Source organism: Cryptomeria japonica, chromosome 3, assembly GCF_030272615.1.
Source record: "Cryptomeria japonica chromosome 3, Sugi_1.0, whole genome shotgun sequence".
NCBI lineage: Eukaryota > Viridiplantae > Streptophyta > Pinopsida > Cupressales > Cupressaceae > Cryptomeria > Cryptomeria japonica.
In genome coordinates, this window is record NC_081407.1 from 67,888,742 (window position 1) to 67,960,830 (window position 72,089).

Here is a 72,089-nt window from a genome sequence, read left to right on the forward strand (position 1 = left end):
ATTAGTTTTCCGTGAACGCACGCCTTTGCATTTTTTATAATTTTTGATTCTGTGAAGATTTGAATCTCTTCTTCTGTGAATGTTGTCCTTTGAGTGATTAAAGGGACATCTGGTTGATTTTGTTGTGAGAGACTCACATAACCTTTTCCTTTCTTCATGAATGCATTATGTGTTGTTTTGTGGTGTTATTCTATGTGTTGAAGGGATTATTGAGTTTGTATGAGAGGTTGTTGGCCTTTGGTGAAGTTTTATGCAAGATGTTTGAGCATTGATAGCCTTTTTGAGTTTTCTGGAAGATATATTGTTCCTATGATAGTGATATGTTTTTGGCAAGATTTAAAGCCTCGATTTTTGTTGTTTATATTTAGTTTAATCCTCTTGAAGGTCTTTTTAGTGTGCTTATAGTGTGATTAGTTTCATCATTTTACACTATCTGTGTATTTTGCATTTTGGATTCTGTACGTGGTAGTTTTCTGCAAATTTTGCTCTCTATGTCAAATGCACCACAAGAATGATCAAATGCGCCAAAATATTGAGAATATGTGCCACTTCAGGGTTCAAATGTGCCACTTTAGGGAGAAAATATGCCATTCCACTGAACATATGCGCCATTCTATAGAGTTTTAGGGTTTTGTTACAATATACATTCTTTTTATAATTGCTCAGTTTTGGTTAGTACCAGAGGCATTATGAGGGCATGATTGATATTTTCTAGATTTGGTTAATTGGTTTTGATGTCCTCTTATGGTTTTCCTTGTGTTTTGAAATAATGTTACGATTGTTGTTTAGATAGGCTCTCTTTCATGTTGATGTGCCATGAAAGAAGAGTGTTGGAATTGAGATTCATGAGTTAGCAAGTGAAACGCCTTGTGATTGTTTTTATTGATAATGATAGATTTTATGGCCCTTTTTGGAATACCCTTGTTTTCCAAAAGGCTCTTTGGTTGTTCTTTTGGTTTTTATTCTCCTATAGCCATTTGCATGTCCTTATTCATGAATGAAAGTTATTGGTTGCATATCGTTGATTATGGTTTTTAGATTTTCATATGGTTTTGGAGCCTCTTGTGATTATTATTTTTTGGATTCATGATAGGGGGAGTGGGCTTCCTTGTGATGACTAGGGTCATGAGGGTCATGAGAGATATGCTTGCATAAGGTTCCTTTTAAGGATGCATGAAGTCTAGACCACCAAGACATATTGGGAGTTTACCATGGTTTGTAAATAAGTGATAACCTAATAATTAATGGGTTGGGTAGTTAGATTGATTAATAAAGATAATAATTGATGTGAGCCTCATGACTTGATCCTAGGGAGGATGTTTTAGGATAAGCATGACAAGGCCATTGAGATGGGAAGTCAATCTCCCTTGATCTCTCATAGGTTGAGATGGCTCCACATGTGTACCAGGCTTGTGCCTTATGTTTTTATACTTTTTATGTTGAGGATGGCATGTAATGACACTCCATCCCTACATGTGATCCCTTGATGATTTATGTTTATGCCTTATTAGTTGTATTTTATATCTTGTTCAGTTGTAAGCCTCTGGGAGTTTATTCTTGTTGTATTACGTTTGTTCTTGCATGAGATTCCTTGTGTGGTTGTCTCTTTGGTTATTAGTGCCAACTTAGGTTTAGAGTGTGTGTTGGGACCTTGTGTCATCTCCTAGCATGGGGGGTGGTTCCTTTGGTTCCACATGGTCGGGTGGTGGTGCTTTTTTATCCATTGGGATGTTCTCTTGGATTCTTCTTGCGTGATGTGGATTCTTCTTCATGATGGATTATGGATGTACCTTATAACAGATTTATATAATGGATATGATGGAGTCATGTAATGTAATATTCTTGCATGTAGTAGTTGGAATCATGTATTAGGGAGAGCCATGCTCTTGATGTATTTTATGTAATTGTAATTATAAGAAGGTAGTAGATGGAATTTAGGATTATGCCATAGATTGTAATGAGACTATATGATGTATCTTGATGTACCTATAGAATAGAAGGAAATGACTTTATGTATGTTGGAGTTGTAATGGATTTATAAATGAAAAGGAATAAATTTATATTATGATTTAGATGTCTTAGTTGAAAAAGGTATTCTATGGTTATGATTAAGATGTAAATTAATATGTGAAAGAACCTTAATTATGGTTTAGTATTAATAAGAATGTTAGATAATATGATTAGAAGAATGATTCATGTAGATGTATTGGTAGAAAGGAAATTATGCATTGCATGTAAGGGATTGTTAAGTAAGAATATTGCATTAAGATTCTTGCATTATGCATTGGAATTAATGATTAAGGAAATGATCATGTCAGGAAATTAGATGCATTTGAAGCATGGTTAAATGGATAAGTAAAGATGGAATTTATCTATGCATTAGGATTGCATTATCATGGAAATGAATAAGAGAATGTAGTTAGGAAAGGATATATTAAATCACATTTGGATTTGGTGTATAAAATGAATGTAGGATAAAGGGGTTGTCTTGCATTTAAAAGGAAGAGTTTATCATGCTAGTTGAAAGATAGAATAGTATGCACTTCATATTGGATAAATAATCTAGTAGGTTGATTATATCATGGTTAGGAATTGAATAAGATGCATTAAGCTTAAATGAGATGTGATTATCATGTGAGTAGGATGTCATTATGGTAGTGATAATTCAATGATGAGAAAATAGTACCAAACCGATACTGAGAGGGGGGGGGTGAATCAGTACAGGGAAAAATACTATCTTAAGCCGGTTTGACAGCAAACATTTCAAAAGACTAGCAGACAGAGATACCAGTCTGAAATAGAGTGCAACCGGTAAAGCTAAGAACGTCTGAGACAAGCATTAACCGGTTACTCACTTAGCCTTTCACTCAACTTGAGACTACACTACCATTTCACCCTTATGCATAAACAGATGATCTATCATCAGATCATAATAATAGCTAGTTCAACATGTTTTATTGATAGGCATAAAACATAGAACCATCATGTGCTTGACAAACCATACCAAAGCATCACAAGATAAAAGCATCACACATGACACATATTTTTTTCATGTGGAAACCCAACTGTGAAAAAGCACGGTGAGGATGAATACCCACAAGCTATTTTTGAACTCTTTGGAAGTCTGCTCTGTTAGGAGCCTTGTCCGGTTAGAGACATTACAATAGGTTCTCCTAGGAACTGATTCTGTTAGAGATCACCCAGTTAAGGGATGGCTACAATACCTGATTAAGGGTTAAACCTTGTTAGAGGTTACCATGTTAGAGGATTTCAAGAACTCAATAGCTAGAGGACTTCGAACTCAATAGCTTAGAGTTACCCTGTTAAAGGATTTACAGCAAGCCAGTTAAGGCTACCCTGTTAAGGGATTTTCCAACTATTGAGGTGGTTAGAGATCAATAGGTATTACAATGATCTGGTAACAACACTCAATGCCAATGCAGATCCACTTAAGCTCCTCTTTTCCTTCTGCACTTGCACTCTGCAGGTATCACTTCTCTCCCTTTGGTCTGGCAAGAATCACGTATCCCTTCTCTTGGATACTCACTTACAACTTTTGCCAACAACCCTAGAAAGAGTCACAACATTGACCTTATAGAAAATAGTTAGGTCGGTAGCATAAACCCTAAACCCTAAACCTAATAGGTTAAGGAATTCAAACGGTTCAATCCTGACCATTGAGCATACAACATTAATCTCCATCATTCGTTTTCTGCCATTTTCATGGTAGCTGATAACCCATCACACGTTATCTTCATTTTACAGTCTTCTCATATTCCGGAGGTAGATAGGCAAGGTCTTCTTCATGCATGATCCTTCATGCACACAAGGCTTACATGGTAACATGATCTTGTTCTTTGTTATCATGCTAACTCATCACACAAAGTCATTAGTTGAGCCATACAAGCTTGAAACACCTCAACAAGAAACCCTAAAGTTGAGACTAGGAACCAATAGTCATTCAACGCTTCCATGTGCCGGTTCCCATAACCATATGCCGGTTCACCTTTGAACAAGCACACCGCTTCACTTTGGCACAAATGTCAGTTCACAGTGTTATACCGGTTCTCACATATGCCGGTTCACACCTTTGAAACATATTGACATCAATGACAACATACAATGTCATTTTGTCCACATACCGGTTCTCATAATGCCAACAATCTCCCCCTTTGGCATTGATGGCAATATACAAAGATATCTCTCTACTTCACATCATTTCCTCAATTTTTGTAGATATCTTCTCCTCTCTGCTTCACTCCTCTCTACTTCACATCTTGTCCCTCTTTGACAACAATGCCAAAGTGGAGGCACATGCTTCCCTGCTCCATTATGCTACTCCCCCTGAGGAGTAGCATCTTTCAACACATCAATCCAAAAAAAAATTGACTATGCAATACCTGAATGATGTGGAGCATATGCTTTTAGTTCACCTCTTGAAGGGGCAGTACCCCTAATTCACCTCTTAAGTATGTAAATGTAGTCTTTGGGAGAGGCTTGGTGAATATGTCTGCTAACTCGAAACATGCTCCAGTGCAATCTCTTTGTTCTGAACCTTTTCCCTCAAGAAATGATACTTAAGCTCAAAGTGCTTGGTTCTAGAATGTAAAACCAGATTCTTGGAGATATTAATTGCACTAGTATTGTTACAAAATATACTTACCGATCTTGATACAGGAACTTTGAAGCCATTCAGTACATGCTTCATCCAAATTGTCTGAGCGCAGTTCATGAAAGCTGCAACATACTTCGTTTTTACTGTAGACTGAGAGATACAACTTTGCTTTTTACTCATCCAGGAGACCAGTCTACCACCAAGGAAGAATGCACCACTGGTTGTGCTCTTTCGGTCATCTACATTACCAGCCCAATAAGCATCTATGAACACTTTTAAGTTGAAATCCTTGCTATATGGATACCACAATCCATAGTTGACCGTTCCCTTTAGATACCTAAGAATCCGCTTGATTGCAACCAAGTGGGATTCTCTTGGACTTTTCTAGAACCTTGTAGTAATGCCAACTACATGTGCAATATCCAGTCTGTTATGCACTACATAATGCAATTTACCAATCATTGATCGGTATTCCTTCTCATTAACAAAAGATGAGTCATCCTCTTTGGATAGTTTACAACCGGTCACCATCGGTGTACCAACCAGTTTTCTATCTTCCATGCCAAAGGTCTTCAACACCTCTTTGACATACTTGGACTGAGTGATAAAGATTCCATCTCTCATCTGCTGGATCTGCAGTCCAATGAAGAACTTAATCTCCCCTATGAGTGACATCTCAAACTCTTTCTTCATCTCATCTGCAAACTCATGACTCATCTTGTCATCTCCACCAAAGATAATGTCATCAACAAATACCTCACAGATCAGGATTTGATCTCCTTTAGACTTCAAGTAGATATTGCTATCTTCACTTGTTCTCTAAAATCCAATCTTCACAAGATGGGAATGCAGGTGTTCATACCATGCTCTGGGTGCTTGCTTTAGACCATATAAGGCTTTATGTAGCCTACACACCATGTCACTGTCTTCAAATAGGGAAAAACCATCTGGTTGCTCTATATACACCTCCTCTTCAAGTACACCATTTAGGAATACAGATTTTACATCCATTTGATATACTTTGAAGCCTTTAAAAGTTGCATATGCTAGAAGCATATGAACTCCTTCCAATCTGGCTATAGGAGCAAAGGTTTCACCATAGTCTTCTCCTTCTTCTTGGGCATATCCTTTGCACACCAGTTTGGCTTTGTTTCTAATCACTGTGCCATCCTCATTCAGCTTATTTCTGAAGACCCATTTGGTACCAATGACATTTTTGTGCTCTGGTCTGGGTACCAAGGACCATGTACCATTTTTCTCTATCTGGTCAAGTTCCTCTTCAATTGCCTTGATCTAGTCTTCATCCTTATGTGCCTCTTTGAATGTTTTGGGCTCGAATTCAGATATCATGCATGAGTTTTCTTTGACTTTTCTTCTTGTAAGGATTCCTGTAGCCTTATCTCCTATGATCTTCTTAGGATCATGATTCAGCTTGACATACCGAGGAATGGTCTTGATAGATTCCTCTTTCTTTTCTTCTTCATCCTCATCTCCATCAGTATCAACATCTACATCTGTCGGTGTAGGAACACTATTAATGGTACTCGATTGATTGACAACCAGTTCCCAGAAGGTTGCAACCGGTTCACTTACCACTTTCTCACTACCGATTTCCTCAGTTTTCTTAGAGGTTTCATCAACTCTTACATTGATGCTTTCCACAATTCTTTGAGTCCTATTGTTGAAACACTTGAGAGCTTTGCTCTCGGTGGAATATCCTAAGAATATTCCCTCATCACATTTCACATCGAATTTGCTCTGGTGTTCACTTCTCTTGATGTAACATTTGCTACCAAACATTCTAAAGTAGCTAACCACAGTTGTCTTACCAGTCCAATACTCATAAGGAGTTTCATCCTTACCTTTCTTGATGAGTACCCGGTTCATTGTGTAGACTGCAGTGCTCACCGCTTCTCTCCAAAAGGTGTGAACTACCTTTCCTTGAATCAACATGGTTCTAGCTGCTTCAACCATAGTCTGGTTATTCCTCTCTACTAAGCCATTCTGCTGTGGAGTCTGGGGGGTAGACAATTGCCTCTTGATGCCATGTTCTTCACAATACTTGTTGAATTCACCGGAAGTGAATTCCCCTCCTTGATCAGTTCTCAGGCACTTGATCCTTTTACTGCTTTTCTTTTCTACTAATGCTCTGAAAGCTTTAAACTTTACAAAGGCTTCAGACTTGTCTTTCAAGAATACGAGTCACATCATTCTTGAGCAATCATCAGTGAGAATCATGAAGTACCTATCACCCTACACACTCCTTGTTTTCATAGGACCACACAAATCAGTATGCACAAGACCAAGCAAGCTGTCAGCAGTGAAAGATTTACCTATAAAGGTTGAGGAAGACATTTTCCCCAATTGACACTCTCTGCACAAGGTATTATCCAGTTTTTGTTGAAATGTGGCGACTGATCAACAAAGTACTATACACTCAGCACGTATCCTCGCCGGGGTCCGGGGCCAGGCCGGGCCCCGAGCAGGGGTTCAGGGGTGGGAGCCCTCGAGAAATGTTTTTTTGCCATTTTTCGTTGATGAAAACCGACATTGTAATAAAACCCTAAAAAGGATGACTTTGTTTGTTGCCCTAAAAACGCATTTGATAAGTGGTTGGGATGCTTAAGGCATTGTAAGGTTGATGTACTATTTTGCTGGATAATAAGAAAGATTGGACGACTGTGTATGGTGGACGTAACCCATTTTGGGTGAACCACATTAAATCTCTGTGTTATCTGTGTCCTTTTTTATTTCTTTATCTTTTGTATTTAAATCTGCATATAATTGTTAGTCCATATTTGCTTCGGATCTGCTTGAAATCCTAACAATTGGTATCAGAGTGAGGTTTTCTGTAAATTGGCAGGACTTTCAGATTTGAGTGGGAGCAATGGAGGATTCCAAATTCAAGGTCAAAAATTTTAACGACCAAAATTATCAGTTATGGAAAATGCAGATGGAGGATTACCTGTATCAAAAGGATTTGTGGCAGCCATTGGAAGGAAAGGCAAAGAAAATGACCACAATGTTAGATGAAGAGTGGGACATTTTAGATAGAAAGGCACTGGGATCCATTCGATTGTGCCTTGTGCCATTTGTAGTATTCAATATAACAAAAGCAAAAATGGCTGTAGATTTGATGGCAACATTGGCTAAGTTGTATTAGAAACCCTCGGCTTCGAATAATTTATTTCTTATGAAGCGTTTGTTTAATTTGAAAATGAGTGAGGGAAGATCTGTAGCGGAGAACTTAAATGAATTTAATACAATTACCAGTCAATTGTCTTTGGTAAAAATTACCTTTGCAGAAGAGGTTAGGGCTCTCTTGATTTTATGTTCTTTGCCAGAAAGCTAGAATAGCTTGGTTATGGCTGTAAGTAACTTTGTCTCTCATAAAAATACTTTGGTATTTGATGATATTGTTGGTGTTATCCTAAGCGAGGAAATGCGAAGGAAAAGCATAGGTGAGACTCCAACATCATCAGGTAGTGTTTTGAATGTGGAGAACATAGGAAGATCAAAGGAAAGAGAAAAAGGCCCTGGGAATGAGAAGTCACGAGGGAAGTCAAAGAAAGGATGCTCTCAATCTAGAGGAAAGAAAGATTGTTGGTACTACGAAAAGCTTGGTCATCTAAAGAAAGATTGTTGGTCTCAGAAAAACAAAGAAGGAGAAAAAAATGAAAATGATAGTAAGGAAGCTAATATTGCAACACTTTACAAGATGCTTTAATCTTATGTTTGGATAATGTTAATGATTCCTGGGTAATAGATTTTGGGGCTTCATTTCATTCTACACCCCATAGAAAATATTTTCTAGATTATGTTCAAGGTGAATTTGGACAGGTATATTTGGGTGATGATGAGCCCTGTCAAATTGTTGGAAAAGAAAAGATAAAGATCAAGTTGCAGAATGGTAATGACTAGTTTCTGCAAGAGGTAAGACATGTTCCTAATTTAAGAAGAAATTTAATTTTTGCAGGGCAACTAGGTAGTGAAGGTTGCATAGTTACCTTCTCAAACAATATGTGGAAGGTCACTAAATGATCATTAGTAGTAGCTAAAGGTGCGAAGGTAGGCACATTATATCTATGTAATGGTAACACTTACTCTACCTTAGCTGCTATAGATAAAGTTACTGCAAGAACAACAATAAATGTTGCAAGAACAGATTCGATAATGTGGCACCATAGGCTTGGGCACATGAGTGAGAAAGGGATGAAAACCCTTCACTCCAAAAATCTATTGCCAGGACTAAAGAAGATTGATTTAGAGTTCTGTGAAAACTATGTTTATGGTAAACAGAAAAGAGTCAGATTTCTCAAGGTTGGGAAAGAGAAGAAGAGTGAGAAGTTAGAGCTTGTACATTTAGATGTATGGGGACCGGCTCAGGTATCATCTCTTGGTGGCTCTTGTTATTATGTTATTTTTATTGATGACTCAACCAGAAAAACATGGGTATATTTCCTAAAACTAAAATCAGATGTTTTTGAAACTTTTAAGAAATGGAAAGCTTTGGTTGAGAATGAGACAGGAAAAATGTTGTAGTGTCTCAGATCGGATAATGGAGGTGAGTATTGAAGCAAAGAATTTGAAGATTACTGCTCCTTAAACGGGATTCGAAAGTAGAAGACAATTCTAGGAACTCCATAGGAAAATGGTGTATCAGAGACAATGAATAGGACTATCATGGAATGCGCGAGGAGCATGAGACTGCATGCTGGATTGCCCTTACATTTTTGGGCAGATGTTGTACACTGCTATCTATTTGATAAATAGAGGACCTTCAACCCGTTTGGATGGTGGTATTCCAGAGGAGGCATGGACTGGTAAAAAGGTAAATTATTTTTTTCTAAAAACTTTTGGTTGCGAATCTTTTATCCATGTTGACAAAGAAAACAGAACCAAGCTTGATGCTAAATCTCAGAAATGTACCTTCATTGGATATGGGATAGATGAATATGGCTATCAGTTATGGGATTTTGAAAATATGAAAATAATTAGAAGTAGAGATGTTATATTCAATGAGAAGGTTATGTATAAAGAACAGATGGAGGAAAAGAAGCATGAATAGGACAAATAAGAATATGTGGTGTTGGATGAGATTCTTGTAAATGAAATGCCACAGGTACGTGATGCTCAGCAACAACAAATTGTCCCACAAACTCTTGCAAGTGTTAGAAGTTATACGAGGACAAGCAGACCCCCTGAAAGATTTTCTCCTTCTTTGTATTCTATTTTATTAACGGATTCTGGTGAACTAGAAGAATATGAAGAAGCAATGCAGGTAGATGCCAAACAACAGTGGGAGCTAGGCATGAAAGAGGAGATGGACTCCTTGATAAAAAATAAGACTTGGGACTTAGTCCCTTTACCTGCAGAAAAAAGAGCCTTGCCTAACAAATGGGTTTATCGGCTGAAGGAGGAGGAAGGAGGTCAGAAAAGATATAAGGCCAGACTTGTGGTAAAAGATTTTGCACAGAAAAAGGGTATAGATTATGATGAAATATTTTCTCCAGTTGTAAAAATGACTTCAATTAGAACTGTACTTAGTCTTATGGTTGCAGATGATTTACATCTTGAACAATTAGATGTCAAAATAGCTTTTCTCCATGGAGATTTGGAGGAGGAAATTTACATGTTGCAACCACAGGGCTATGAGGTCAAAGGTAAGGAGAACTTGGTGTGCAGATTGAAGAAAAGTCTGTATGGCCTAAAGCAAGCACCCCGACAATGGTATTTAAAATTTGATAGTTTCATGGCTAAACATGGTTATCATAGATGTCATTCTGATCATTGTGTATATTTTAAGAGATTTGATAATGACGATTATATTATCCTGTTGCTTTATGTTGATGACATGCTTGCTGCTGGGTCTAACATGCAACATATAAATGATCTTAAACAGAAATTAGCTAGGTCATTTGCTATGAAGGATTTAGGTGCAGGTAAGAAAATTCTCGGTATGAGGATTACACGAGACAAGAAAAATAGAACCTTGAATTTGTCCCAATGTGAGTATATAAAGAAGGTGTTGAAAAGATTTAACATGCAGGATGCAAAAATAGTTAGTACACCTTTGGCTAGTCATTTCAAATTGACTAAGGAGATGTGCCCAAAGGCACAGGAAGAGGTTAATAAAATGTCTAACATCTCGTATTCATCAGCTGTTGGCAGTCTGATGTATGCAATGGTATGCACAAGGCTAGATATTGCACATGCAATGCAAGTTGTGAGCAGGTTTATGAGTAATTCGGGTATGGAACATTGGAATGTTGTGAAATGGATTCTTTAGTATTTGAAAGGAACTACTACGAAGACATTATGTTTCAAAGGATCTAATGCTGCTCTAAGTGGATTTGTTGACTCTGATCTGGAGGGTGATATTGATTCATGGAGGAGTACTACAGGGTATGCTTTTACTATAGGGGGAACTGCAGTCAGTTGGATTTCTAGGCTGCAAAAGGTTGTTGCACTTTCAACCACTGAAGCTGAGTATGTTGCTGCTACAGAAGCCAAGAAGGAGATGATTTGGTTGCAATGTTTTCTGGAGGAATTGGGTCAGACATAAGAGGATAGCCCATTGTATACTGATAGCCAGAGTGCCATTCATCTTGCGAAGAACTCTGCTTTTCATTCAAAGACAAAGCACATTTAGCTCAGGTACCACTTCATCCAGACTGTTTTGGAGGAGGGTCAGTTATGGCTTGAGAAGATTCACACAAGTGAGAATCCTGCCGATATGTTCACGAAGGCAGTTCCACAGGAGAAGCTAATTTCTTCATCAGTTTCTGTTGGTCTTGTTGATTGATAATTGTGGAATTTATACCAGTCGAGTCCTAGTGTTTTATCTAGCGGATGTTGCATGTACAGTGGTGTCATGTAGTATCAGTCTCCAAGTGGGATATTGTACACTCAACATGTATCCTCGCCAGGGTCCGGGGCTAGGCTGGGCCCCAGGCAGGGGCTCGGGGACAGCAACCCCCGAGAAAAGTAGGGGTTTGGGGGCGGGAGCCCCCGAGAAATTTTCTTTTGCCATTTTTCATTGATGAAAATTGACATTGTAATAAAACCCTAAAAAGGCCGACTTTGTTTGTTGCCCTAAAAATGCATGTTATAAGCGGCTAGGATGCTTAAGGCATTGTAAGGTTGATGTTCTATTTTTGCTGGATAATAAGAAAGATTGGACGACTGTGTATGGTGGACGTAACCCATTCTGGGTGAACCACGCTAAATCTCTATGTTATATGTGTCCTATTTTATTTCTTTATCTTTTGTATTTAAATCTGCATATAATTGTTAGTTCATATTTGCTTCGGATCTGCTTGAAATCCTAATAGTTTCTTAGCACCAGCAACCCTCTAACTGCCTTGATCTTATTGGCCTTTACAATGTTATCAAAGTTTATATGACGAAGTCTCCTATGCCATATCCAGCTATCATCAAATTTAGCCATAAGACATGTACTTATATTTGCATTTAGATGAAATAGGCTACCTTTGGTCTGCATGCCGGTGGCTACCAATTCACCATCTTTTCCTTTGATTTTGCAAATTCCATTCTTAAATTTCAGAGTGAAGCCACTATCGTTCAGCTGGGCAACACTCAGAAGGTTGTGTCTGAAACCATCAACCCAGTACACATTGTCAGCACTACTCTTTCCATTTAGAGAGATGGACCCTCTGCCTTTGACCATGCATGGTGCATCATTGCCAAAGTGAACCACACCACCATCATACTCCTCCAAGGATAGAAACTTGCTCCGGTCACCAGTCATATGGTGAGAACAACCACTTTCAATGATCCACTCATTGGAATTATAAAACTGGGAGACAAGAGCCTTCTTGTCTGGCACATCTTTGATATCAATAAACACAATATCTTCATTTTATTCATCCTCTAGTTCTTCATCTGTAACACCTTCATCAACTACCACAAAACAGTTTCTCCAGTTTCCTCCTTTGAATTTCTTGAACCTTTCCGGTTTATCCTTGTTGTCGCCATTAGGACAATTTACAACAATATGTCCTATCCGGTTACAAAAAAAGCATTTCAAAGGTAGCTTACTTTTGTATTTTCCGGTTCCCTTAGGAAGTTTCCTGGCAAGGAGAGCTTCAAATGCCATCAAAATCTCCTCATCATCCATTTCTCTGCTCTGTCTTGGTTCACCACTAGTGCTAGCTTCTTTTCCTTTTCTGGATGGTGTAGCAAAATATTTAAAACCTGATTCAGTCTTTTGAACATTGCCATCAAAACTATTTAGCTCATAGGTTGTCAACTTTGCTATGATGGAGTCCAAGGATACCTTAGTCTTGTCTATTTCTCTCAGCTCCTGAATAGAAGCAACCCTTATTGCATAGACCGGCAATAGGGATCTTAGGACTTTGCTTACCACAGTGGAATCTTCTATTTTACCACCTGCACTCTTGATATCTCCAACAACAGTTTTGATTCTTATTCCATACCGTTGAATGGTCTCACCTTCAACCAACTGCATATCTTCAAACTTCCCTCTCAGGCTTTCTTCCTTAGCCTGTTTTACATGTTCATCACTGCCATAGATATTTTCAAGAGCATCCCATACCTCTTTGGGATTTACCTTGTCCTGAACATCAATGAACTCAATGTCAAATATACTACTAATTAGGGCTTCCATGACTTGCCCATTTTCTTGTATCTCTCTCTTTTGATTATTGGTGAGAGTACCGGTAGGGGCAACATAGACATTCTCAACATAGCTCTAGTGTTGAGCACCCATGCTTTTGATGAATATCTTCATCCTATCTTTCCATATACTGAAATTTTCCTTGTTAAACTTTGGACTTTCCCTCTTCATCATTTGACTAGGATCTTTACCTCAAGCGGTTAAGCTTATAACATAGAGGACCTGGAGGATGCTCTGATACCAATTGATAACTCAATGATGAGAAAATAGTACCAAACCGGTACTGAGAGGGGGGGGGTGAATCGGTACAGGCAAAAATAATATCTTAAGCTGGTTTGACAACAAACACTTCAAAAGACTAGTAGACAGAGATACCGCTCTGAACCAGAGTGCAACCGGTAAAGCTAAGAATTTCTGAGACAAGCATTGACCAGTTACTCACTTAGCCTTTCACTCAACTTGAGAATACACTACTATTTCACCCTTATGCATAAACATATGATCTATCATCAGATCATAATAACAGCTAGCTCAACATTTTTTATTGACAGGCATAAAAGATAGAACCATCATGTGCTTGACAAACCATACCAAAGCATCACAAGATAAAAGCATAACACATGACACACATATGTTTTTCACATGGAAACCCAACTGGGAAAAAACACAGTGGGGATGAATACCCACAATCTATTTTTGAACTCTTTGGAAGTCTGCTCTATTAGGAGCCTTGTCCAGTTAGAGATATTACAATAGGTTCTGCTAGGAACCGATCCTGTTAGAGATCACTCGGTTAAGGGATGGATACAATACCCAATTAAGGGTTAAACCCTGTTAGAGGTTACCCTCAAGAACTCAATAGCTAAAGGACTTCGAACTCAGTAGCTTAGAGTTACCCTGTTAAAGGATTTATAGCAAGCCGGTTAAGGCTACCCTATTAAGGGATTTTCCAACTGTTGAGGTGGTTAGAGATCAACAGGTATTACAATGATCTAGTAACAACACTCAATACCAATGCAGATCCACTTAAGCTCCTCTTTTTCTTCTGTACTTACACTCTATAGGTATCACTTCTCTCCCTTTGGTCTGGAAGGAATCACGTATCCCTTCTCTTGGATACTCACTCACAACTTTTGCCAACAACCCTAGAAAGAGTCACAACATCGACCTTATATAAAATAGTTAGGTCGGTAGCATAAACCCTAAACCCTAAACCTAATAGGTTAAGGAATTCAAACGGTTCAATCCTGACCATTGAGCATACTGCATTAATCTCCATCATTCATTTTTTGCCTTTTTCATGGCGACTGATAACACATCACATGTTATCTTCATTTTACAGTCTTCTCATATTCCTGAGGTAGATAGGCAAGATCTTCTTCATGCATGATCCTTCATGCACACAAGACTTATGTGGCAACATGATCTTGTTCTTTGTTATCGTGCTAACTCACCGCACAAAGTCACTGATTGAGCCATACAATCTTGAAGCACCTCAACCAGACCCTAAAGTTGAGACTACGAACTGGTAGTCATTCAATGCTTCTATGTGCCAGTTCCCATAACCATATGTTGGTTCACCTTTGAACAAGCACACCACTTCACTTTGGCACAAATGTCGATTCACAGTGTTATACCGGTTCTCACATATGCCGGTTCACACCTTTGCAACATATTGACATCAATGACAACATACAATGTCATTATGTCCACATACCAGTTCTCATAATGCCAACATGTAGTTGATTAAGTAATGACGTTGAAGTACCCTAGGCAAAGATTAATGTTGTTCATGTTTATTCTGCTTGTGTAAATTAATGTGATGTACAATGATGTATGTTCATTATGGTTAATTGGTTAAATAATGTAATTAGATAATGGAGTTATATGTTGCATTAGTTGTTAATAGATTGTTTTAAAAAAAAAAAATTATCATCTCCTTTAGTGAGTTAGTTTCTCAATTTCTCTAGGGTATTTTGGCGAGCATTACATCTGGTATCAGAGCCCATTTTCATACACTAGGTACTCTGGTTTCATATGATCCCATTGTGCATGTTAGCTTTTAGCATGGGGTAGCCCAATGGTTTTATCCCTGCTATTTATTTTCTTGTTACGGTTGCCCTAGTTTGTTACCTTATATTTTTCTTTTGCTTCTTGCTTAGACAAGATACCTACTAGGGGTAGAGATTATTGTCATGTTGGTCGCATGGGGACTCATAGGAATCCTCATCATGAGGTTTTTGAGGAGTCATACCATGAGGAGAAATTGCAAGATCATCCTAGAGATGATGCAATTCCACATTTGGTGAACGTGCTTCAGGAGATTCTTGGTCGCCTTGGACCGAGGCAGGAGGAGAACCAACAAGAGGGATGTTGTCATTCGGAGCATCAAGAGAGAGAGTGTTTGTGTTCTCCTAGGAGGAGAGTTGAGGTGGATCAAGAGGCACTTACAACTAGTCAAATGAGAGATCTAATGAGGACTCACCCGCCTACTTTCAATAGATTAGGCAGTGGCATGGAGGCAAATACTTGGTTGTTGGATTTAGGCAGGTGTTTCACTATGCACCTGTGTAGCAGTAACACCAAGGCGAGATGTGAAATCATGCATATACAAAGTTTTGCAATGACATGGTGGCACATGGAGGAACAAAAGCTGCATTTGGACTTAGCGACAGTTTCTTGGGAGTTGTTCTTGGAACGATTTCATGCTAGATTTATTTCAAAGCATTGGAGGTAGAGGAAGGTTGATGAGTTCCATGATTCAAGATAGCAGAGGATGATTGTGGAGTAGTATGAGCGTAGGTTCTTCGAGATTAGATAGTATGTTGGGATTGCAGATGATGAGTTGATGTTAATTTAGCACTTTGTGAGAGGTCTTAGTGATCATGGTAGTGGAGAGGTTTGGATGCACAAACCTAAGACTTTTGAGTCAGCCATGGAGAAGGCAAGGTTAGTAGAGGAAAATCTTGCCTTAGCTGCAGGAGGTGCAACAAGAGGACAAACAGCTAGTGCACCAGTTACATTATCTGTTGCGAGAGGTTCTCAGCCACAGACTTCAGGTTTTCCTAGGATCCATCCTTCTTATTTTCAAAGTGGTTAACAGTTTAAGAAGAAGCATTCTCAGGGTCATAACTTTGTATGAGGTGTCATATTTCAGGTTGATAGGAGTCGTAGTCATCAGCATGAAAGGAGACATACTCCTTCACAACCAACGTAGAGTTTGTAGTCAACTTCTAATAGAGGCAGTGCTCGGCAGTCAAGTACTGCACCAGGTAGTAGAGTGTTAGGCAAGAGAGATTGTTTTACATGTGGACAACTAGGACATATATATCATTCATTATCCTTGGCATACTTCTAAGCCTACAGTTGAAGATGCAGGAAGGTCACATCATGTTTTTGTGGCGGTTGATAACCATCAGGCTACTATTGTGGAGACATCAGGTGTGATAGGTGGTATCTCTTGTTTAATGTTATTTGATTTAGGAGTATCAAATTCTTTTATTTCTCCTTTTCTAGTAGAGTGATGTGGGCTTGCTACGACAAAGTAGGACAATAGGTGGCAAGTATAGTTAAATACGGGATCTAAGGTGGTAGTGGATTCCATTGTGCTTAGTTGTCCTTTAGCTTTGGGAGATTGCCATACTTTTGCGGATTTTCGTGTTATGTCAAGTTGGGATCTTATGATGTGGTTCTTGGTATGGATTGGCTTGGATCTCACCAAGAACAAATAGATTGTAGAGGTAAGAGAGTGCAGTGTGTGTGTTGGAGCTTCAAATTTCTAAATAATTTCAAGCACCCTACTATTAAAAATGGTGGTCACTTCATGGAAATGACACATAATGGATGATTAATGATTTGAACAACTAGAGTAAAGGAGGATATGAATAAATTAATTCCAATGGACGCCATGAAAGACTAGTGTTTTTTATCTATAGAAAAGATGATATGAAAAAAGAATTAAAATGAATGAAATATGAAAATATAAGAAATACCCATTTCATAAAATCAAGTTTTGAAGCTCCAGTAAAAATATTAGATTTATACAATGTGTTTTCGGCTATAGACCATATAGAAGACCATAAGAAGGCTGAAAAGCCTGTTATTTCAACCTGAATGAAAGAAGATGTCGATTTGGAATGAAAATGTAAGTAAATATCAAATATGATGAAGACCCATTTTAGAAATGGATGTTTCCTACCACAAAAACACTTTTCATATTCATATCTGAAGTTTAAGGTGGCCGACCAAACAAAAACCCGAAAGATAGCATAAACCAAGGTTATTGACTAACTAGTTTGCATATTAATTTCAAAGGGTTTTGTTAATTTTAATGTAAAATGGTGATTTTTCACTCCAAAACGGGCATGGTTCCCATTCAACCACATATATAAGTGGTTAAAAAATGTAGATATGGAGGAGAGTCATAAGAACAACATAATGTTGTAAGGATTGAATATCATTTTGTATTAGAGAAGTCTATAGGAAGAAGAAGTATCATTTTGTGCAAGCAATATGTAATGAAGTATTTACAAGTGCAGCTTATATATGCAATTATTTCCTGAAGATTAATATACAAGGTTCAATGTCTCTTTTTCCAAATATTGTGTACACTTTTGTGTTGATGAGTTATCTTTGTCCTCTTGATAAATCTATTTATAGATTTGCTATAATGTGAATCATATGTCATTGCATTAAGTGAAAGATTGAGTTCTTATTGTTTGTGTAACACATACTAAACCTTCATAGTTGATGAGAAATTGTCTCTTGAGTTGATAAGATATTCTATCTACAAAGTGTCATATATATCCCTAGATAGAGCCATTGGTCTGTTATTGATTTTTCAAGGTTTTGATCTGTATGCATTCAAGGTCCTTGATAGAAAAACATTTTTACCAAATGAACTGATCTATGCATATGTCTTTTAGGTCCTGAAAACAATCTCATTTTCAATATACATTCACAATCATTTCTTTTCAAAGAATTCAGTTAAAGCACATAATAAAGCATAGTTGCAGAACAATAATTTGTCAATTGTGTAAACTTGATAAAAGGTTTAAATCCACTATAAACAACCTCTTTTGTGCTTGAGAGGAAAAGGCACACCCATCTAGGTTTAGTGGAGCCTAAAGTACAAAGGGATCTAGTCCTTGACTGTCCCTATTCATTGGCCAAGGCTGATTCGACTACTTGAGGATTTGGCAAGTCTTTTGGTTTCCCAATCTATGGTTTTGGGCACCAACAGATTGGCAACTCTGCTGGGGAGTTGTCTACAGAATTTTAATTCCAGAATCTCTGTTAATGTGTTCTCTATCAGAAATAAGAACCCAGGAGATCAATAAGTAATATTTTCCTCCACAGGAGGTGGTGACTCTATTCTACATAACAAGATCTATTTCAGTTGGTGACTCTACTGAGGGAGAAGATCTAGAAGGAGATGAAAATTTTCCTTTTTTGAAAGAAATAGCAATTTTGGTTTAAAATGTTTCAAAGAAAACCATTTATTCCAGATGGCATCAGGCCATTAGATCTCAGAAGCTTTCAATGTATCCCAAACAAGTTTTTCCCTAAGCTTTCACAACTTGTACCAAATTCCATGGGGAATATGATGAATTAGCACTTGATCATTTGGGCTCATTTTATACATTCGTAAAGGATTATGAGATTTATGCAGAATATTATGTGGTGAAGTTATTCATCCAGACATTGAAGGATAATGCAAGAGAAGCCTATGAATCACTCCCTACATAGAGCATCTCATCATGAAGGGAATTGGAGCAATGGTTCCTTGATGTGTTTCATGATGCAGGTGAAGAAGGAAGCATGTGCTATGAGCTAGAGGAAGACCAAGAATACACTATGGAAACAAAATTTTGTGCGTCTCCCTTGGATGAATTTTTAAATATAAAAAAACAAGAAGATGAATCTGTAGTAAAATTCTTCATGAGGATGTTCAATATTTATCAGGAGATACCTTCAAATGTCAAGCCTCCATTTTATTAGTTATTAAATAAAATATATAAGTTAGGGTATTACTCTTAGTTGTATACTTTTCTCAGTTATCTACATGATGAAATTGTTGCAGAAGATAATGGATGCATGATGAGATCTACAAAGGGAACACAAAACCCTAATGAAGAGGGAACTTTGGATCAGATTGAAGAAGAATCCATTATTGATGAGACCTGTGTGGAAATGGACAACATGCAATATCAAAAGGAAGATTGTCTTATCAGTAGTGAAAAAATTTCAGATCTTCTGGATAGAGAGTATCAAAGAAATGCAACAAAGGAAAAAGAGGTGTGTCATGGACAACAGATAGGATGTGCACATGCACCTGGAAATAGGTTCAAATCTTTTTCAAATCAATTGTGTGATGACATTACATAGGATGGCTGCCATTCAGAAAAAACTTTATGTGATGAGTCCTATTTCTCTGATAAATACATTAATGACAGTGAGAGCACATATGATGACCAAAAAATTGAAGAGTCATATAACTATCAAGATCATTTTAAATGTTTTAAAAATCCTCTTTATAATAATGGAGGTATAAATGATGAAATGACACACTGCCAGAGTATTTCTAACAAAGATCTCTATGTGTTTTCAAATCCACTATATGAAGAACAAGAAATATCTTCAGATGATCAGGAGATCTTGTTGAGAAATGGCATAAATAACAGTGAGGATAATTGAGAGTATTGTTATGAATCAGAAAAGTTGCATTCTCCAAAGCACATTCAGACAAATAAAACTGGTGATATAAATTTTTCAAAAATAAAAGAAAATGTTCATGAGAAAAGTTTAGGGTTTCCAAATAATCTATCTCTCCAAAAAAAGGTACAATTGAAAAGTAAGCCTAAGTGTGAATTTTCACTTTAGGTTTACATCAATCACATAGGGGAGTAACAAAGAAAAAAAAATTCTCCTAATTCTGATGTTGATACTGTTAGTATGGTTTCACCTAATCACAACAAGGAAATAAAGGTTGAAAGCCAACATCTCTCAGGAGAAATGGAGAAACCCTATAAAATAGGGATGAATATTGATGTATTTCTAAATATAGGAGTATTTCAAAGGAAAAACCCTTATAAGGATAAAAGCATGATGGTTCAAAGGAATTTGATTTCCTATATGGTAAATTCAAGAAGGGTAAAAAGTAACATGTCGGGGATGATTTGGAGCGTGTCCATAAAGTAAGGAGAGATAATGTGATATTTAAAAATATTAGAAAGTCTCAAAAGATAAAACTTTATAAATCAAATGATATAACGATTTATAAAAGTTTGATGCCATGTGTGGTGAAAACAAAAGGAGATTGTTGTGATTCTTTTAGCATGGAATATCAAGACAAAAATAAAATGTATTACAACATATATGGTAAACATGAAAATATGACAATTGATAAGCTTTACGATGAAATTGGACTGGTTGATGATATGTGCCAAACTAGAATATTTTTGCATGATGAGAACCAGGTGTTTGATCCAGGAAAAATGAGTGTTCACGTTTTTGGGACCTAGGGGCCACCAGATGCAGTTTTAACATAATCTACAAAAGGGAGGTGATTGGCAATGGTCTACTCTACCAGATAAAACCAGATTCCTGCTATGCCCGCAAGGGGCATACATCCCCAGACATAGCCACTATTGGGGCTTCAAATTCCCAAATAATTTTAAGAACCCTACTATTACAAATGGTGGTCACTACATGGAAATGACACATAATGGATGATTAATGATTTGAACAACTAGAGTAAAGGAGGATATGAATAAATTAATTCCAATGGACCCCATGAAATACTAGTGTTTTTTAATCTATAGAAACGATGATATGAACAGAGAATTAAAATGAATGAAAAATAAAAATATAAGAAATACCCATTTCCAAAAATCAAGTTTCCAAGCTCCAGTAAAAATATTAGTTTTGTACAATGTGTTTTTGGCTATAGACCATACAAAAGCCCATAAGAAGGCTGAAAAGCCTGTTATTTCGACCTGCATGTAAGAAGATGTCGACTTGGAATGAAAAAGTATGCAAATATAAAATATGATGAAGACCCATTTTAGAAGTGGATGTTTCCTACCACCAAAAACATTTTTTAATTCATATCTAAAGTTTAAGGCAGCCGACCAAACAAAACCCTGAAAGATTGCATAAAGCAAGGTTATTGACTAACTAGTTTGCATATTAATTTCAAAGGGTTTTGTTAATTTTAATGTAAAATGGTGACTTTTCATCCCAAAAGGGGTATGGTGCCCATTCAACCACATATATAAGTGGTTAAAAAATATATATATGGAGGACAATCATAAGAACAACATAATGTTGTAAGGATTGAATATCATTTTGTATTAGAGAAGTATATAGGAAGAAGAAGTATCATTTTGTGCAAGCACTCTATACTGAAGTATTTACAAGTGCAACTTATGTATGAAATTATTTCTTGAAGATTAATATACAAGGTTCACTATCTCTTTTTCCAAATATTGTGTACACTTTTGTGTTGTTGAGTTATCTTTGTCCTCTTGATAAATCTGTTTATAGATTTGCTATGATGTGAATCACATGTCATTGCAGTAAGTGAAAGATTGAGTTCTTATTGTTTGTGTGACACATACTGAACCTTCATAGTTGATGAGAAATTGTCTCTTGAGTTGATAAGGTATTATGTCCACAAAGTGTCATATATATCCCATGATAGAGGTACTGGTCTGTTATTGATTTTTCAAGGTTTTGATCTGTATGCATTCAAGGTCCTTGACAAAAAAACATTCTTCCCAAATCCTATATGAACTAATCTATGCATATTTCTTTTAGGTCCTGAAAACAATCTCATTTTCAATATACATTCACAATCATTTCTTTTCAAAGCATTTAGTTAAAGCACATAATAAAGCATAGTTGCAGAACAATAATTTGTCAGTTGTGTAAACTTGCTAAAAGGTTTAAATCCACTATAAATAACCTCTTTTGTGCTTGAGAGGAAGAGGTACACCCAGCTAGTTTAGTGGAGCCTAAAGTGTAGAGGGATCTTGTCCTTGACTTTCCATGTTCATTGGCCAAGGCTGATTAGACTACTTGAGGATTTGGCAAGTGTTTTGGTTTTCCAATCTGTGGTTTTGGGCACCAACAGATTGGTGACTCTGCTGGGGAGTTGTCTACAAAAATTCAATTCTAGAATCTCTGTTAAGGTGTGCTCTATTGGAAGGAAGAATATAGGAGATTAGTAAGTAATATTTTCCTCCACATGAGGTGGTGACTCTATTCTACATAGCAAGATCTATTTCAGTTGGTGACTCTACTGAGGGAGAAGATCTAGAAGGAGATGAAAATTTTCCTTTTTTGAAAGAAATAGCAATTTTGGTTTAGAATGTTTCAAAGAAAACCATTTATTTCAGATGGCAGCAGACCATTGGATCTCAGAAGCTTTCAATGTATCCCAAACAAGTTGTTCGCTAAGCTTTCACAAATTATACCCAAATTCCATGGGGAATATGATGAATTAGCACTTGATCATTTGGGATCATTTTATACATTCATAAAGGATTATGAGATTTATGCAGAAGATTATGTGATGAAGTTATTTGTCAGGACATTGAAGGATAATGCAAGAGAAGCCTATGAATCACTCCCTCCACAGAGCATCTCATCATGGAGGGAGTTGGAGCAATGGTTCCTTCATATGTTTCATGATGCAGGTGAAGAAGGAAGCATGTGCTATGAGCTAGAGGAAGACCAAGAATACACTATGGAAACAAAATTATGTGCGTATCCCTTGGATGAATTTTTAAATATAAAAAAATAAGAAGATGAATTTGCAGTAAAATTCTTCATGAGAATGTTCAATATTTATCAGGAGATACCTTCATATGTCAAGCCTCCATTTTATTAGTTATTAAATAAAATATATAAGTTAGGTAATGACTCTTAGTTGTATACTTTTCTCAAGTATCTACATGATGAAATTGTTGTAGAAGATAATGGATGATGGATGAGATCTACAGAGGGAACACAAAACCCTAACGAAGAGGGAATTTTGGATTAGATTGAAGAAGAATCCATTATTGATGAGACCTGTGTGGAAACAGAGAACATGCAATATTAAAAGGAAGATTGTCTGCTCAATAGCGATCAAATTACAGATCTTTTGGATAGAGAGTATCAGATAAATGCAACAAAGGAAAAAGAGGTGTGTCATGGACAACAAATAGGATGTGCACATGCACCTGGAAATAGGTTCAAATCTTTTTCAAATCAGTTGTGTGATGAAATTACAGAGGATGGCTACCATTCGGAGAAAACTTTATGTGATGAGTCCTACTATTTCTCTGATAAATACATTAATGATAGTGAGAGCACATATGATGACCAAAAAATTAAAGAGTCATGTAACTATCAAGATTATTTTAATTTTTTTACAAATCCTCTTTATAATAATGTAGATATAAATGATGAAATGACATACTGCCAAAGTATGTCTAACAAAGATCTCTATGTGTTTTCAAATCCACTATATGAAGAACAAGAAATATCTCCAAATGATCAGGAGATCTTATTAAGCAATGACATAAATAACAATGAGGATAATTGGGAGCATTGTTATGGATCAGTAAAGTTGCATTCTCCAAAGCACACTCAAACAAATAAAATTGCTGATATAAATTTTTTAAAAAGAAAAGAAAATGTTCATGAGAAAAGTTTAGGGTTTCCAAATAATCTATCTCTCCAACAAAAGGTACAATTGAAAAGTAAGCCTAAGTATGAATTTTTGACTCGAGGTTTACATCAATCACATAGGGGAGTAACAAAGAAAAAAAAAATTCTCCCAATTCTGAAGTTGATATTGTTAGTATGATTTCACCTAATGACAACAAGGAAATAAAGGTTGAAAGCCAGCATCTCTCGGGAGAAATGGAGAAACCCTATAAAATAGGGATGAATACTGATGTATTTCCAAATATAGGAGTATTTCAAAGGAAAACCCGTTATAAGGATAAAAGCATGATGGTTCAAAGGAATTTGATTTCCTATATGGTAAATTCAAGAAGGAGGGGTAAAAAGAAATATGTCAGGGATGATTTGGAGCATGTCCATAAATTAAGGAGAGATAATGTGATATTTAAAAATATTAGAAAGTCTCAAAATATTAAACTTTATAAATCAAATGATATAACGATTTATAAAAGTTTGATGCCCTGTGTGGTGAAGCAAAAGGAGATTGTTGTGATTCTTTTAGCATGGAATATCAAGACAAAAATAAAATATATTACAACATATATGGTAAACATGAAAATATGACAATTGATAAGGTTTACAATGAAATTAGATTGGTTGATGATATGTGCCAAACTAGAATATTTTTGCATGATGAGAACCAGGTGTTTTATCCAGGAAAAATGAGTGTTCATGTTTTTGGGACCTAGGGGCCACTAAATGTAGTTTTAACATAATCTACAAAAGGAAGGTGATTGCAATGGTCTACTCTACTAGATAAAACCGGATTCCTGCTATGCCCGCAAGGGGCATACATCCCCAGACAGAGCCACTGTTGGGGCTTCAAATTTTCAAATAATTTCAAGCACCCTACTATTAAAAATGGCGATCACTTCGTGAAAATGACTCATAATGTATGATTAATGATTTGAACAACTATAGTAAAGGAGTATATGAATAAATTAACTCCAATGGACCCCATGAAAAGCTAGTGTTTTTGATCTGTAGAAAAGATGATATGAACAAAGAATTAAAATGAATGAAACATGATAATATAATAAATACCCATTTCATAAAATTGAGTTTTAAAGCTACAATAAAAATATTAGATCTTTACAATGTATTTTTGGCTGTAGACCATACAGAAGAACATAAGAAGTTTGAAAAGCCTATTATTTCGACTTGCATGAAAGAAGACATAGACTTGGAATGAAAGTGTATGCAAATATAAAATATGATGAAGACCCATTTTAGAAGTGGATGTTTACTACCACCAAAAAAAAATTTAGATTCGTATCTAAATTTTAAGGCAGCCGACCAAACAAAAACCCAAAAGATAGCATAAAGCAATGTTATTGACTAACTAGTTTGCATATTAATTTCAAAGGGTTTTGTTAATTTTAATGTAAAATGGTGACTTTTCACCCCAAAAGGGGTATGGTGCCCATTAAAACACATATATAAGTGGTTAAAAAATGCAGATATGGAGGAGAGTCATAAGAACAACATAATGTTGTAAGGATTGAATATCATTTTGTACTAGAGAAGTCTATAGGAAGAAGAAGTATCATTTTGTGCAAGCAATTTGTAATGAAGTATTTACAAGTGCAGCTTATGTATGCAATTATTTCCTAAATATTAATATACAAGGTTCATTGTCTCTTTTTCCAAATATTGTGTGCACTTTTTTGTTGATGAGTTATCTTTGTCCTCTTGATAAATCTTTTTATAGATTTGCTTATATGATCTGAATCACATGTCATTACATTAAGTGAAAGATTGAATTCTTATTATTTGTGTAACACATACTAAATGTTCATAGTTGATGAGAAATTGTCTCTTGAGTTGATAAGATATTCTATCCACAAAGTGTCATATATATATATATATATATATATATATATATATATATATATATATATATATATATATATATATATATATATATATATATATATATATATATATATATATATATCCCTGGATAGAGGCACTAGTCTGTAATTGATTTTTCAAGGTTTTGATCTATATGTATTCAAGGTCCTTGATAGAAAAACATTCTTCCCAAATCTTATATGAACTGATCTATGCATATGTCTTTTAGGTCCTGAAAGCAATCTCATTTTTAATATATATTCACAATCATTTCTTTTCAAAGCATTCAGTTAAAGCACATAATAAAGCATAGTTGTAGAACAATAATTTGCCAGTTGTGTAAACTTGCTAAAAGGTTTAAATCCACTATAAATAACCTCTTTTGTGCTTGAGAGGAAGAGGCACACCCACCTAGGTTTAGTGGAGCCTCAAGTGTAGAGGGATCTAGTCCTTGACTTTCCCTGTTCGTTGGCCAAGGCTGATTGGACTACTTGAGGATTTGGCAAGTCTTTTGGTTTTCCAATCTATGGTTTCGGGCACCAACAATATGGATGATAGTGGGAAGAGTGTGGAGATTATATGCATTCAGAGACCTATCTCTCTTCACATGATTTTTGCTATGCAGATGAAGAGGTGTGTGCATAAGGGTTGCCATTTCTTTGCAGTTAGAGTGAAGGATGTGGATGAGGGAGTTAGTTCAGAGGATTTATTGCAGCAACATCCTATCCTTCAGGAATTTGCAGATGTCTTTACTAGTGAGATTCTAGGTGTTAGTAGATTAGTTACAACCAAAACAAAATACAAATGAACTTAAAAACCTTAAGATGTAGATCAAGAAAGATATAAAGCACACAATAAAAAGAAAACATAAACGAAAAAGGGAAACAAAACCCCCCAAGATGCTCCCAAGGATGCTCAAAGATGTTTCTCCCTTGTTCCTCTCATCTCCAAGTCACACATGAGTGTAGCTCTCAGATTTTATCACTATCCATGGGTGTCATATGAAGATTCAAGATGGTTGTAAAAATGAAAACAACTAGTTTTGCAAGTGTAAATGATTTACTACAAGAAAGCTCCTAATTAGTCTATGTGAATCTTAGTATAATAACAATGCAAAATGCTTTCTAATGCTCTCTAAAATGACTATAAGTTTGATGCACAAAAGACTTGATGATAAAAATGAAGAATGAGAGTTCTATTTATAGGAGAAATAGGGAAATGGATGGTCAAGATTGAGTGGGCTTGTGAAGTGTTGGTATTTTAGATGTGTTGCATTTGTTTTGTCATTGATGTCAACACTTATCAATACCTATTAGCACTTGGAGATCTTTGGTTATGTTCACTAGCATGTTCAGTGACTTATGCACAATCACTGTGTTCTGGTTTACTGGCAAGTTATACTGTTCACCGACACTGAGGATGATTTGTTATCATCTTGAGATTACTTGGCTATGTCGAAGACATTGTTTGGACAATTGGTTTTGGTGATTTGGTTATTGATCTAATTGGGTTTGCATATTTGTTGTTACCAGCAAATAGGTCTAGGTTATGGACCGGCAAGCATTATCTATTCCGAATCAGCACGACACGTTATGGAGATGGTTGGTTATTATTGTAAATTCATTAAGATAACATCATGCATCACATATTGATTCATTTGTAATTGGTTTAATTGTAATATTCTTTGTAAGTCGGCCTACTCATTTGGTCTTAGGTTTTGGTATATATGTAAGATCTCATTTGTGAGATTATGGAGAAGAAAGTGAGAAAGGATTGTAATAAGGTATATGCGAATATAAGAAGAGATATACACAGACATCATTTGAAGATTCAAGGAAGGTTTGAAGAAGGCAATCTGAGCTTAACCGGTACTAAATCCAGCATATGAAGATGTTATTTTGAGCAGTACATTATCATTGGATTTAATCATCCAATTGTAGTCAGTGTGACTCCCATTTTGTGATTGAGTGGTGAGCTCGAGGCAGTTGGCCTTTCTGCATGTGCAGACCCCATATTGTACACACATACTATCTATAGTAGTATCATCTGATTGTGGGGAAGGTTTCCCACCATGTTTTTTCCCCTTACAGGGTTTCCACGTACAAATCTTGGTGTTATGTGTTGTGGTTGTTATTTGTCTTTCTGTTTCATGCATTAAACTTTATCGGTATTACTATTTTTATGGCAATCTCTACATAACATTGTTGCTTGCTAGCCTTCTCAAACTCTCAAATTAGAGTTTCCCTTCCCTTAGCCCTTACCTTCCCTAGCAATAATCTAAAAGGGGCCCAACATCGAGCAACATCTTATATGGTGGTTTCATTGAATCACATTAATGACCAATCTTGTTCATAATTGCATTGCACCGAGTGTATATCCGATAGGCTGCTATCTATCCACAACTCCAATGTGCTACCCCACTTGCCTATCAAATTTAGGAAGTGCGAGACTAACAAAGTTTCGATAAAGCAAGAAAAGAATGGGGTTGCTAGATACTTTTACTATTCTGTAGTAGATGGTAGTGCGTGAGATACAACAGCAGAGTGGGACTTATCAGATTAGTGTAACCACAAACCACCTATCCGAGCTCTATACCTACTCTAGGGGTACCGGGAAATCATTAACGTCATATCCATCCAACCCAAAGAATGTTAGCAGGCCCTTGACCGGGGCACCCTTCCCACATCTCAGAAAGGTGGCAACTTCAGAATGCTCAACCTATCCAAACTTACAACCTGAGGGCTTGAATGAGGAGATCTCGCTCCCTAACTTCCTACCTGAACGAACTTACAACCGAGGGTGGAGGATGGCTATCCAATTACAATAGCATGAGCTCAAGAATCTAGTCAAGGATTGTCCAGCGAGAAAGGTTGTCGTTAGGAGGAAGGGAGCTCGTTACTTCTTCTTCCTGAGCTAGTAGTTGAGGTCTGACCATCCGAATCAAAGAAAGTCTATCGGCCATCACCTATTAAATTGTCAACTGGCATAAAGTTTGGTTTACCGGTATTATGCATTAAGTTTCGTTAAGTTATATTTGGGTTGAAATTAATAGACAATTGATTCACCACCCCCCCCTCACCATCTCAGTTGCCTTCGAGTCCTAACAATTGGTATCAGAGCCTAGTCCTCTTTTTGCAGAAGTTTAACAGCTTGAGGAGATTCTATGGCAACTAGCTATTTCAAGAAGGACAGTCTGAAGCTTGATGGAACTAACTATGGTATATGTCAGATCAAAATGGAGACTCATCTTTATTGCATTGGAAAAGACATATGGGATGTTACAAAGAATGGCTATGTTGGTCCTACTCAAAGTCAACCTAATCCACCAACCTTGGCTAAAGATCAGGAGAATGATTGCAAAGCAAGAGAAGCACTTTTGAGCGCATTGTCAGATCAGCAAATCATGGGATTATCAGACCATTCTACTATTAAATCTATTTGGCTCAAACTGGAGACATTGAATGAAAGTGATACCACAGTCAAAATTGCAAAACTGGAATGCTTCCGGGTCAGGTATGAAAATCTGAAAATGGAAGAAGATGAAAGGATTTCTGCTTTTATGGAAAGAGTAAATGAAATTGTTTTGGGTATACAATGTTGTGGAGGATCCTTAAGTGAAGATGAAATTGTTTCTAAAGTTTTGAGAGCTTTTCCATCAGCATATAAAATGAAAGTAACTACTATTAATGAATTGAGAACAATGCCTAATGCATCAGTATCTAGAGACACTTTGGTTGGAAAACTTTCAGCTTTTGAACTTGAGGAATTTGGTCATGTTGCTACAATTAAGACTGATTTAGCTTTCAAGGCATCTTCATCATCTGCAACATCATCATCGTCATCTGAGAAATCTGATTGGAAAGCACTCTATGCTAGAGAACTTGAAGAAATCAGAAGGGAGAATGAAGAACTTGAAAAGCTTGAAGCACTATTTGCAAGGAAAATGCCCAAATGTCCAATTGGAAGTAAGTATGAAGGTAAAGAACCATTTAAATGTTTTAACTGCAATAAATTTGGCCATATGGAATCTAGGTGTCTTGATAGAAATGCAAGATTAAAAGAAGAAGCTAAAAGAACATATAAGCCTAACCCTGAATATCAGAGATACAGATTTAAGAAGAATAGAGACAAATCATGTTATTATGTTGATGAAGGAGTAACTGATGATTCTGATGAGGAACTGACAGACAATGGATGGGTTGTTGTTGCTATAATAGAAGATCAATCGACACCTACTATTCAACCAGTAGAGAAAGCCTTGGTAGCTAAAATTGAAGAAAAGGATGAATGGATCATTGATTCTGGATGTTCACATCATATGACTAGTGATAAAAGTAAATTCTTAACTTTTTAGGGATACAATGGAGATCTAGTAAGATTTGGGGATGATAAAGCTTTTTTGATCAAAGGAAAAGGCACTATATCTTTTGATGGTAAGCACAATATTGATAATGTTTACTATGTTGAAGGTTTGAAGCATAATATTTTGAGTGCTGGTCAAATAGTTGAAAAAGGATTTCAATTACAATTCAAGAATGGTAAATGCAAAATCATGAACAGAACTGGTTTGGAAATTGCAATCGGTAATCAGACTAGAGGTAATATCTTTCACTTGAATAACAATGAGAAAGCATGTTTGATTGCACATATTGATAAAAGTTGGTTATGGCATAAGAGACTTTGTCATGTAAACTTTAATTGCATTGTGAAAATTAGTACAACTAAGGCAGTAAGAGATTTATGTAGTACCCCTCCTTGATCAACCTCTTTTGTATGTTTTGAGTTACTTCAGTGATTGTTTTGTGGAACATTATTGTATTTTGATTCGGATATTATGCGATGTTATTTCATGCTTTATCTAGAGTTATGGTGTATGATTTTTATGTAGTATCTCAGTGCTTATGATTAATGTTATTTTATGGATCATTATCATGGACTGACACTTTTCCCTTATATTGTGATGCATTATTTATATGTTGCATGTTTGCAAGTGTATTGGGATGTGAGGGGATGATTTTATTTCGCTCACTCTGGTGAGACAGGGAACGTCACAATTCTCCTTCATCAGTGTGTATACTATGTCTATATGTATATTGTCTATATTCACATGTGGATTCTTTGGTGTAGGACATTGTAGGTACTGGTACTGGTACTGGGTAGGTACGGGGTATTGACTCCACCTGGTTTCGCAGGCCTGAGCATGCCTTATATATCCGATGGGAGTGGAGGAGATAGTTGTTGTACCCTAGTGTGACCACAGTTACACTCGTATGAGTGTTGTTAGTCGGTTGTGTTTCCCCGTCTGGCTGTTATGCAAGTCATGGTGCCTTGGTTTGGTCATTTGAGAGTCATCATTTGATCTGTCTTGGTTTTGCTAGTTTTCATTTATTTAAATGGTTATTTAATTTAAATGGATGATTCTATCTTGTGTTGGTGTAATCATTTAATTATTATGCTATGTGATTATTGATTTATTAAATTGATGGATTGCTAGATTAAATGGTTAAATGCGTAATTTACTGTGTAAGTTGCATAATGTATTTTTGTGAAATAAATAAACTGCCTAGCCATTTAAAAAGGTTAAATGCTTATGTTGAAGGAAGTATTTATGGAAAAAGAAATAAATAAAAGCTTTCCTTTTTTATTTTTCCATTTGGCCTTTTTGATTTAATCATTGCAAAGAATTATTATTTTTGGGAAAGAAATAAATTTGATTGCCTTTTAGTTTTAAAATATTTAAATTTGATTGGATGAAAAACTTTAACCTAGAAGCTTGGGTTAAAAGATATTTTGGGCATCCATTCTAGGGATTCATGATAGGAGAAGAAGAGGATTTTTGGAGAGAAAAATCTGGAAAAACTTCCTGGCGGGGCTGGAAATTCGTCCTGGCTGCAAGACCAGTTGTTCTTCATCTCTTTGCTTGCTAATTGCTTCAAGGTTGGAGGTTTCCTTCTCGTTTTGAATTGTTTTGTAATTTTCAGTTTGCTTCCTGTGCATGGAAATTTATACAATCTTCATGTAGATGTTTGTGGAATAATTGAAATGGAAGAATTAGTGTTTATTACTGCTGGTTTTGTGAAATCTATATCATATGGTTGCATTCAGGAAAGAAATGGTTCATCTCTCTATCTGTTGTGCGTTTGTTCTTGGAAATCAATTTCTTGCTTTACCTCTTCTTTTGAAAGATTGAACTTCAAATTGGGTTGGCTGGGTGCTTCCTTGTTTCTATTCTGTCATGATTTGGCTTGCTATTCTTTCCAGTGTGTCTATTTCACCATTTACCTTGCTGGTAAACTCTTCCTTGAAATTTTGGATATCAGCACTGTATGTGTGTGCCCATGAAATAATTATGGAAATGGAAGGTTCAAAGTGGTAAGTGTCACCAGTTCGAAGTGGTAAGTGCCACCGGTTTGAAGTGGTAAGTGTCACCGGTTCGAAGTGGTAAGCGTCACCGATTCGAAGTGGTAAGTGTCACCAGTTCAAAGTGGTAAGTGTTACTGGTTCGAAGTGGTAAGTGTCACCGGTTTGAAGTGGTAAGGGTCACCGGTTCAAAGTGGTAAGCATCACCGATTCGAAGTGGTAAGTGTCACCAGTTCCAAGTGGTAAGTGTTACCGGTTCGAAGTGGTAAGGGTCACCGGTTCGAAGTGGTAAGGATCACCGATTTGAAGTGGTAAGTGTCATTGGTTCAAAGTGGTAAGTGTTACCGGTTCCAAGTGGTAAGTGTCACCGGTTCCAAGTGGTAAACGTCACCGGTTTGAAGTGGTAAGTGTCACCGGTTCCAAGTGGTAAGTGTCACCGGTTTGAAGTGGTAAGTGTCACCGGTTCGAAGTGGTAAGTGTCACCACTTTGAAGTGGTAAGTGTCACTAGTTCGAAGTGGTAAGTGTCACCGATTTGAAGTGGTAACTGTTACCGGTTCAAAGTGGTAAGTGTTATCGATTCGAAGTGGTAAGTGTTATCGGTTGGAAGTGGTAAGTGTTACCAGTTGGTAGAGGTAGTGTTAACGGTTGGTAGTGGAAGTGTTACAAGTGGTAGCAGCACTACCAGTAAGTGGTGTTTGCTACCCTGGCAGCAACACAACTGTGGGTTGGTTTGACCCCCGCTTAGCTTTGAGCCCTCACAGGTCTCCAAACTGGTTTGTGTTAAAAACATAAATTTTATAAATGGAATGTTCAAAGAGGTATTGCATGATGTAGTGTGATTTTCATGTGATTTTTATTATGTGGCCAATAAATTTATCAATGAAAATTAAGGCATGAATTAGAGATTCAAAAGGGTAGATTTGGAATATTGATTTGGAAATTGATTAGATGTGACTGCTGGAAAGGAGTGTTTTATTTAATTTTCAATCAAAGATTTTGCAAGTGTTTATGATGTTAATATTTTCAAGATTGTCTGAGTACGGATTTGATGTATTTAGCTATCCTTGCAAGTGTTTATTGTGATATTTGGTCTATGGTTCAATCATCCCATGGTGGTGTAATTGGTACCTTTGACCAAGTGATATATGTTGGCTTCGTTGTCTTAACCATGTAGTGTCTTTTCCTTATGGTTAGTCAAGAGTCAGTATGTCCTTGTTTGACCACTTGTTTCTGATAGTGGTGATATGGCTATCTGCTTCGCCATAGGGTCCTCAGGGAGTGACCATGCTTGTGTAGTGTCCTTTGAGAGAGTGGCTTTCACTTGGGGGTTGCACCCAAAGTGGTAGGTATTACGACCCAATGAAAGTCAGATAATAACTAGTAATCTAATGAATTGATTAGGTGGGTAGTATATTAACATTAATAAAGATAATTGTACCTCGTGCATAGGTGAGTGCTAGTAAAAGGTTCATAATGTTCCAAGAAGGTCTGGAATGGCAAACTAGCCACCTTGTCTTCACGAAAGGCTGGCAGGGTCCGCATGAGACTTAGTTGGAACCAGACGGTCAGGAGAGGTTACTAGGATAGTGAGCCGGGACCTATGGAGGTTGTATTAGGGTAACCATCTTAAGCTATGCGATGACACTCTCTCATTTGGCTCACTTGTGTTTTGTGATGTCAGTTCACTTGTGTTTGTGAAGTTGAGTCACCTAGATTCTTGTGGAGTCTTATTGTGCTATCATGGAGTCGTATTGTTTTGTCGATCATGTCATGCTTATGGTTGTTTGAGGGTCATCAACTATCTCCTAGCATGGTGGGGTGATTCCATTTTGGGAATTACATGGTCGAGTGGTAGTGTCACTTCCCATTGGATGTTCGGATTTGTGCCTTCATGCAAGGATTGGCTTCGTAGGTGTTCCTGTGGTTCGTGACTCATGCTTCATCTCATGTTTTGAAGATTATTTGTATTTGTAGACCTATGTGGTCATTGTATCATTATAATTTTGATCTTTGTAACCTTCTAATTGGATGAGATCTATCCTTAATGTTTATTGAGAAGCTATGTATTGGAAGAGCAATGTAATCCTATGTTTGGATGTTTTTATCAATTTCCTTGATGATGTTAGTAAATGCTTATTGAAGTGGAAATTATGTTGTATCCTTTCAATCTTTCTATGATGAATCTTTATTGCTTATGGCTTCTTGTGATCATTGAGTTAATGATGCATATGTGGATTTATGATTTTGTGGAATTTATTCTTGAAGTTAATTCTTCGTTGGTAACCCTTAAGGAGTTCTGGTGTAAGTCTTTTGCTTGTGATATCGAGCATGTTGTGTAAATGCACTTATGATGTTTATACTTTAAAAAAAAAATTTCTTTCACCCTTGTTGTGGGTTTTCCTTCGAGGTTCTTGGCGAGGCATTACATTTGGTATCAGAGCCCATGTTTCAACATTGGGTACTCTGGGTTTGTAGTGAGCCCATTTGCCTTGACCTTTTTGTGTAGGTCTTGTGGTGTGACTTCCTTGTGTCTTTCTTTTCCTTTTATCTAAACCTTTTTCTCTTGTGCAGTGTTAGGTCATGGCTAGGAAAGCCAAGGGAGGTGGCTACATTGGTGGCCACACTAGAGGCAGAGGACGAGGAAGGGGTCAAGGTTCCGACCATCATAGTCCATCACCTCCACCCACTCATGTGAGTGTGGATAGAGATCAGTCAGTTCATCAGGAGGAACCGCATTTAGTAGAGAAGGTTCCCAAAAGGGAGGAGTTGTGTCAGATGTTTCAGGAGGTGCTAGCTAGACTAGGCCCTAGACTTGAGGTGGATCAGCCCATCCATGGTCGGATAGAGGAACCGCTTCAGTAGATTCCAAAGAGAGAGAGAGAGAGATCTACTAGAAGGAGAGAGGTCCCAGTGGAACCAGATCTAGCTATCTTAGGGCACATGAGGGACCTGATGAGGTCCAATCCTCCCTTCTTTGATGGAAGAGGTACCGGTCTTGAGGTTGAGACCTAGCTTATCAATTTGGACTGATGTTTTGCTATGTACCCTTACAGTACCAACACCAAGGCAAGATGCCTGATCATGCATCTTGAGAGCTTCACATTTATTTCGTGGAGATTAGAGGAGGAGAGGATCGTGTGAGCATTAACACTACATCTTGGCAGATCTTTTTGGAGAGGCTCAAGGCACAATTCCTCTCACCCCAGTGGAGGGAGTCACAAGCAGATGAGTTCTATGCTCTGTACCAGTTTGGATTGTCAGTGGATCAGTTTGAGCACAAGTTCTATGAGCTCAAATAGTATGCGGGGATCGGCAATGATGAGGCTATGCTTGTGCAACACTTCTTGAGGGGTCTTAATGACCACATCAGTGGAGGAGTGAGAGTTTTTGGGCCTACCTCAGTGGAGATAGTTGTGGCAAAAGCCATGTTGGTAGAGCAGAACCTTAGCCGTGCTCATGGTGACTAGTTTGGAGTTCAGATTGGGAGTGATCTTTTAAGTGGATCTAGAGGTAGAGGGAATCAATCCTAGGTTGTTGCACCTTTTAGGGTTCCTTAGACACCCACTAGGGGTGGACAGCAGTAGCAACCACCGAGATCGAATTAGACTCAAGGCTAGTAGGGTGGCATCTCTCAGTCTTGGAAGAGAAAGAGATGGCTGAGGGGTAGGCAGACCTATCTAGGGCAGTCTTCTCAGGGAGCATCTCAGGCCCCTAGTGGGGAGAGCTTTCTGCAGTCTAGTGGACCATCTAGAAGTAGAGGACCTGGCAGTGGAGCTTGCTTTACTTGTGGTTAGTTTGGCCACAAGGCCACTTAGTGTCCTCGACGTTCACATCAGTCAGTTAGTTAGAGCCAGCCGCATCAGAGCCGACAATGGGGGATGCAGGTAGATCCCATAGAGTATTTACAGCGGTGGATGACCGCCAAGATGAGCATCAGACTACTATGATTGAGACCATAGGTGTGTTGCATGGTACCCCTATCTCTGTACTTTTTGATTCTGGTGCTTATGATTCTTTTGTTTCTTCATCCATTGTGGAGCGGTGCGGGCTCATGTTTGCTACATAGGCAGATAGGTGGCAAGTAGAGTTGGCTACCAGTGTGTGAGTGTTTGTAGATGGCTTCATTCCTAGTTGTGAGTTGGACCTAGGACCCTTTGTCACTTCAGTGGACCTTCGAGTCATCCCTTTGGGGTCCTATGGAGTTGTATTTGGAATGGATTGGTTATCATCTCACAGTGCTCATGTAGACTATCATCAGAAGATAGTAGAGTGTGTAGATGACCATGGCAGGAGAGTGGGGATCATTGGAGTTCAGCGATCGATATCCTTATGTATGATTTCCGCTATGCAACTTAGGAGGTGCATGCGTGAAGGGTGTCAAATTTTTGCATTTTCTCTTGAGGATGTGGATGAGGGAGAGAGTCGATAAATCATTCTTGATGCTCGCCCTATTCTTCAAGAGTATGCAGATGTGTTTCCTTTGGATGTTCTTGATATGCCTTTGAAATGAGACATATATTTTCGCATTGACTTGGTTCCTAGTTCGAAACCTATTTCAAGAGGACCATATCGAATGACTACTCAGGATTTGAGTTATTTGAAGTTGCAAGTTGAGGAGTTGTTGGCCAAGGGATTCATTCAGCCTAGTGTTGCTCCTTCGGGTGCACCAGTTATCTTCATCAAGAAGAAGGATGGTTCTCTTCGATTATGCATTGATTATCGATAGATGTATAAGGTAACCATCCAGAACTGATATCCATTGCCTTAGATTGATGACCTCTTTGATCAGGTGAAGGGAGATAAGGTGTTCTCTAAAATAGATCTGAAGTCTGGGTATCATCAGTTGCGCATTCATGATGCAGACATTCATAAAATGACATTTTGTACTCGTTATGGTCACTATGAGTTAACAGTGGTGCCATGTGGGTTAACAAATGCACCTTCTATGTTCATGAGTCTTATGAATGGGTTTTTTTGCACCTACCTTGACCACTTTGTTCTTTTGTTCTTGGATGACATATTGATTTATTCTAGATCCATGGAAGAGCATGAGGGGCACTTGCGTCAGGTATTGTAGAGCTTGAGGGAGAATCATCTTTTTGCAAATTTGGCAAATTATGATTTCTTCCAGTCAGAGGTGAGCTATCTTGGTCATATAGTTTCGGGAGAAGGTGTATCTGTGGATCCTACTAAGATCCAAGCCATTGTTGATTGGCCAGCACTGACCAATGTTTCTGAAGTTTGAAGTTTCATGGGTCTGGTCGGATATTACCGTCGCTTTGTTAAGAGCTTTTATCAGATAGGCCATCCGATTACTTCTCTTCAGAGGAAAGGGAAGAAGTTTGTTTGGTCAGAGATGTGCGAATTGGCATTTTGTACCTTGAAGGAACTCCTTGTTAGTGCTCCGATTTTGGTAGTTCCTGACCCATACAGAGATTTCATGGTATGCACAGATGCCTCTTTGGAAGGTATAGGTGCAGTGCTTATGTAGGATGGACATGTGGTTGCCTATGAGTCTCGCAAACTCGAGGATCATGAGTTGAACTATCTAGTTCATGACTTGGAGTTGGTAGCTGTAGTGCATGCATTGGTTCATTGGAGACATTTCCTATTGGGGTGTCAGTTTGAGCTGCATAGTGATCACCACAGTTTGCAGTATATTTTCACACAGCCGAACTTGAACGCTCGATAGCAAAGATGGATGGAATTCCTCTGCGAGTATGATTTTGAGGTTTGTTATATTCAGGGGAAAGAGAATGTAGTTGCCAATGCTTTGAGTCATAGGTGGCATGGGGTTGCAACATTGACCCTTGGTGTGGACTTGAGTAAGAGAATTCTTGGAGCTCTTCCTCAAGACACCTAGTATCAGGATGTTAGAGTCATGGCAGAGTCTGGAAGACCATTGGAGGGTAGATATTCTAGGTATACTCTTGAGTCAGATGGTCTTCTTAGACATCTTCGATAGATCTATGTACCTCCTTTGGAGGGTCTTCACGTTTTGATCATGACTAAGGCTCATCGTGCACCTTATTCAGCACATCCTAGTGTCAAGAAGATGCATGTAGATCTTAGACAGATATATCATTAAGCTAGTATGAAACATGACATTGCTGACTTTGTGTCCAAGTGCTTGGAATGTCAGCGGGTGAAGGCGGAGCATCAGCACCCTGCAGGGCTTTTACAACTGAATTTGATACCGGATTGGAAATGGGATATCATTTCCATGGATTTCATAGTAGGGTGTCCTATTTCTTTGTGGCGTCATGATGCCATCATGGTCATTGTTGATAGATTGACCAAAGTTGCTCATTTTTTCCCTATTCGATCTTCTTATACTGCAGTAGTGGTGGCACGACTCTTCTTGGAAGATGTGCTGAGGTTGCATGGGATCCCAAGGTAGATCATTTCTGATAGAGACCATGTCTTTACATCGCCCTTGTGGACCTCACTTCATCATGCTTTGGGGACCTAGTTGAACTTCAGTTCATCTTATCACCCCGAGATCGATGGTCAAACTGACTGTGTGAATCAGGTCTTGGAGGAAATGCTTCGCATGTATGTTATGGATCAGTAGTCACGTTGGGAGGAATATCTTTGCCTTGTGGATTTTTCTTATAATAATAGATATCGCAGCTCTATAGGCATGTCACCCTTCTAGGCATTGTATGGTCGTCCTTTCCGTACTCGTTTGAGTTGGGATCAGTTGGCGGATAGGGTGTGTTTAGTCCCGGATTTGCTTCGTGAGATGGAGTAGCAGGTTGAGCAGATTCGTGGGCATTTGGTTGCTGCCCAGGATAGGCAGAAGAAGTATGCTGATGTTCATAGAGTTGATTGCCAATTTTTGGTTGGCGACCGTGTGTTCTTGAGAGTGCATCTATGGAAGAGTTTGATCCATTATGGAAAGGGTTCAAAGTTGGTACGTCATTTTGTAGGCCCTTTTGAGATCCTTGAGAGGATAGGACCTATTGCCTACCATCTTGCCTTGCCGCCAAGTCTATCCCGCATCCATGATGTCTTTCATGTTTTTGTTCTTCATCCTTATCATTGTGATGTAACCCATGTTCTTGATTGGAACACTTTGCAGGTCGAGGATGGGAAGCTTTCCATGGAGCCCGTGTGCATCCTTCAGCATCGGTATTTGACCCTCAAGGGTCATAACATCGAGCAAGTAAGGGTCCTATGGGACCCCAGTGATGAGTCCTCTGTGACTTGGGAAGAGGCAGCAAAGATGAGAGAGCTTCATTCTTATCTGTTTTAGGCTTCCAGGCGTAAGCCTAGGCTTGGGAGGGAGGATGTAGTACCCCTCCTCGATCAGCTTCTTTTGTATGTTTTGATTTACTTCAGTGACTGTCCTGTGGAACATTATTGTATTTTGATTCGGATATTATGCGATGTTATTTCATGCTTTATATGGAGTTATGGTGTATGATTTTTATGTAGCATCTCAATGCTTATGATTAATGTTATTTTATGGATCATTATCATGGACTGACACTTTTCCCTTATATTGCAATGCATTATTTATATGTTGCATGTTTTCAAATGTATTGGAAAGTGAGGGGATGATTTTCCTTCACTCATTCCAGTGAGATAGGGAACGTCATGATTCTCCTTCATCGGTGTGTATACCATGTCTGTATGTATATTGTCTATATGCATGTGTGGATTCTTTGGTGCAAGACATTGCAGGTACTAGTACCGGGTAGGTACAGGGTATTTACTCCACTTGGTTTCGCAGGCCTGAGCATGCCTTATATATCCGATGGGAGTGGAGGAGATAGTTGTTGTACCCTAGTGTGACCTTAGTTACACTTGTATGAGTGTTGTCAGTCAGTTGTGTTTCTCCGTCTGGCTATTATGCGAGTCATGGTGCCTTGGTTTGGTCATTTGAGAGTCATCATTTGATCTATCTTGGTTTTGTAAGTTTCTGTTTATTTATATCATATGGTTCATTTCTTTATCTGTTGTGCATTTATTCTTGGAAATTAATTTCTTGCTTCACCTCTTCTTTTGAAAGAATGAACTTTAGATTGGGTTGGCTGGGTGCTTCCTTGTTTCTATTATGTCATGATTTGGCTAGCTATTCTTTCCAGTGTGTCTATTTCACCATTTACCTTGTTGGTAAAGTCTTCCTTGAAATTTTTGATATTGGCATTGTATGTGTGTGCTCGTGAAATAATTTTGGAAATGGAAGGTTCAAAGTGGTAAGTGTTACCAGTTTGAAGTGGTAAGAGTTACCGGTTCGAAGTGGTAAGTGTCGCCGGTATGAAGTGGTAAGTGTCACCGGTTCGAAGTGGTAAGTGTCACCGATTCAAAGTGGTAAGTGTCACCGATTGGAAGTGGTAAGTGTTATCGGTTGGTAGAGGTAGTGTTACCGGTTGGTAGCAGAAGTGTTACTAGTGGTAGAAGCACTACCAGTAAGTGGTGTCTGCTGTCCTAACAGTAGCACAATCGTGGGTTGGTTTGACCCCCGCTTAGCTTTGAGCCCTCACAGGTCTCCAAACCGGTTTGTGTTAAGAACTTAAATTTTATAAATGAAATGTTTAAAGTGGTATTGTGTGATGTAGTGTGATTTTCATGTGATTTTTATTATGTGGCTAATAAATTTATCAATGAAAATTAAGGCATGAATTAGAGATTCAAATTGGTAGATTTGGAATATTGATTTGGAAATTGATTAGATGTGATTGCTAGAAAGGAGTGTTTTATTTAATTTTCAATCAATGATTTTGCAAGTGTTTATGATGTTAATATTTTCAAGATTGTCTAAGTGCGGATTTGATGTATTTAGTTGTCCTTGCAAGTGTTTATTGTGATATTTGGTCTATGGTTCAGTCATCTTGTGGTGGTGTAATTGGTACCTTTGACCAAGTGATATATGTTGGCTCCGTTGTCTTAACCATGTAGTGTCTTTGCCTTATGGTTAGCCAATTATCAATATGTCCTTGTTTGACCACTTGTTTCTGATAGTGGTGTTATGGCTATCTACTTCGACATAAGTTCCTCGGGGAGTGACCATGCTTGTGTAGTGTCCTTTGAGAGAGTGGCTTTCGATTGGGGGTTGCACCCAAAGTGGTAGGTATTACGACCCAAAGAAAGTCAAATAATAACTGGTAATCTAATGAATTGATTAGGTGGGTAGTATCTTAACATTAATAAAGATAATTGTACCTTGTGCATAGGTGAGTGCTAGAACAGGGCTCATAATGTTCCAAGAAGGCTTGGAATGGCAAACCAACCACCTTGTCTTCACGAAAGGCCGGTAGGGTCTACATGAGACTTAGTTGGAACTGGATGGTCAGTAGAGGTTACTAGGACAGTGAGCCGGGACCTACGGAGGTTGTACCAGGGTAACCATCTTAAGCTATGCGATGCCACTCTCTCATTTGGTTCACTTGTGTTTTGTGATGTCAGTTCACTTGTGTTTGTGAAGTTGAGTCACCTGGATTCTTGTAGAGTCTTATTGTGCTATGATGGAGTCATATTGTTTTGTCGACCATTATATGCTTATGCTTGTTTGAGGGTCTACAACTATCTCCTAGCATGGTGGGGTGATTCTATTTTGGGAATTACATGGTCGGGTGGTAGTGCCACTTCCCATTAGATGTTCGGATTTGTGCCTTCATGCAAGGATTGGCTTCGCAGGTGTTCCTGTGGTTCGTGACTCATGCTTCATCTCATGTTTTGAAGATTATTTGTATTTGTAGACCTATGTGGTCATTGTATCATTGTAATTTTAATCTTTGTAACCTTGTATTTGGATGAGATCTATCCTTAATGTTTATTGAGAAGCTATGTATTGGAAGAGCAATGTAATCCTATGTTTGGATGTTTTTATTAGTTTTCTTGATGATGTTAGTAAATTCTTATTGAAGTGGAAATAATGTTGTATCCTTTCAATCTTGCTATGATGAATCTTTATTGCTTATGGCTTCTTGTGATCATTGAGTTAATGATGCATATGTGGATTTATAATTTTGTGGAATTTATTCTTGAAGTTAATTCTTCGTTGGTAACCCTTATGAAATTTTGGTGTAAGTCTTCCGCTTGTGTTATCGAGCATGTTGTGTAAATGCACTTATGATGTTTATACTTAAAAAAAAAAATGTTTCACCCTTGTTGTGGGTTTTCCTTCAGGGTTCCTAGTGGGGCATTACAATTTACCTAAGATTGTTAAACCTCACAATCTAGTATGTAAGGAATGTCAAATTGGAAACCAAGTTAGAAAAACTTTTAAGAGTATTCTAGAGAAATCTAATAATGTTTTTGACTTAATTCATACTAATTTATGTGGTCCAGCAAGAACTAGAAGTTTACATGGAGATAGATATTTTATGCTAATCATTGATGATTATTCTAGAATGTGTTGGGTTACTTTTATTAGGGAGAAATCAGAAGCTTTTGGGAAATTCAAATTATTCAAAGTGATGGTAGAGAATGAAACTGGTAATAAAATTAAATGTTTGAGATCAGATCAAGGAGGTGAATTTACATCTATGGAATTTAATACATTCTATGAAGTGAATGGAATCAGAAGATAGTTATCAGCACCTCAGACACCCCAACAGAATGGAGTTGTGGAAAGAAATAACATAACTATTTTGGATGCAGCTAGAAGCATGATATAAGAAGCAAACCCACCTCATGTGTATTGGATAGAAGCAATCAATACAACTATTTATACATTCAACAAAGTTCACATCAAAGGTGAAACTGGTAAGACCCCTCATGAACTATGGTTTGATAATACTCCTACTCTTAAATATTTCAGAATATTTGGAAGAAAATGTTATATTAGGAGAGATGAGTATATTGGAAAATTTTATCCTAGAAGTGATGAAGGAATATTTCTTGGTTATTCATCTAAGAGCAAGGCATATAGATGTTTAAACAAGAGATTGTTGAAAATTGTTGAAAGTACAATGTGAAGATTGATGAACACTTTAGAGGTAATTCAAGGTCAATGGACTCTGAACCGGCAATAGAGATTATCACAAATGAACCTACAATGAGTACACTAGTACAAAATGTTGATCCAGTCACACCGGCATCATTTAAAAATTCCACAGTGACTGAAGAACAACAACAAGTGAATACACCCAAGTATGTAAGATTGAATCACTCTGAAAGTCAGATAATTGGGAACAAGTATCTAGGAGTTATGACAAGAGGAAGACTGGAAAATGAAGAGGAATGTCTAATTTCTCAAATTGAACCAACAACTGTTATTGAGGCATGTGAAGACAAACATTGGATTAAAGCTATAGAAGATGAATTGGAACAAATTGAAAAGAATAACACATGGAAATTAGTTCCCTGGCCTAAAGACAAAAATGTAATTGGAACTAAATGGGTATTGAGAAATAAACTTAATGAATATGGTAAGGCAATCAGAAACAAAGCAAGATTAGTGTGTAAGGGATATTCACGCAAAGAAGGAATTGATTATAATGAAACCTTTGCACCGGTAGCTAGAATTGAGGTAGTCAGATTATTCTTAGCTTTTGCAGCACACAAGAACTATAAAGTATATCAAATGGATGTTAAATGTGCATTCCTAAATGGTGATCTTGAAGAGGAAGTCTACATTGAACAACCTGATGGATTTTCTTTGACAGATGACAAAGATATGGTTTGCAAGTTAAGGAAAGCTTTATATGGGTTAAAGCAAGCTCCTAGAGCTTGGTATGCTAGATTGGACAAATATCTTTTCAAGCTTGGTTACACTAAAGGTAATGTTGAGAACAACTTATATTACAAAGTGACTAATGATGACATCATGGTTATTGAAGTTTTTGTTGTTGATATCATTTTTGGAGTAGAAGATGATTTGTGTAAAGACTTTTCTAATTAAATGCAGGAAGAATTTGAAATGTCTATGATTGGGGAGATAAAATTCTTTTTGGGATTGCAAATTTCACAAACTGATAAAGGTATATTCATAAATCAATCAAAGTACTTGAAGGAATTACTAAAGAAATTTGGCATGGAAAACTCTAAATCAGTAAGTACACCTATGACTACAACTGATAAACTATCTTTGAAGGATGAATCAACACCTGTTAATCCGATAAGGTACAAATCTATGATATGAGGTTTACTGTATTTGACACAAACAAGACCTGATATTATGAATGCAGTATGTATTGTTTCAAGATTTTAGAGTAATCTTAAAGAAAATCATGAATTAGCAGTGAAAAGGATTTTTTGGCACCTACAAGGCACAAAAAATCTTGGTTTATGGTATCCTAAAGATGAAAATTTTGATTTATTTGCATACATAGATGCAAATTGGGCAGGAGATGTAGATGATAGAAAGAGCACCACTGACGAAGCATCCTTTCTTGGTAGTAGACTAATTTCATGGTTGAGCAAGAAACAAAGTTGTACATCACTATCAACAACAAAATCAAAATATGTTGCAGCAACAACTAATTGTACACAGGTATTATGGATTAAGCAAATGTTGAAGGACATAAAGGTAAAATGCAAAGAACCTATAACCATTTATTGTGATAACATGGTAGCAATTGATATATCTGACAATCCGGTATTTCACTCTAAAACTAAACATGTTTCTATCAAATTCAATTTTCTAAAAGAGAATGTTGAAGCAAAAGAAGTGATATTGGTTTATGTGAATACTAAAGAGCATATTCCAGATAATTTTACTAAGCCTTTGCCTAAGGAAACTTTTGAATATCTCAGAGATCATCTTGGAGTTATACCCTGATGGGATGGGGTTTGGGATAGACTAGCCTAGTCTATGCTCTTGGATCCTCTCCTTGGATCACCAGGTGTTCTAACCACCCCTAGGGTCTCTAGGACTTCCTCTACTTGTGGAATCCCCTGACCTTGCCCAATCCACCCACCAACAACTTGAAAAACTACTCCTAAGGTCTCACCTACTCATGAGTTTCAAGGAACCCTTACTTAGGCTAATAAGCATTTGGCTTGTTCCACACCTTCCTAGGTCTTAGCAAGGATAGATCAGGTCTAATACATGGTTTTTCCACCCATTCATGTGCCCCCAAGAGGTTTCAAGCTTTCAACCCCTTACCAATTTCAGTATTTTGTGTTTTCCCTACAAAATAGGGCTACAAGGATTGTGACCAATTAGGCCTCCTATCCGGTCCTTTAGGGCTCCCTCTTGCAAATGATGCATTTGCTTGTGAAACCTCCCAAAAGACCTTCTATTAATTTGGCAAGGACTCAAGGATTTTTTAGGTTTTGGGCCTCCAAGTGTCCATACACTGCCCTAGGTGGATTTTAAGGTTTTTTAAGGGTTTTAAAGAAGGTTTTTAGGCCTCCCAGGGTCACATTGTTGGTCTGATGCTCTTGCCACCTTGTCTGGATTGGTGGAAGCTCCTCCTTCACACCAATGGTGGTCCACTCACCCCTCTAAAACTCCTCCAAAGGGTGCCTCCTCCTCTGACCTTCCCTGCTCTCCAAGACCTCTGCAACTTAACCCTTCCTAGCCGGGCACTGTCCAGTCTCGCCTAGGAGTGGGTCTTTAGATGGCCTCCTTGCATTTTCAAGGGCCCTGCTTGCTTTGAAGTATAGTACAAGGTCTATACTCTCATTACCCATGGTTTCATGGTGATTCCACAATGGGGAATGAAGTTATGAACCCATTGACACAAACCAATCCAAAACTAGACATAGAGAAGACAATTTACAAAATATTTACAAACACACCTCACTTACAAATCAAAACCTAATATAAATGCTCAAATTGTAACTTTAGTAGGCTTGCCACTTTACATTATAGCTTTGCTCAAATGGACCATCACAAAATCACCCACCTTGAACAAAACTAGAATGCAAAGTGGCAAGCCTACTAAACTGCAAATGAAGAGGGTGGGACCTTGTAGAATTCTCGCAAAATATGGTGAGAACTCCTATAAGGTTGAAATTCCTTCAGACTTAGCCATTTCACCAGTCTTCAATGTTGTTGATCTGATCATGTACAAGGGTGAGATAGAAGGGCAGACTAAGAATCAAGCCAAGGTATTACAAGACTTGGATATACAATAAAAGCCATGTGTTCATTGGTCCTAGTTGAGGTCCTAGGGTCATGAGTCAAAAGTTGAGTTTTTTGGAAATAGAGGGTACATGTGCCTTTGAGGTGTTTAGGGGTCCTTCTTAGCATGGTGGTGTCCTTAGGTTAGCCCAATATGGGTCTAGGAGTCAAGAAAAGCAACATTGAGAAAGTTGCTCAAAAGTTGCAAAAGTTGCATGACAACTTTTCAAAGTTGTCAAGCAACTTTTCCACCTAGTGGTCAAAATATTTAGCTTAGCATGGACAACCCTAATATGGGAACATAGAATAAGGAGAGGATAGTATAAGTAGTTGAAAACCCTAAGATAATGGGTTGGATGTCAGTTGTTGTATGGCCCAAGCAAAGTGACTTGACTGTGACTGCAATTTTGTTGCCAGTCGGCACAAATGGAGTAAAGGAAGATTTTTAATGGATTGATTTTCATGCAAAACTATGTGGAGTGTCTTGTATGGTGTATTCAATTTCAATTTGAGAATTTATATTAGGTTTTTATTTGTAAGTGAGGTGTGTTTGTAAATATTTTGTAAATTGTCTTCTCTCTGTCTAGTTTTGGACTGGTTTGTGTCAATGGGTTCATAACTCCATTCCCCATTGTGGAATCACCATGAAAGCATGGGGAATGAGAGTACAGACCCTGTACTATACTTCAAAGCAAGTAGGGCCCTTGAAAATGCAAGGAGGCCATCTAAAGACCCACTCCTAGGTGAGACTAGACAGTGCCCGGCTAGGAAGGGTTAAGCTGCAGAGGTCTTGGAGAGCAGGGAAGGTCAGAGGAGGAGGTACCCTTTGGAGGAGTTGTAGAGGGGTGAGTGGAGAATCATTAGTGTGAAGGAGGAGCTTCCACCAATCCAGACAAGGTGGCAAGAGCATCAGACCAACAATGTGACCCTGGCAGGCCTAAAAACCCTCTTTAAAACCCTTAAAAAACATTAAAATCCACCCAGGGTAGTTTATGGACACTTGGAGGCCCAAAACCTAAAAAATCCTTGAGTCCTTGCCAAATGAATAGCAGGTCTTTTGGGAGGTTTCACAAGAAAATGCATCATTTTCAAGAGGGAGCCCTAAAGAACCGGATAGGAGGCCTAATTGGTCACAATCCTTGTAGCCCTATTTTGTAGGGAAAACACAAAATAGTGAAATCGGTAAGGGGTTGAAAGATTGAAACCTCTTGGGGGAACATGAATGGGTGGAAAAACCATGTATTAGACCTGATCTATCCTTGCTAAGACCTAGGAAGGTGTGGAACAAGCCAAACCCTTATTAGCCTAAGTAAGGGTTCCTTGAAACTCATGAGTAGGTGAGACCTTAGGAGTAGTTTTCCAAGTTGTTGGTGGGTGGATTGGGCAAGGTCAAGGGATTCCACAAGAAGAGGAAGTCCTAGAGACCCTAGGGGTGGTTAGAACACCTGGTGATCCAAGGAGAGGATCCAAGAGCATAGACTAGGCTAGTCTATCCCAAACCCCATCCCATCAGATTGGTATTAGAGCCAGTTAAAGATTTGGTGGATAGTGCATGTCTCTATATACTAGTGAATCAGTAGGGGAGAGTAGAATGGTCACTAATGTAGAGCTGGCTAGGGAGGTAGAAGAGTAGAAGGAGAAGAATAGACTCCTTGAAGAAGCTATGAGTGAGATAAGGGATAAGCAGCAGGAAGTGGTGGATCAGAGGACACAAGGACCTTGGGGTGAAGACACCAATGATAAAGGCAAGAAAACTATAGACACAAATGACATTATACCTGAACCAGATTCCTTGTTTAATGAAGAACCATTTGTAAAGGCTATTAAGGCTTTGAACGCCAAATATTTTTAAGGATTGCCACATTTCAGTGGAAGGATGGACATTGATACTATCATGGAATGGATTGAGGGTATGAAGAACCACTTTGAGTGTGAAGGAGTGATAGAGGCTCAAAAGGTTAAGGTTGACAAATCAAGATTAAGGGGAGAAGCTTTGACATGGTGGAAATATCTGCAAGAAGAGAGAGTTAGCATGGGGAAGCTACCTATTGCCAATTGGAAGGCCATGGTGAGTAAGATTAAGGAGAACTACTTACCAGAGGATTATGAAGTTCAAATTCATAAGAAGAGACAAGGATTGAAGCAAAAAGACCTTGATATGACCTCCTACATCCAAGAATTTCAAAAACTTTGTCTTAGATCCAAAGTCCAAGAAGATGAATCTATTAAGGTGGCTAGGTATCTAAGCGGCCTAAAGTGGAACATTCAAGAGGAGATAAGCCTATGGACTCCTACCACTATCCAAAAATGTCATCAGCTTGCTGCCAAGGTGGAAGAGAGGAAAAAAAGGAAAGGAGACTCTAATAACAGGGGTAGAGGCAGAGGTAGAGAACAAATGAATCACTGAGGTGGTTACCAGAGCAAGGCAAATGAGCAAAGGAACCAAGGAGAAGCCAAGTTGACTGAACATGGCAGTGAAACCAATCTCAGAGGGGGCCATTCTAGAGGAAGAGGTGTACAAGGTGGTCCAAGTAGGGGTAGAGGTACTGGCAGAGGTAACTCCTACTTTGCAACTATGAAATGCTACAATTGTGGTCAATTGGGACACCCGGCCTATAGATGCCCTGACAAGCCTACATCATCAAATAGTGGAAAGAGGGTTGCTTATGCTCATGAAGAATCTTCAAGCAGCAAGATACCTAAGGTGGACCATATTGAATCAAAGATTGGAGAAAATCTAATGTTCAATAGGGTCTTGATAAGATAGCCGGTTAAGAATGAACCTAAGCATAGGAGAGCATTGTTTAGGGTGAGATGCAAGATCCTTGGTAAAGTTTGCAAGGTGATAGTAGATTCAGGGTCAACTGATAACATAATATCAGAGGAGGCAACCAAGAAGTTGAAACTCGCAAGGATACCCCACACTAACCCATATAAGGTGACATGGTTGAATCAAGAGCAGAGTGTGCTAGTCAATGAACAGACTTGGGTAGAGTTTTCTATTGGAGGATACAAGGATAAGATCCTTTGTGATGTGTTACCCATGGATTCCTGTCACTTATTACTAGGTAGACCCTGGCAATTTGATAGGAAGGTGATCTATGATGGAGGGGAGAACTCCATTTCCTTCAAGAAGGACAACAAAACCTTTAAGATTCAGTCTTTGACAAAGAATTAAGAGGGAACCTCAAGAACACCTAGTGTCTTATTGGCTACTGGTAAAGAGTTCTTACACTTGCTACATGAGGAGGAGATAGTGAAGTGTGCCATCTTTGTGAATCCAAAGGAGGAGGAAGACAAGTTGCAGGCAGAGGTACCTAAGGAGGTGAAGCAAATGTTGCAAGAGTATAAGGACATAGTGAGTGATGGAGCACCTGCAACACTCCCACCAAGAAGGTCTATAAGCCATCAAATAGACTTTGTTCTCGGTGCATCCCTACCTAAAAAAGCTGCATATAAGCTCACATCTGACCAAAACAAGGAGGTAGCAAGGCAAGTGCGGGAGTTATTGGAACAAGGACAGATCAAGAAGAGCATCAGCCCATGTGCAGTCTCGGTAGTGCTAGCATCAAAGAAGAGAGGCAAGTGGAGACTTTGCATTGACTCAAGGGCAATCAATAGGATCACCATAAGGTATAGGTTTCCTATTCCTAGAATAGAGGATCTGATGGACTGTTTAGGAGGTGCTATGTATTTTACCAAGTTGGACCTTAAAAGTGGTTATCACCAAATTAGAATTAATGAGGGAGATGAGTGGAAGACTGCTTTCAAGACCACAGAAGGATTGTATGAATGGCTTGTGATGTCATTTGGACTCACCAATTCCCCAAGCACCTTCATTAGGTTGATGAATGAGGTGTTAAAAGACTTCACAGGCAGGTTTGTGGTGGTCTACCTAGATGACATTCTCATCTATAGCAGAACCAAAGAGGAGCACCTTGAGCATTTGAGGTTAGTCTTAGAGAGGTTGCATGAGGAGAAGTTATCAATCAACCTAGAGAAGTGTGACTTCTTGAAGCAAGAGCTGGTCTACTTAGGATTTGTGGTGTCTAAGGGAACCTTGAAGATGGATCCAAGCAAAGTGGAGGCAATCTTGAATTGGCTTGCCCCTAGAACAGGGACTGAAGTTAGGATTTTCCATGGTTTAGCCCAACTTTATAGAAAGTTTGTGAGGAACTTCAATGACATATGTGTACCAGTCCTTGACACCATAAAAGGTGGCCTTAAAACTAAGTTCAAATGGACTGAGCGGGCTGATAAAGCATTCCAATTACTAAAGCAAGAAGTAGCAACAAAACCTATCCTACTCCTACCTACTTTTGACAATCTATTCACATTGGAGTGTGATGCAAGTGGAATTGTAGTAGGGGGTGTATTGAGTCAAGAGGGAAGACCTGTGGCATTTTTTAGTGAGAAGCTCAATGAAGCAAAGAAGAAGTACTCATCCTATGACCTAGAGTTGTATGCATTCATGCAGTCTCTAAAACAATGGAGACATTACCTACTCCCAAAGGAATTTGTGGTGTTCATAGATAACCAAGCTTTGAGTTACATTAACGCTCAAGAGAAGCTTAGCAATAGACATTTGAAATGGATGGAATACCTCCAATCCTTCACCTTCACCATCAAGCATAAAAAGGGGCAACTCAACAAGGTGGCAGATGCTTTAAGTAGGAAGTTGTTGATAGTTCAAGAGTTACAATTGCAGAGCATAGGAATAGAAGGTTTCAAGGACCTCTATGAAGGAGATGAAGACTTCTCATCAGCCTACAAGGTTTGCAAAGAGTTTGAGAACCATTTCCATGGCGAGTATGCAGATTACACTCTCCAAAATGGTCTCTTGTTCAAAGGTAATCAGTTGTGTGTGCCAAGAGGGTCCATGAGGGAAAACCTCACCCAAGAGAAACAAAATGGTAGTTTAAGTGGACACTTTGGAGACAAAAAAACCTTAGATTTAGTGTAGAGGTACTACTATTGGCCCAAGTTGCCAAGAGATGTGAAGAGGTATGTGGAGCAATGTGGTGTGTGTCAAAGAGCAAAAGGAGGATCAAGCAGTGCTGGTCTCTATCAACCATTACCGGTCCCAAATAGGCCTTGGGAGTGTATAAGCATGGACTTTGTAGTAGGACTCCCCAAGACAAAGACAGGTATGGACAACATCTATGTGGTAGTAGAAAGATTTTCCAAGATGAGCCATTTCATTCCATGTAAAACTACACATGATGCTAGCTATGCTGCACATCTCTTCTTTAAGGAGATTGTTAGGATTCATGGACTCCCATTAAGCATTGTATCAGACAGGGACAACAAGTTCATGGGCCATTTTTGCCAAACTTTATGGAGGAGACTTGGAACTAATCTCTCTTTTAGCTCAGCTTACAATCCACAAACTGATGGTCAAACTGAAGTCATCAATAGGGTGTTAGGCAACTTGTTGAGGTGTTTAACTAAGGAGTATGAGTAGACATGGGACCTAATCATTCCTCAAGCAGAGTATGCATATAATGACAGTGTAAATAGGACCACTGGAAGAAGTCCTTTTGAGGTTGTCTATGGTAGACATCCAAGAGGAGTGTGTGAACTTAGGGAACTTGGTTCCATGGAGATGAAGAGTGGCCAAGTAGAGGACTTCACTCAAACCATCAAAGAAGTCCAAGAATAGGTCAAGAAAGCCATCCTTGAATCCACTCAAAAACTCAAGGCCAAAATGGATGAGAAAAGGAGAGAGGTTTAGTTCAAGGTGGGTGACTTTGTGATGGTCCATTTGAGAAAAGCTAGAATGCAAAGTGGCAAGCCTACTAAACTACAAATGAAGAGGGTGGGACCTTGTAGAATTCTAGAAAAATATGGTGAGAATGCCTATAAGGTTGAACTTCCTTCAGACTTAGCCATTTCACCAGTCTTCAATGTTGCTGATCTGATCATGTACAAGGGTGAGATAGAAGGGCAGACTAAGAATCAAGCCAAGGTATTACAAGACTTGGATATGAATGCCTTACCTCAAGTGAAGCAGCCCATGGCAAAGGAGATCTTGGAGTCAAGGGTGAAGATGTCTACTAGACACCAGGTCTACTTGGAGCACTTGGTAAAGTGGGCAGATCAACCTATGTTTGAAGCTACTTGGGTTGAAGAAAGCAAGTTCAAGAAGCTTGGCATTGATCTGGCTCTCCTCACTCCCCTAGTTCCTTAGTTTGTTGCAAAGGGGGAGTATGGTGTAGGAGCACCCTTCAAAGGGCTCCCACCATTTTCTTTTGATTGTGTTCTTTCTTATTTATGAAGCCATTGTATATACAATAAGAGCCATGTGTTCGTTGTTCCTAGTTAGGGTCCTAGTTGAGGTCTTAGGCTCATGAGTCAAAAGTTGAGTTTTTTTGGAAATAGAGGGTATGTGTGCCTTTGAGGTGTTTAGGGGTCCTTCTTAGCATGGTGGTGTCCTTAGGTTAGCCCAATATGGGTCTAGGAGTCAAGAAAAGCAACATTGAGAAAGTTGCTCAAAAGTTGCATGACAACTTTTCAAAGTTGTCAAGCAACTTTTCCACCTAGTCGTAAAAATCTTTAGTTTAGCGTGGACAACCCTAATATGGGCACATAGACTAAGGAGAGGGTAGTATAAGTAGTTTCAAACCCTAAGATAATGGGTGGGATGTTAGTTGTTGTACAGCCCAAGCAAAGTGACTTGATTGTGACTACAATTTTGTTGCCAGTCGGCACAAATGGAGTAAAGGAACATTGTTAATGGATTGATTTTCATGCAAAACTATGTGGAGTGTCTTGTATGGTGTATTAAATTTCAATTTGAGCATTTATATTAGGTTTTTATTTGTAAGTGAGGTGTGTTTGTAAATATTTTGTAAATTGTCTTCCCTCTGTCCAGTTTTGGATTGGTTTGTGTCAATGGGTTCATAACTCCATTCCCCATTGTGGAATCACCATGAAACCATGGGGGATGAGAGTAAAGAACCTATACTATACTTCAAAGAAAGAAGGGCCCTTGAAAATGCAAGGAGGCCATCTAAAGACCCACTCCTAGGCGAGACTGGATAGTGCCCGGCTAGGAAGGGTTAAGTTGCAGAGGTCTTGGAGAGCAGGGAAGGTCAGAGGAGGAGGCACCCTTTGGAGGAGTTGTAGAGGGGTAAGTGGAGCACCATTGATGTGAAGGAGGATCTTCCACCAATCCAGACAAGGTGGCAAGAGCTTCAGACCAATAATGTGACCCTGGCAGGCCTAAAAACCCTCTTTAAAACCCTTAAAAAACCTTAAAATCCACCTAGGGTAGTGTACAGACACTTGGAGGCCCAAAACCCAAAAAACCCTTGAGTCCTTACCAAATTAATAGCAAGTCTTTTGGGAGGTTTCATGAGAAAATGCATCATTTGCAAGAGGGAGCCCTAAAGGACCGGATAGGAGGCCTAATTGGTCACAATCCTTGTAGCCCTATTTTGTAGGGAAAACACAAAATAGTGAAATCGGTAAAGGGTTGAAAGCTTGAAACCTCTTGGGGGCACATGAATGGGTGGGAAAACCATGTATTAGACCTAATATATCCTTTCTAAGACCTAGGAAGGTGTGGAACAAGCCAAACCCTTATTAGCCTAAGTAAGGGTTCCTTGAAACTCATGAGTAGGTGAGACCTTAGGAGTAGTTTTTCAAGTTGTTGGTGGGTGGATTGGGAAAGGTCAGGGGATTCCACAAGCAGAGGAAGTCCTAGAGACCCTAGGGGTGGTTAGAACACTTGGTGATCCAAGGAGAGGATCCAAGAGCATAGACTAGGCTAGTCTACCCCAAACCCCATCCCATCATACCCTCACTAGTAGAGACTTAGATAGATGATGCTTGGCATCAAACCAGTAGAATTAATAGAGAAATCATTTTTCTAGCTTTGATGAGGAGAGCTACTTCTCAGGGGGAGTATATGGATAAATTGATAAATTGGTATTTTGTAATAAGTTATATGAACTGTTTTATCTGGTTTTTGTATTGCTTTGGCATTTGATGTCAAAGGGGGAGAGATATTTATGGAAAAACACATTATCTTTTCATGATAGATTATTCCTAGGGGGGAAGATATTATGTATTTTGATTTCTGGTTAAATGATCTCTTTGGGAGATTGTTTGTTTTTTTTGTTTTTGGCATTTCTTCTTTGGCACTTAGATGGTTTTTCCATCTTGTGTTGCCATCAATTCCAAAGGGGGAGATTGTTGGTATTTTTTATGTGTTGAATTGTTTTTTAATTGATGCCAACACTTATCAACACCTATCAGCACTTGGAGATCTTTTGTTATGTTCACCGACATGTTTAGTGACTTATGCATAGTCACAGATATCTGGTTCACCGACAGGTTATATTGTTCACTGGCACTGAGGATGATCTGTTATCATCTAGAGATTACTTGGTTATGTTGAAGACATTGTTTGGACACTCAGTTTTGGTGATTTGGTTATTGATCTAATCAGGTTTGCATATTTGTTGTTACTGGCAAATAAGTCTAGGTTATGGACCGACAAGCGTTATCTATTCCAGATCAGCACGACACGTTATGGAGATGATTGGTTATTATTGTAAATGCATTGAGCCAACATCATGCATCTGATATTGATTCATTTGTAATCAATTTATTTATAATATTCTTTGTAAGCCGACCTAATCATTTGGTCTTAGGTTTCGGTATATATGTAAGATCTCATTTGTGAGATTATGGAGAAGAAAGTGAGAAAGGATTGTAATAAGGTATATGTGAATATAAGAAGAGCTATACACGCAAACATCATTTGAAGATTCAAGGAAGGTATGAAGAAGGCAGCCTGAGCTTAACCAGTACTGAATCCAACATATGAAGATGCTATTTTGAGCAGTACATTATCATTGGATTTAATCATCCAATTGTAGTCATTGTGACTCCCATTTTGTGATCGATGAGCTCTAGGCAGTTGGCCTTTCTACATGTACAAACCTCATATTGTACACACATACTATCTGTAGTAGTATCATCTGATTGTGGGTAAGGTTTCCCACCATGGTTTTTCCCCTTATAGGGTTTCCACGTACAATTCTCTGTGTTTATGTGTTGTGGTTATTATTTGTCTTTCTATTTCATGCATTAAACTTTACCGGTATTGTAATTAACTATTAAACTGTCAACTGACATAAAGTTTGGTTCACTGGTATTATGTATTAAATTTGGTTAAGTTATATTTGGGTTGAAATTAATAGACAACTGATTCACCTCCCCCCCCCCACTCTCAGTTGCCTTCGGGTCCTAATAGTGAAGGGCTAGGATTGATGGGTTTATGATCCATGTGATGGCTTTCAACCCAGTCCCATGATGATAAGTGTCAACATGAGATGGCTTGAGAGAAGAGGGAAGAAGCATTAAATGCTTGAGATGACATGAGGGTTACCCTAGGAGGGTTTGGTTAGGCTTGAGTTAGTAATAAAACTTTTATCCAAGGGTAATTTTCCTTTTATCCAATAGATAAACTCTTATGAAAGATTTAATGGTGATAACCATGGTCAAAGCAATAAATGCTTGAAGAGACCCATGAGTTAAATGAGGGTTGAGTTATAGGGAAAGCCTCTAACCATGTGGGCAAGGTGAGTTAACCATTAATGGTCATGTAAGAGCCATAAGTGGTTATGTAAGAGCCATAAATGGTTTGGAAGACTTTGGTGGTTAACTTTTTGAAGAATAAAATCCTTTAATGCATTTCAAAGACTTTGGATGATTTGAGAAGTGACTTCTCTTTGCTTAGGAATGTGGCAATAATTAGGAGATGAATTAGGCTAAATTGGAATGGATTAGAAGAATCTAGAAGGGGTTTAGGAGGCAAGTGGGTTTGGTGGGTGAGAGAAAATAGGATTTTATTTAGAAATAAAATCTATTTATTGGTGCAACTTTCATTTGTAGGAGAATGCAAGTTGGAAGGTTTTAGAGATTTAAATAAATATTTAAATGAGGAAAGGGGTTAATTTAAACAAATATGATTTATTCATTTAATTAATTGTTAGAGTATGGTTTAATGAATTAATTTAAATAAATTGAATAATTTATTTAATTAATAGAAGAAGAGGTTTAAGATGAATTAATTAAATATTATTTAATTAATTGTTGACCGATGGTTAAATAATCAAATAAATACTAAATATTCATTTACTTAAGTGGACAGATTTATGTGTCTACACCAAGTAATGTAGAGTCAATAGGGAAACTTGGTGTTATTAGGCCTAGAAACACACACTAGGGTCCAGTTACCCCTCAAGGAAATATTTTAGGTTTCACAATATAATAAAAGACATCTCACCAAATTTGTGTAATCCAACACCTACAAGGCTAGGGTATCACCAAACACATGAAACGAACTCACCAAATTGTGGGATGAATTAGAGGGTTTCTTCAACACCCAAATGTACCAATTAAACAAGTTTTAACAACCCATGAACCCCACAACCATGATTGTTTGAATTGGGCTAGTGAGGAAGGCCCAATTGCATTAGGTCAACCTAATAGGTTTTTGGACCTTAATTCTCCAAACTCACAAAGGAGTTCCCACAAAAATGGAGGTTTTAGATACCCTTTTGGAAGTTCTTCAAAACTCCAAAATTTTAGATTCCAATCCTCAAGGTAAATATATGAACCCCAAATCAGTCCTATTAGGTCTATAGGCCTAATTAGACAAGTTTACAAAGGAAGTACACCACTGATGGCTTCCCCAAGTTAGGTTATGGTTTTGGAAGTGTTTTTTTACTCTACAAACACCAATTCAAGCATTGGTTTGGCTAATCCATCCCAAATCTGCACTGTATGCATCAATTTGCTTCTCAACACAGGCTGGTCACATGAGAATGCCCGACTAGGGTCAATGTTTTCTCACACTGCTCCACACTCTCTTGTATAAGTCTCTTAAAATATTAAAAAAAATCCTCTAAAATTTTCTTTACCTTGGGTTTGGAAGTCTTCCACAAGGGAGAGTCAAGTTAGAGGCATTTGAACATGAAACCCTAGGTGAGAAGAGGGTTTCAGACCCGGTAGCAGAGATCTATCTCTAGAACGTCACAAACTCCACCAAAATGAATGCCAGCAAATCCAAAATGATCTTAACACATCCTACTATGTTTCTATGCATAGATTACTACATTTCCAATCTGATAACACTGCAAGAATTTCACAAAGAATGTGAAATTGTAGGAAAATATGTGTTTTCATTCAACGCCAATCTCCAAACTTTCTCTAACCTTATCTAACTATCATGTCTTTGGATTTGTGGGACTTATGTGTGTCTTAACTAACTATCCCAACTGATTTTTGAAAGTTCATGACCATTGGGAGGAGTGGTTGGCCGAAAGACAAAGGTTACATTATGTTGTCAATAATGTTGCCAAGCAACATTCTTGTCAACTTGACAAGTTTGATCATCCATATTAACAATCTAGCTAATTTGGATTCCACATGATCCAAAGTGACTCAAAAGACTCAAAAATCCTATTCCTATTCATTCTTGACCCTATTGACCAGGTATGACCATGTAGGCTCATAAGTGCCAAACATGTCAATGGGCTTACAAAGTGGGTTTTATTACAAAACAAAAGTTCAAAATCAAAAGAGGTCCATACTCAGGACCTTGACACATATAAACACCTAGTTATATCCTTATACTCATGTCATACCATGAGTGATGGTTTGGTTTGAAGGTTCTTGTGCACCACCAGGTATGCCCCCTCAGCAAGATATTGATTTGGTGCCAGGAGCTGAGCCTATCTCGAAGGCTTTTTATCGGATGACTACACAAGAGTTGAGTGAGTTGAGGGTTTAGTTGGAGGAGTTGTTGGAAAAGGGGTTTAGTCTTCCTAATGTGTCCCCTTAGGGTGTACCTATGTTGTTTATGAAGAAGAAGGGCGGATCTATTCGATTATGCATTGATTATAGCCAGCTTAATAAGGTGATGGTGAAGAACCGATATCCTTTGCCTCAGATAGATGACTTGTTTTATCGGATTAAGGATTCAAAGGTCTTCTCCAAGATTGACCTTAAGTCTAGGTATCATTAGTTGAGGATTCATGAGGCAGACATTCATCACATAGCTTTCCATACCAGATATGGTCACTATGAGTTCATAGTGGTACCTTTTGGTCTCACGAATGCACTATCGATTTTCATGAGCTTGATGAATGGTGTATTCAAGTTGTATTTGGACAGATTTGTATTGGTATTTTTGCATGATATTTTAATTTATTTGAGATTAGTCGAGGAGAATGTGGATCATGTGAGACAAGTTTTGTAGTGTCTTAGGGAGAATTAGCTATATGCCAATTTGGCAAAGTGTGAGTTCTTCTAGACAGAGGTGAGATATCTTGGCCATGTGATTTTAGGAGAGGGTATCATAGTTGATCCCTCGAAGATTCAAGAGATCTTTGATTGGCCAACACCCACTAAATGTGGGTGAGGTGCGCAATTTCATGGCTCTTGCTGGATATTATCACATATTTGTTCAGGATTTCTCCAAGATAGCCCATCCTATCACTTCTCTTTAGAGGAAAGGGAAGAAGTTTGTTTGGACAGAGCAATGTGAGATAACATTTTGGATCCTTAAGGAGCTTCTTACTAGTGCACCTATTCTAGCAGTACTAGACCCTTTGGGGAATTTCATGGTGTGTACAAATGCTTCTTTGGAGGGTTTAGGACCAGTGTTGATGCAGGATGGTCATGTGATTGCATACGAGTTGCGGAAAGTTAAAGATCATGAGAAGAATTGTCCCACTCATGATCTAGATTTAGCGGCAGTGTTTCATGTTTTAGTTAGATGGAGGCATTTTCTTCTTGGGCTTCGATTTGAGTTGCATAGCGATCACTGCAGCTTCTAGTATATCTTCACACAGCCAAATTTGAATGTTAGGTTGAGGCATTGGATGGAGTTTCTATGCGAGTACAACTTTGAGGTGAGATACATCTAGGGTAAGGAGAATGTGGTAGCAGATGCATTGAGCCATAGGAGGCATGAGATTTCAGCAGTGTCTCTTAGTGTGGATTTGAGGAGCCGTATTCTCAATGCCCTTCCTTCAGATATGTGGTTACCAAGAGATTATTGTAGAGGTTGTCGCAGGTAGAGCTCTTGAGGGAAGATATGCAAGTTATTCACTTGAGTCATATGGACTTCTTAGACATGTGGGATGCATTTATGTTCCACCATCAGATGGTCTTCGAGATTTGATCATGTCAGAGGTACATCATGCACCTTACTCAGCATATACAGGTTTCAAGAAGATGCACATAGATTTGAGATAGATATATCATTGGACTGGTATGAGGAGAGATGTTGTATATTTTGTGTATTGTTTCCTTGAGTGTCAGCGAGTGAAGGTAGAGCATTAGCGTCCAGCAGGATTACTACAGTCACATTTGGTTCTAGGATGGAATTGGGATATTATTTCTATGGATTTTATAGTTGGTTTGCCCATGTCTTCATGTCATCATGATGCTAATATGGTCATTGTTGACAGGTTGACCAAAGTAGCGCACTTTTCCCTGATCAGATCATCATATACAATAGCGATAGTGGCTCGGGTTTTCTTGGAGGGAGTTGTGAGGTTGCATGGTATTCCTTGATGGATCATATTAGATCATGATCTAGTGTTCACAACAACATTTTGGACAGCTCTTTAGTATGATTTAGGGACATAGTTAAACTTTAGTTCAAATTATCACCCCGAGATAGATGGACAGACAGAGAGGGTGAATCAAGTTTTAGAGGACATGTTGAGGATGTACGTGATGGATCAATAGTCTCATTGGGAGGATTACCTATATTTGGTTGAGTTTGCGTACAATAACGGTTACCACAACCCTATTGGTATATCTCCTTATCATGCATTATATGGTAGACCATGTCATACACCCTTGAGTTGGGATCATTTGGAGGACAGGGTGTGTATTGGTTCAGAGATGTTATACGATATGGAGCAATAGGTCGCTTGCATTAGAGAGCATTTGGTAGTAGCACAAGATAGACAGAAGAAATATGCAGATGCTCATCATGTGGAGAAGTAGTTTTCAGTTGGCAACAAAGTGTTTTTGATAGTTCACCCATGAAAGATTTCGATCTGTTATGGACAAGGCTCCAAGTTGGTGCCATGATTTGTAGGACCTTTCGATATTTTGGAGTGGATTGGGCTTGTGGCTTATCACCTTGCCTTGTAGCCTAGCTTGACCCGTATCCATGATGTCTTTCATGTTTCAATTGTGAGATTATATCATCCTAATATTTTGCATGTGTTGGATTGGAATGCTTTATAGGTCAATGATCGACAACTTTCTATGGAGCTTGTGTGTATTCTTCAACACAGATAGATGTCCCTTAGAGGATGGAGCATACAACAAGTAAGGGTCCAGTGGGATCCAATTGATGATTCTATAAATACATGGGAGGATGCAGTGTGGATGAGAGAGCTATACCCCTATTTGTTCTCAGGCTTCCAGGAGTAATCCTAGGCAAAGGGGGGGATGATGTAGTGTCCACCCTTGATTTGACTTGTTTTGACTATACTTGACGTTTATTTCAAACTTGATAGACTTATATAGACTATATTTGATGATTTGAATGATGATTACTCATGTATTTCAGTCACTTATTATGATGATTAGACATTATTGGACATGTGCTATTTAGATGATTTATATGATGATGACCTTATGATTATAGATCATGTGATTCAATGGATTTTATATACTTACTATGCGATGGATTATTGATGGATTAGATTTATCATGGTTTTCACTATGGTTAAACTAACCCTATTTCGTGGTTACATATGATGAGATGTTTATGAGATGTATTTGATACTGTATGATTGTCTTCATGAGAGGGACGATGTCACATCACTCATTGTGAGCGGGATGTGCTGTCATGATTCCCTATCACTTATTTGTTATGAGATATATGCACATGTTGTATCATTGTTTTGTGTTTGTGGGGTTTGCAGGTACCAGACATCGACTCCACCTGGCTTCACAGGTCTGAGCATGTCTTTAATTCCAATGGCTTATGTGGTCTGGAGATGACATGAGTTCCCTACACATACTCTAGGTCTAAGTTGTGCACTTTGTTTTGCCAGTATCTTGTCGTAATTCACCATGTCTTTAGTAAGTTGGTGTTGTGAGTATGCATGTGTTAGTTGATTTATTTAATTAATTTGATGTGTGATTTTATATAGTCCTTGATTGATTTTAATAGTTGGTTTAATATAGTTTATTTGAGTATTTAATTATGCATGATTTTATTTACTTATTTATTTATAATTCATTTGGGATTTATTGTTTAATTAGTTATTTATTTATTTAATGATTATTTATTTTAAGATGGTTTAATATTTATTTGGTATTTATTGTTTAATCTTTATTGTTGTTTAATATTTATTTAATATTGATGGTTTAACCTTTATTGGTATTTAATTATTTATTTATTTCCCTATGGTTTAATAGTTCATTTGATATTTAATATTTATTTGGCTCTTTAATTTATTTATGAGCTTTTGGTTTTAAATTTTCCATTTGATTTATTTATTTATGTATGGCTTATGTTTATTTATATAGCTTGACTTTTATTTATTAGTGGGGGTGTATAAAGACATTTTAATAAAATAATAATATCTCCCACTTAGTTGTATAAACAGATTATATGTTATTCCCACCTACCCTCCATTCTTATTGGTCGGATCTGAATAAAGAAATATAAAAGTAACCTAACATGGGATTGGTAGAAAATATTATATTTTAGATTATTTTGATTGGCTAGGTTTTTGGTTTTCGAATTTCTTTTATTCACTAGCCTGGGCTTGTTGACGAGTTACCATTATTGAAGTTTTCTGCAACATTTGGATTTCAATTTCGGTTTTGGCTTTGGAATGATGGAGTTTGTGATTTAAAATTTGGATTTGGATCTCTGCATCAATCATCTTCCATAACTTCTATTCCTAGGTAGGAGCTCTCTTCTTTTGTACAAATTTTATTTTCTGTGTATTCTTCATGTCTGAGAAATGGTTGTTTGTGGGTTTTGTTTGGGGAAAATATTTATTATATAGTTTGGACTATAGTTCATAGGAAATATTTATGTGCATAGAATATAACATATACTTTTAAACTATAGGTTGGGAAAAATACTTGATTTCTATTGGATGGATTGGTTTGTCATGAACGTACGGCTCTGCATTTTTTATAATGTTTGATTCTGTAAAGATTTGAATATATTTTTCTATGACTGTTGTCCTTTGAGTGATTCAAGGGAGATTTGGTTTGTTGGTAGAGATTTTGTGAGAGTTTGTCTCAGATTTGGAGAGATTAGGTTGATTTTGTCCTAAGAGACTCACATAACCTATTCCTTTCTTCGTGAATGCATTATGTCTTGTTTTTTTGTGTTATACAGTGTGTTGAAGAGATTATTGAGTTTGTATGAGAGGTTTTTGGCCTTTGGTGAAGTTTTATGCAAGATGTCTGAGCATTGATAGCCTTTTTGAGTTTACTCAAAGATATATTGTTCGTATGATAGTGATATATTTTTCGTAAGATTTAAAGCCTCAATTTTTGTTGTTTGTATTCATTTTCATCCTCTTGAAGCTCTTTTTAGTGCAATTCTAGTGTGATTACTTTTGTCATTTTATCCTATCTATGTATTTTGCATTTTGGATTTTGTACGTGGCAGTGTTCTGCAAATTTTGCTCTCTTTGTCAAATGTGCCACATAATTGAGCATATGTGCCATAAGAATGATCAAATGTGCCACATGATTGAGCATATGCACCACTTTAGGGTTCAAATGGGCCACTTTAGGGTGCAAATGCATCATTCCACTAAACATATGTGCCATTCTATAGAGGATTAAGATTTTGTTAGAATTTGCAGTCTTTTTGATAATTGCTCAGTTTGGGTCAGTACTAGAGGCATTATGAGGGCATGATTGATGTTTTATAGATTTGGTTGATTGGTTTTGATGTTCTCTTATGGTTTTCCTTGTGTTTTACAATCATGTTATGATTTTTGTTTAGATAGGCTCTCTTTCATGTTGATGCGTAATGAAAGAAGAGTGTTGGAATTGAGATTCTTGAGTCAGCAAGTGAAACGCCTTGTTATGACTGTTTTTATTGCTAATGACAAATTTGATGGCCCTTGTTTTCCAAGAGGCTCTTTGGTTGTTCTTTAGGTTTTTGTTCTCTTATAGCCATTTGCATGTCCTTGTTCATGAATGAAATTTACTAGTTACATATCATTGATTATGGTTTTCAGATTTGCATATGGTTTTGGAGCCTCTTGTGATTATTATTGTTTGGATCCATGATACGGGAGTGGGCTTCCTTGTGATGACTGGGGTCACGAGAGATATGCTTGCATGAGGTTCCTTGTAAGGATGCATGAAGTCTAGACCATGAGGGCACATTGGGAGTCTACCATGATTTGTAATAAGTGACAACCTAATAATTAATGGGTTGGCTAGTTAGATTCATTAATAAAGATAATAATTGATGAGAGCCTTATGACTTTATCCTAGGGAGGATGTTTTAGGATAAGCATGACAAGGCCATTGAGATGGCAAGTCAATCTCCCTTGATCTCTCATAGGTGGAGATGGCTCCACATGCCCATCAGGCTTGTGCCTTATGTTTGTATACTTGTTATGTTGAGGATGGCATATGATGACACTCCACCCCTACATGTGTTCCCTTGATGATTTATGTTTATGCCTTATTGGTTGTATTTTATATCTTGTTGAGTTGTAAGCCTCTGGGAGTTTATTCGTGTTGTATTACGTTTGTTCTTGCATGAGAGTCCTTGTTTGGTTGTCACTTTGGTTATTAGTGCCATCTTAGGTTTAGAGTGTGTTGGGACCTTATGCCATCTCCTAGCATGGGGGTGGTTCCTTTGGTTCCACATGATCAGACAGTTGGTGCTTTTTAGCCATTGGGATGTTCTCTTGGATTCTTCTTGCATGGATGTGGATTCTTATTCATGATGGATTATGGATGTACCTTGTAGTAGATCTATGTAATGGATATGATGGAATCATGTAATGTAATATTATTGAATGTAGTAGTTGGAATCATGTATTAGGGAGAGCCATGCTCTTGATGTATTTTATGTAATTGTAATTATAAGAATGTAGTATATGGAATTTAGGATTGTGCCATTGATTCTAATGAGACTATATGATGTATCTTGATGTAGCTATAGAATAGAAGGAAATGAAGTTATGTACTTTGGAGTTGTAATGGATTTATAAATGAAAAGGAATAAATTTATATTATGATTTAGATGTCTTAGTTGAATTAGGTATTCTATGGTTATGATTAAGATGTAAATTGATATGTGAAGGAACCTTAATGAATGGGTTAGTATTAATAAGAATGTTAGATAATATGATTAGAATAATGATTCATGTAGATGCATTGGTAGAAAGGAAATTATGCATTGCATGTAAGGGTATGTTAAGTAAGAAGATTGCATTAAGATTCTTGCATTATGCATTGGAATTAATGATTAAGTAAATGATCATCTTAGGAAATTAGATTCATTTGAAGCATGGTTAAATGGATAAGTAAAGTGGAATTTATCTATGAATTAGGATTGAATTATCATGGAAATGAATAAGAGCATGGGGTTAGGAAGGGATAGATTAAATCACATTTGGATTTGGTGTATAAAATGAATATAGGACAAAGGGGTTGTCTTGCATTTAAAAGGAAGAGTTTATCATGCTAGTTGAAAGATAGATTAGTATGTACTTCATTTTGGATAAATAATCTAGTAGGTTGTATATCTCATCATTAGGGATTGAATTAAATGCATTAAGCTTAAGTGGGATGTTATTATCATGTGATTAGGATGTCATTATGGTAGTTAATTAAGTAATGACGTTGAAGTACCCTATCAAAATATTAATGTTGTTCATCTTTATTCCACTTGCGTAAATTAATGTGATGTGCAATGATGTATGTTCATTATGGTTAATTGGTTAAAGAATATCATTAAATAATGGAGTTATATGTTGCATTAGTTGTTAATAGATATTTTCTTCTGAATAAAATTAAAATTAAATTATCATCTCCTTTAGTGAGTAAGTTGCTCAATTTCTCTAGGGTATTTTGGCAGGCATTACACATTATTTCTCTCTCCCTCCCCCTCCCTTTCTCAAGTATCTCTTTCTTTCCCTCTATCTCTCTTTCTCTCTCTCCCTCCCACTCTCTTTCTCTTTCTCTCAAGCATATCTCCCTCTCATCTTTTATCTCTCTATCTCTCTCTCCTCCTCTCTTGGGTGTTTCTCTCTCCCATTCTTTCTCTCTTTCCCTCTATCTCTTTTCCCCTCACTTTCTCTTTTTCTCTTAGGTCTCTCTTTGTTTCCCTCTAACTCTCTTTCCCTCTAAATCTCTTTCCCTATCTCCCTCCCATTCTCTCTCTCTCTCTCTCTAACTCTCTTTCCATCTCTCTTTCTCTCCCATTATTTATCTATTAAGTCTCTCTCTCTCTCTCTCTCTCTCTCTCTCTCTCTCTCTCTCTCTCCATCTCTCGCCCACTCTCCCTTTCCCTTTCTCTATCTCTCTCTCAAGTGTGTCTCTCTCCCATTCTCTCCATTCTCTCCCTCTCTCCCTCCCCATACCTTTCTCCTTCTCTCTCAAGTCTCTTTGTCTCTCTCCCTCTCCTTCTCTTAGGTGTCAAGTTGTCCCATTATATCCATTATCTATCTCTCTCAAGTTGTTGATGTTCGCATTGTGTTTTCATTGATGTTAAGTCACCAGTAAGTATTGGAGAACAGTATGGTATATCAACCGGTGAGTGATGTGTTAGCAATATGTTGTTGCCAACTGGTAAGCATTGTGACTGGTAAGAAAGCAAGGTTGAGCTAATGAAGAAGGGAAGACAATCGGTATGTTGTTTGTTTAATATCATACAATAAGACTCCCACCAGATGAAGATGTAGTAACAAGATGAAGAGAGGAATGACAGAAAATGTGATGCCTCAGATTGCAAGGAAGACATATGGGAAGGTTACTGGATCATATGTCTGGTTGAAGATATGTTTGCTTAGTTTTAGTAAATTCATATCAATGCAATGTTGGAAGCAGAATGAGCAACAAAGATCCACTCCTACCAGCTGATTGGCAGGATAAGTGCATTGGTCCATCTACTCCCACCAGTAAGTGGTCATACTGATCTTATCTCTCAACATGCATAGAATGCATCATAAACCTCTAAGATAAGATAGTCAAAGAATTTGAAGGCGGGTCATTGAATGGTTATACTGGATGACTATAGTGGAACATGAGGATTCCTCAAGTTCATGAAATCATAGACATGCACCGGTTCAACAAGTGAAAGCATGATGAGCTACCAAGACAAAAGAAAAAGAGTAAGTTGTGATGTATTTGCCACTTTGGCAAGCTAGTTGAGAGGAACCAGTAAAATGAAGATGAAGGTTAGGGTGAGCAGTCTTAGACATGGATGCTACCGAAAAGAAAATGGAGTTTGGTGTCAGTGGTGTGCATAGTATGTTACTAGTATACAAGCAGGAGATTTTATTGGTATAGATGTCCACCGGTAAAGATAAAAAAGAGAGAAAAGAGTGTAGAATTTAATGGCTCCCATCAAATGAAGATGAGTATACAATAGATTGACAAGTTTGGTGACTGGGCTAATGTGTTCCTTTAGCAGAACAGGAGACCACATGGTTGAAAGGTTGACTGATTAGTGCATGACCGATAGGGCAAGAGGATCAGTTTTATAACGTATACACCAGTTGTGTGTTGTGGTCAATGACTGAGCTTGAATTGACACAATGGACTAAGCTGACATGGATGTTGATAAAGAAGACATGTGAACTCCAGGTGTCAAACATGAAGTTGCAAATGCACTATGCATTATCGGTGAGGTAGTTGGTGATTAGTTCGACATTAAATATCTACTGTGATAATCACGAGTCGAGAGAAGAAGGATGCGGCTCAAGGAAGATCAAAAGATTGACATTTATGATGCAACGATCGATGCAAGATATCCAAGTGAAGATCAAAGTTGGTAAAGGAAACCGAGAGATCATTTAATGTGATTGATAGAAGTAGGTCAATGATGAGTTTGTCGTGCTTTTTAAATATAGAAAATGTGTATTGGAAGCAAAGAGATTGGTGGAGTTGAGTGATCTATTGTAGGTGGTCAATCTATGAAACAAGATCCAATCTGATCTGATACGCCTCATGGTTGGTGAAGAAACCCTAGTGTGCCAAGTTTGAATTTCCACCTTGGCGAGAAAGCTCACATATAAATATGCAAACCAAAGATCATATAACATTAATGTTGTCAGATGATTATAGGTCGTATATTGAAGAACCGAGTGTGAAAGTGTAGCAGAGAGTCATCCAATAAGAGATTTCATCGAAGATCATAGAGACTGAGTGTTGGAAGGTAAAATGATAAGAGGGTTTAACAGAGGGTTAAACTAGTGAGGTCAAAGTAACTGGTAAGTTGCTAAAGATTGTAGCGGTCAAGTGAATTAGTAGTGTTCCAACTAGTAAGGAAGCAACAGAGTGTGAAGTAGTGCAAAGTGATAATAAGGGGAGGTCAAGCGAGGTACGAACTGAGAAGAAGAGGAATCAGAACCGGTAGAGTGAACAAAATTGATAGAGTGAAGAGTACTGGTGGTGACAAGCAGTAGTGGGTCAGAGTGATCAGAGAACCAACATAGAATACAATCAACAAGATTGTGAAGAGTGAAACTAGTAAAGAGATAGTGTGAGTTAGAGGATACTTGACAAGGCAAAAGAAGAGCAGGAGGGGAATAAAAAAGAAAGTGTGAGCAGAGAACTGGTAGAGAAGCAAAGTTGAACTGGTAGAGAGAAGTTGCAGAGGTTACAGAACTCATTTGTAACTGGGTTATTACTTTTGTATTGATATATTTCATTGTAATCACTGAGTTGGAGCTCGATGCTCCTTGGGTTGGTGCTACTTAGGCTAGTGCCCTAAATGAGGGGTTGGTGCTCCTTGGGTTGGTGCCCTAAAATGAGGGGTTGGTGCTCCTTATGCTAGTGCCCTAAGCTTTGTATTCATGTTTGTTGTGAGGTTAGATTGGAGTAGTAAACTCCAATAGGTCTTCTCACCAAGGTTTTAACCATATTGAGTTTTCCTCGTATATCCAGTGTTATGTGATGTGCCCCTTGCGTGTGACTGCACTTTGGTCTTCTCCTTATCTCACTAGTATATCCACTTTGTGTTAGATCTGCTAACTGGTACACAAATTTAGGATTAAAAAGGGTTAAGTTTAAAAACCATTGATTCACCCCTCCTCTCAGTTGCATCTTGTGTTCTATAATTGGTATCAGAGCACAAGGTTCCTGGTTTAATAAGCTTACTCCAACTTGGGTAGTATCTAGTCTGAGAACACAATGGTTAAATTTGAGTCAATCCCCACTCCAGTGTTTAATGGGTCAAACTATTTTTTATGGAGTTGTAGAATGGAAGTCTACCTGTCCTCTTTAGGCTATGATGTATGGATGTCATTTGTAAATGGTCTCTCTAGCCCCATCAGTCCTCCCATCGGTCCTGAGGTGGAAAGAAGATATGAATGCAATGTTGAAGCAATGAAGGCTATACTTAGTGGACTTTCTGGTGATGTTTCTTCATAGGTGGGTAGATGCAAATCGGCAAAGAGCCTATGGGATAGATTGAAGAAACTTTATGGTGAAGAACCTTGCACTACTGGATCAAATTATGGAAGCAAGAAGATTTATACAAAAGATGAATGTGAAATTGATAAGTCTAGATCAGTCAGTTGTTGTAATAGTGATGAAGAGGAAACTCATCTATTCATGGCTAATGAGACACAAAGTGAGATGCGCACATCAGATAGTGATCATGCATATCAACCCTACCGACAAGATGTGTTTGGTAGTGATGAAGAAGATGAAGCTGAAGTTGATCTTGAAGGAGAACTTGTAAGTGCACTCAAGGAGCTTAGCAGAGTAAGGAAAGAATACAAGTTGTTCAGGAATGCTGCTATTGTGGAACAAAATTGGTTGATTGAAAGTCTTCAAGAGTCAGAGTCAACCATTGCCAATCTGAAAGCACAAGTGGATGATGCAAAAAGGGTAAGTATAGAATCAAACTCATATTCGTATATCAAGAAGTGCAAGTGCAAAGACTTAGAATCATAGCTAGAGGCCAAGGACAAAAATGTCAGAAGCTAATAGGAGAAGTGGAGAATTTCTAGAAATACCTTGAGAAGTGTCAAGATGAGCTCAAGGTAAGAATCTGGTATGATGGCAACACTGAGGCCTTAGATAAAATATTGAGTAAACAAAAATAGTCCAAGGATACCAGAGGATTAGGATGTGATGTCGAGAAATGCTCCACAAGAAAGGATACCTCCAACAAACAAATTCAGTTTGTATCCTCAAGTGGAAATAACAAAGGACAGAGCTTCACTATCATAAATGCTCCAAGAAGGAAGATAGACCTAACTACAACCGGTGAAGACATGAGGATGAAGACCTGTGTTGTTGCAAGGAGAAACAATGCTGATCCAAAAGGAAAAGCAAAGTTGAGAGAAGTTAGCTTCATCAGAATTAAGAACTTGAGAGGACAACCTAGAAGACCTCCAACCGGTAGAAGACAAAGAGATGTTGTTGTCCACAAGTCAAGACAAGTGTGGAAGAAGAAGGGATCAAATGGAAAAACTGCAAAGAGTGGATAATTCAAGATTCATCCCTAGAGAAGCAGAAATGGAGAATCTAAACCAGTAAGATCCCCTCATGCATGGAAGAATAAGTTTGTAATTTATAAGCCCCCTTTCTCCAATTACTGTTTCTCTTGCAATGATTATGGTCATAAGGCAAATGAATGTAGAAAAGTGTCTAGAAATAGGAATGTAGTCTGTCAAAGATGTAATGCATATGGCCATAGTATGTCAAATTGTAGAAACATGCATAGATATGCTCCTATGCATGATAGGAAGAGCCTATTTGTTGCTCCAAGAAATGTAAATTATGTATGTTATAAATGCAATGGATTTGGCCATAGAAGTCATGAATGCAGGAAGAATAGATTTCAGTCACATGACAACTAGTGGAGCACCTATGGTCAGCATGAAAGAAATGACAAAATGTACAAGAGTCAAAGACCTACATGGAACCAAAGGAGAAGTGCCCCTGTAAGATCAAGAAATCCACCAGTTCCGGTAGTTGGATACAACAACATGATAAGAGGAAGAAGATCAAATTGGTTTGATAGAAGGTCTTCCAATCATCTATCTGGCATGAACATATTATGCTACTACAACAATGTTCTTGGTCATACTAAAAAATCTTGTAGTGCAAGGGCCAATCAGTAGAAGAAGGTAAGACCTTCTCCTAAGACTGCAAATGAGGAAAGGAGTGAGACCAAGCAGACATGGAGGAAGAAGGAAGAGAATAAATCCATGGACCAGCAGTATGCATCCAATGCACAGGTGATATCTCCTAAGGCTTAAAGGAGATGTGGGATTCAGGGGGAGCTACATGTTGATCACATCATTTACGCCCATAGTGAAAAGGACAAATGCAATAACAGGTTGTTGCTAGTACAAGGAAGAAGATGAGATGACAATATGTCTAGTTGATGCCTTGGCTACACATCTACACTTGTAAGATGGATTATTGCTACAAGTGTCAAATGGATGGCTTAAATTACAATTGGGATCAAAGACACTTGACACAAGAAGATAAAGGCTGATGGATAAAGTTTCCCGATGGAGATATTGGACTAGTAGAGTAAATCGGTATGTATAGTGTGATACCAGTATGGATGTTAACCGGAACTATGGAATAAGTGAGTCAATGTCTTCTGATAACATTGTAGTGGCTCCTATGGCTTGGATAGATGAAGTTATGTCATGAATAATGTTAGAGAATCTTTGAAGGAAAATGATGTTGATTTATGTGCTTGCATCATTTTGATTTAATCAGTTTCGTAGTTGACATGATGATGATGTGGTTTGGCATTGTGGTCATGCAAGATCATGTCATAAGTTGTGATGGATGTCATGGAGCTAGAAGATCATCAATTGATCACATATACTTAAATATATTGGTACAAGGTGCATATTGGAGCCTTGGTTTAGGATCAAACATGTAGAAGACCTGAGATCTATGGTTCAGGGGGAGTTCACAGCTTCACATCCCTTGATTTTTGAACCATATGCTTGACAAAGAGAGTTACCTGCACAGGGGGAGAACATACATTTGCTATCGAAGAAATATACAAGTGATATCAAATTGGTATCAGATGGAGAAGAAACAGTCTGACCGATAGGTAAATGAAATTCACTGACACACTTTTCTACAATTGGTATCAGATTGGTATATACAATTGGTGTCAGTTGGTGTCTAGGCTCTCTATCTCAGGTGTTCTTGGATAAGAGGATGTAGAGTATAATGGTCAAAGGAGGAGAAGCAACCCGTAGAAAGCTCTATCAACACCCTTTGCCATTATTGTCAAAGAGGGAGAGAAAATTTGTAGTATACCGGATACTACATGTGTTGACATCAATGCCAAAGGGGGAGATTGTTGGCATTGTGTTGTCATTGATGTCAACCGGTATAACATGTCACTAGTAAGTATTGGAGACCGGTATGATATATCAATCGATGAGTGATGTGTTGGTAGTATGTTGTTGCCAACCAGTAAGCATTGTGACTGGTAAGAAAGAAAGGTTGAGCTAATGAAGAAGGGGAGACAACCGATATGTTGTTTGTTTAATGTCATACAGCAGAACTCCCACCAGATGAAGATGTTGTTACAAGATGAAGAGATGAATGACAGAAAGTGTGATGTCTCATATTGTGT